Raw genomic sequence first — 70,574 nt, 5'->3', positions numbered from 1 at the left:
AACATTTTACACGGATCCTTTAGAAATGAGGTAGAAAGGGAAAGAAAAACTATCAAGGATATGACCCTCCTAATTCGAGTAGATGTTAATGAAACCCAGTGTCAGATGTTCTCATCAGATTTCACTCTTCATTTTTCTTCATGTGAAAAGTCATGCTCTCTCCAACAATTTTTTTAATTACCAAGGTTCTTACACTCTCACTGCCACTCCTTGCTGCAATTCCCTGAATCCACTGAATTCTTGTTCCTCATTTTAATTATACCACATGCTCCTTTACCGAGCCTCAAATATCTTTCTTACATCAGCAAATATTTCTTGAGTTTTTCATGCATAAATGTAGCAAAACCCAGTTACTGTTGTCTAGGACACAAAGATCTAGTGGGGGTGACAGAAAAATTAACAGGCAATTAAACACAGTGGTAAGTGCTCCTACAGAAAAGTAGAATGTGCTCTGTGAGCACCTCATTCTGGGAGTGAGCTGGGAGGTCAGAAAAAGCTCCCCAGGGAAGTAAGAAGCAGGTGACACCTAGAAACTTGCCACTGAAAGTATGGTCCATGAAAATAGACAAATCTACAATTTTTTTTAAACTTTTATTGAAAATGCACCTTTTTTCCTGCTTTTTCTCCCTAAATCCCCCCAGTACATAGTTGTATATTTTAGTTGTGGGTACCTCTAGTTGTGGCATGTGGGTGCCATGCCCGCGCCCAGGATCTGAACCAGCAAAACCCTAGGCAGACGAAGCGAAGCACTCCTGGTTCTTGGACCCTCAGACTCGGAACAGAACTTACACTATCAGCTCCCCGAGTCCTTGGACCCTCAGACTCAGACTGGGCCTTATGCCATTGGCTCCCCTGGTTCTCAGGACTTCGGGCTTGGACTGGAATTACATCACCAGCTTTCCGGAGCCTCCAGCTTGCAGACAGCAGATTATAGGACTTAGCCTCCATAATCACATGAGTCAATTCTTCATAATAAATATTTTGTATATATATATAAAGACTGTAAAGAGCTTCCTCTGGGCTGGAGAGCAGAGGAAAGAGGAAAAAGAGGCCCAAGACTAGAGTCGGAGGAGGAGGAGGAGGAGGAAGAATCCTGCGTTCCAGCAGCACGCCCAAGTTGCATCCTCCACGGAGCATTCTGAGACTTCTACCACAAGATGGCAGCATCTGCCCACAGACGCTACAACAGCCAAGCCCCTCTCTGCAACACTTTGGACTATACCTAAGGAACACCAGAGGGTCCGGAGCCCTTGCCTCCTGTTGGGAGGCAGAGGGCTAGTTCAAAAAACATCTCCTAGTAGTGGGCAGTTCTCTCCACGCCTCCACAGGTACACCACACTCCCGCCCTCATGCACATAGGTCCTGTCACCTTCCACACAGCTTTGCCTATTTTAGACACAAACACAGACACACACACACCACACAAGATGTCCAAGCTGAGAAAAGGTCCCTGAACCACCAAATCTCAAGGTTCAGAGGGATCTTACATCTGTTCCTTACTTCCTATTTTAAACACAGAAGTCAGTGGAGATGTAGCAATTAAATAGTTTTAATGTCAGGATTTATTTAGCCTCCAATGGCAACTAGGTCACCAGCAGTGGGGGTTGTACCTGGCACATCCAGGAATCGCAGGAAACCACAAAGAGATCACTCGCTGATGTTGACGGCAAACTTCCCCCGCCAGGCACTGGGAAGTCATCTATCCCCTTTTTTCATGTCAGGTAAGTGACTGTCAGTGCAGTTTAGTCTCTTCTCCATTGTCATACCCCACACAGTAATAGAAAAGAAATGCAAACCAGATTTGTCTGCTTCCAAACCCCATTCATTCTACTATTACAGTTTTTCCTAAAATACTGGGGGCGGGAAAAAAAAAAGAATATCCAGTTCTCTGGAAAGAATTTAGTGTCACTTCCAATTTTTTTCCTTTTACAAATAGGATCCAGTTAAATTAAACAAAGAATTTTGCCAAATGCTAAGTAGAAGTTCTCCTACTAAAGGGAAGCCATAGTTAAGTGGAATGGAATGTGGAACTCCAGTCAACAGGAATTCTCACAGGTATTGCATAAAATGCGGTTTTCTTTAGTAACAACAGCACCTAAAATGCCTCGTCACCACATAATTTTTTTGTTACATGAAAATTGCCACATTTGTTCTAAAAATGTTAAATATAAAATACAATAAGCTGTGCATTCTTAGTTTGAGGTCAGATAGTACGTAACTCTGACCCAGAAGTCTTTTTACATGCTACTGCTGGCCACAGAGCCATTACAGTCAGCAAATCAATATGGGCTTAGGCTGCATTAATAAAAGAATGAAGTCCTAAACAATGGAAGTGATCGTCACACTCTACTTTGCTTGGTCAGACCTCTTCTGATGGTGTTAAGTTCTTGTTACAAAATTTTATGATGGGTTTTGTTAACCTGAAGAATGGGTTTTGATGCCAAATTCTTATTAGGACATTTTAAGATGAGTTTTGTTAATCAGAAAAGAGAGACCAGGATGGCCAGGGGCTCCAGGCCAGACATCCCCAGGGTCCTCAGCTGTTTATCCTGCTATAGGCTGAAGAAAAGATGATTTAAAAAGAGAACATAGCACCTGCACTCCAATATGCACAGCATTTTTTTTCTGGCTCTGGTGATCAGATGCACACCTGTGAATAGAAGGTATGCAGAGTTTATCTCACAGAACGAAGAGCATTGTCACACCAAGTGCTGTCCCACAAAAGGCCAGGTGGCCTGGTGAGGGCATCAATAAATATCCAAGGAATCAAGGAGATCCATAAGAGCAAATTCTTCCATATATGTGATGTGCTGTGCCAAATTCACCACGCATGGTGGTGTTTGAGGTGGGCTCTGTCTCTGCCCACAGAGGGCCTTCACAGGGAAAACAGATCTGGGAAAAAAACAGGAAATTATAACTATAAAGCATGAAATGCACCATATTGAGATTGAGTGTGCAAAGGGAGCACCTGTCCCATGGGTAGTCAGAGAAGGACCCCCAGACAATGGTTACATAATTGGAGACCTAAATAGTGAATGAGCGTTAAGTGAATAGATGAATAAAGATAGGAGAAAGAGAGGTTTTCCCACTGAGAAAATGCTCCTTCCCAGTTTTCTGTGACCTCCTTCACATATGCGACCTTTATAAACACCAAGAAAAACAGCTGGTTGTTATCAGTTATCTACTGCCGCAATAACAAGCTACCCCAATATTTCGTGGCATAAAATCACAAACTTATATGCTTATAATTCCGCATCTTGGCTGGTCTCATATGGGAACTTTTCCTGCCTTGCCTGCGTTCACTTATGTGGCTATAGTCATCTGACAGCTCAACTGAGATGAACTGGCTGGATGGCACCGGCCAGGGCCCCTCGGTTCTCCTCCACTGGCCTCCCACGCTCTGGAAGGCTAGGCAGAGCTTCCTTACACAGTGGTTTCAGGGCTGCATTCCAAGAGGGCAAAGGAGGACGTCTTAAGGTATCTGGGCTTTGGAATTTGAATAGCATCATTTCTGCCACAATCTATTGGCCAAAGCAAGTCATAAGGCGAGTTTGGATTCAAGGAATAGAGAAACAGACTCTTCCTTTCGATGGGAGAAGCTGCAAAATATTGTGGCTGTGTTTTTCAATCTATCACAAGTATGCTAAGAAAATCAACAGTGGAAGAAAGTAGGGAAGACTCCAGAGAAGAGAGAGAGCTTGAGCTCAACCTTAAAGGATGAGTAAGATGTTGAGGAGAGCAGGAAGAGCGCACAGCACTACAATGGCATGGAGGTGTCAGAGAGCACAGGTAACCTGTTTGGAGAAGAACGCAGGGACAGGCAGCAGGCTCAGGGGACAAAATTGTGAGGAAAGATGCAGCAGGAGAAGAACATCATGACACCCAGCACTGTCCCACATGCATTTGGCTGCTGATGAGACGATTAATAAATATTGACCGTATCCAATCAAGGCCAAGATCGTGAAGGCCTGTATGATAAATGTAGGAGTTCACCAAGAGAAAAATTTTAATCAGGAGAGTCAGGCAATGACACTTTTCCTTGTACATCTGAAATGGCATTTCACAGACACCCCATAAGGTAGCATTCAAACTATTTTGTTCCCATGGATCTGGTCACGATTTTATCTGTACTTTCTGTGTCCCCTGACTTGATCATCTGTGTGAATTCTGAGCCTTTGTTTTGATCACATCAATTCACTCAGATTAGAGGAGAGATGGAATATCCTCAGCCAGTTGCAAAGACCCCATCTGACATGATAATGGACGCTGAAACAAGAGGACTGTTATGAAAGGGGATATAAAGGCAAATGGCTAACATCTAAGCCAACACACATGGTCTCCCTCCAGCTGGATTTACACAGGATTTTTTTTCTATTTGTCCTCAATCAGTAGGAAGAAGGCATTTTATTGCTAAAAGGCTGGAGAGAGAAAGAAATGAGACAGCAATTCTGGAACTAATCAACTTCAGCAAATTCAGCATAGAGGTGATTTAGATTGCCTGGGGCCACGTGATCCAAATGATTTAAGACACTGAGAATAGATTTCTTCATATTTGTGGTAGCTTTGTGAGCAGGAATTGACATGACTCACAATGAAAGTGTAGTCACAAAAGACCACATATTATTATTGCCTGATTCCATTTATATGAAAAGTCCAGAATAGGCAAATCTACAAAGACAGAAAATAGATTAGTGGTTGCCTAGTATGGGGAGAGGGGAGGGGTGGGGGAGGGGAGAAATGGAGGTAGCTACTGCTGGATTTCTTTTGGGATGATGAAAATGTTCAAAAATTGATTGTAGCGATGGCTACACAATTCTGTGAATATATTAAAAACCATTGAATTGTACTCTTTAAAGGGAGGAAGTATATGGTAAGTGAATGATATCTCAATAAAGCTGTTCCAAAAAATTAAGTTAAATTAAAGCATAAACTCTGTTTCAAGCAAATACTATCATTTGGAGGCTGGCTGGCAACCATCCTCTAATCTAACCTTTGTGTTCAGAAAGTGTTTTAAAAATCAAGGGGAGACATATTCTCAAGGCAAAAACAAGTATAATAAATGTCTTCTGCTTCCTAATTGTGCCCTTTGTTTGTGTAACCCAAAAGGAGCATCTACAGAAATGCAGGTCAAGAATCCAATAACTTTTGATAAATATCAACTAGAATTTACATTATCCAATTAACCTCAATGCTCGCAAAAACCACCCACTTGTTTCGTTTTGTGGGGAGAAGTGCAGTCTCTTGGAGGTGAGAGGAATAAAGACCTATTGATTCAAGGCATTTTGTGTTAAACTAGCGAGACTGTGATGACATGTCCCTGGGCCTCAGGTTGACTTGTTTTGCTAAGATAGGAAAGACTCCCTCAGGGACACTCAAGTCTAGGGTTACTCATGCTTCAGGGTAGATTTATCACTAAATTGTCTTTCTAACTAAGACAAATTACCTCCTATGTTGTACAAGGCCCTTGAAAATTAGACAAGTGGATCTAATGTCCACCTAATATTCAAGCCAGCAAGATGGCGCCTGCCGGAGGAAACTCCTCTTGGTTGGTTTGCCCAGACAAAGATGAGCATAGGCAACCATGACTGTGCATACAGCTTATGAGGGCTTTCACATACCACGGTCTTACATGATACTGCCCTCAGTCATTGTTAGGGAATAGTTTTAATTACTTTCATTTGCACATGAGGAAAATGAGGCTCAGAAACATCAGAATCGTACAATGGACAGAGCTTAGCTTTTGCAGACACAGAGCTCTTAGTTCAAATGCCAACAATACAATTTATTAGCCCTGTGACTTTTGGCGACTTTTTAAACCTTTCTCAGTTTCAGTGTCCTCATCTTTATAGTGACGGTGATAATGCCTCTCTCGTAGACTTGTGAAAACTAGAGGAGAATTTATTCATACACATGCACATGCCCACACATACACATATACGCAGACAGAATGCCTGGCACTTCAAAAGAGGTTAGGGGCTGGCCCCGTGGCCAAGTGGTTAAGTTCACGCGCTCCGCTGCAGGCGGCCCAGTGTTTAGTTGGTTCAAATCCTGGGCGTGGACATGCCACTGCTCATCAAACCACGCTGAGGCAGCGTCCCACATGCCGCAACTAGAAGGACCCACAACGAAGAATATACAACTATGTACCGGGGGGCTTTGGGGAGAGAAAAAGGAAAAAAAAAAGAGTTTAGCTAGTGGTTATTAAACTGCGGCTTCTGGAGTCAGACCACTTGGGTTAAAATTTCAGGCCTGCCATCTGCCAAAGCTCACAAATTGAACAAGTTTAGCTTCTCTGTGCCGTATATCCTTATCTATAAAATGGAGATAACAACAGCAGTTGCCCCATCATTTTGTTGTGAAATTTAAAGGTGATAAAGGAATATAAAGTCCATAATAAACAGTCAATAAATGATGGAGATAAAGAAGAAAATGGTAACAGAGGTAATGATCATCTTAATTCTCAAACAATTTGTTCAGAGTCACATAACAGTTAAAGTGAAAGCAGATTCCACTTCGAAGTCTTCTGACTTTAAATATCGATGTTTTTCCATTATTAGAAAGACCATAAAGTCAACAGCAAAGGTAGGAAATATTTTCAGATCCCAAGAGGAGCAGCAAATACTTCAGCAACTTTCAAGAAAAAATAGACTCTTCTGAAAAAATAGAAGAGAAGGGAATACTTCCTAACTCATTGGATGAGACCAATACTGCTGCCCTGATTCCAAAACCAGATAAACACATGACAGGGGCCGGCCCAGTGGCCAAGTGGTTAAGGTCGCACGCTCCGCTTCAGCAGCCCAGGGTTTCACCGGTTCAGATCCTGGGCGCAGACATGGCACCACTCATTAGGCCACGCTGAGGCAGCGTCCCACATGCCACAACTAGAAGGACCCACAACTAAAATATACAACTACGTGCTGGGGGGATTTGGGGAGAAAAAGCAATTAAAAAAAAAAGACGACAGAAAAAGAAAACCACAGACCAATCTCTTTTATGAATATAGATGTGAAATCCTTGACAAAATACTAGCAAGGTAAATCCAACAGCATATAAAAATAATTATATACCATGAACAAGTGAGATTTATCCCAGGAACATAAGATTAGTTCGGGATACAAAAACTAATCAGTGTAATACACCATATGAACAGAACAAAAACAAAAACCACATGACCATCTCAATAGATTCAGAAAAAGCATTTGACAAAATCCAACACCCTTTCGTGATAAATACATTCAACAAACCAGGAATACAAGGACACTTTCTCAACCTGCTAAAGGGCATCTGTGAAAAATCCACAGTTAATATCATACTTAGTGGTGAAAGGCTGAAAGCTTTCCCCCTAAGATCAGGAAGAGGACAAGAATGTCCACTCTTGCCATTCCTATTGAACATTGTGCTGGAGGTACAACATTGTACCAGCGCAAATACACAAGGAAAAGAAATAAAGACATCCAGATCAGAAAGGAAGAAGCTAAATTGTCTCTATTTGCAGATGACATGATCTTATACACAGAAAATCCCCGAGAATCTACTATAAAACTATGAGCTAATAAATAAGTTCAGTAAGTTGCAGGATACAAGATCAATATATAAAAAGTAGTTGTGGTTCGATACACTAGCAATGAACAATCCAAAAATGAAATTAAGAAAACGACTCCACTTGTAATATCATCCAAAAGAACAAAATACTTAGAAACAAATTTATCCAAATGAGTGCAATTCTTGTACACCAAAAACTACAAAACACTGTTGAAATTAAAGAAGATCTAAACAAATGAAAAGAAATCCCATGTTTGTGGATGAGAAGACTTAAGAGAGCAATACTCCCCAAACTGATCTACAGGTTCAACACAATCTTTCCCACAATCTCAGTTGGCTCCTTTGCAGGTCGTAAAATTCAAAGGACCTAGAATACACAAAACAATCTTGAAAAAGAACAAGGTTGGAGGACTCACACTTCCTAATTTCAAAGCTTACTACTAAACTATGATGATAAAGACAGTGTGGTACTTCAATATAATAAAGGCCGTGTATGACAAGCCCACAGCCAACATCATACTCAACAGTGAAAAACTGAAAGCCATCCCTCTGAGAACAGGAACAAGACAAGGATGCCCACTCTCACCACTCTTATTCAACATACTACTGGAGGTTTTGGCCAGAGCAATTAGGCAAGAAAATAACAAAAAGTATCCAAATTGGAAAAGAAGAAGTAAAATTCTCATTGTTAGTGGATGACCTGATTCTATATATCGAAAACCCTAAAGAATCTACCAGAAAGCTACTAGAAATAATCAACAAGTACAGCAAATGTGCAGGGTACTAAATCAACTTACAAAAATCAGCTGCATTTCTAATAATGAACTAACAAAAAGAGAAGTCGAGAATAATATCCAATTTACAATTGAAGCAAAAAGAATAAAATATCTAGGAATAAATTTAACTAGGAAGTGAAAGACCTATACACTGAAAACTCTAAGACATTATTGAAAGAAACTGAAGACAACATAAAGAAATGGAAAGATATTCCATGCTCACGGATTAGAAGGACAAACATAGTTAAAATGCCCATATTACCTAAAGCAATCTACAGATTCAATGCAATCCCAATTAGAATCCCAATGACATTCTTCATAGAAATAGACAAAGAGTCCTAAAATTTATATGGAACAACAAAAGACCCCAAATAACCAAGGTAATCTTGAGAAAGAACAAAGCTGAAGGCATCACAATCCTTGACTTCAAAATATACTACAAAGCTATAGTAATCAAGACAGCATGGTACAGGCACAAAAACAGACACACGAATCAATGGAACAGAATTGAAAGCCCAGAAATAAAACCACACATCTATGGACAGCTAATCTTTGACAAAGGAGCCAGGAACATAGAATGAAGAAAGGAAAGTCTCTTCGATAAATGGTATTCGGAAAACTGGACAGTCACGTGCAAAAGAATGAAAGTAGACCATTATCTTACACCAAACACAAAAATTAACCCAAAATGGATTAAAGACTTGAATGCAAGACCTAAAGCCATAAAACTCCTAGAGGAAAATATAGGCAGTACACTCTTTGACATCGGTCTTAGCAGCATCTTTTCAAATACCATGTCTACTCAGGCAAGGGAAACAAATGGGACTATATCAAACTAAAAATCTTCACGGCAAAGGAAACAAAGAAAAATACAAAAAGACAACCCACCTACTGGGAGAAAATATTAGTAAATCATATATCCAACTTGGGGTTAATTTCCAAAATATATAAATAACTCATACAACTCCACAACAAAAAGATAACATGACCAAAAAAATGGGCAGAGGATATGAATAGACATTTTTCTGAAGAAGATATACACATGGCCAACATGAACATGAAAAATGTTAAACATCTCCAATTATTAGGGAAATGCAAGTCAAAACTACAATGAGATATCACCTCACAACCATCAGAATGGTTATAATTAACAAGACGAGAAATAGTAAGTGTTGGAGAGAATATGGAGAAAAGGGAACTCATACACTGCTGGTGGGAATGCAAACTGGTGCAGCCACTATGGAAAACAGTATGGAGATTTCTCAAAAAATTAAAAATAGAACTACCATATGATCCAACTATCCCACTACTCAGTATTTATCCAAAAAACATGAAATCAACAATACAAAGATATCTATGCACCCCCAACTTCATTGCATCATTATTCACAATAGCCAAGACATGGAACCAACCCAAGTGCGCATCCACTGATGAATGGATAAAGAAGATGTCCTGTATATATATATATACAATGGAATACTACTCTGCCATAAAAAAGAAAAGAATAGTCCCATTTGCAACAACATGGATGGACCTTGAGGGTATTAAAGTGACATAAGTTAGACAGAGACAGACAAACACCATATGATTTCACTCATAGGTGGAAGATAAACAAACACATGGATAAAGAGAACAGATTAGTGGTTACCAGAGGAGAAGGTGGCTGCGGGTGGGTACAAGGGGTAAAGGGGCACATATGTTTGGTGACGGATAAAAATTAGACTATTGGTGGTGAGCACAATGCAGTCTATACAGAAACTCATATATAATAATGTACATCTGAAATTATATAATATTATAAACCAATATGACCTCAATAAAATAAAAAACAAATAAATAATAATAATAATAAAGACAATGTGGTACTAGCATAAAGGTAGATGTATAGGACGATGGACTAGAATTAAGAGTCAAGAAATAAACCCATACATCTGTGGTCAATTGTTTTTCAACAAGGACGCCAAGACTGTTTCATGGGGAAAGAATAGTCTTTTCAACAAATGATGCTGGGAAATGTGAATAGCCACATATAAAACAATAAGTTGGACCCCTACCACATACCATATATAAAAATTAACTCAAAATGGATCAATAGCTTAAATATGAGAGCCAAAATTATAAAACTCTTAAAAGAAAACATAAGGCCAATGTGACAAGGCTTCCTTATGGCTAGAATGGGACCTCTCAGGCTTCGACCAGGCATACAAGGAAGCTATACTGCAAGACCAGTGAGGTCTATTTTGTGCAAAATAGTTGTGCAGAAACTGTGTTGGTCATGTGACTGAGTCCCCGAGCTACTGCAACTGGCTGTGAATAGCCGGGGCCATCTTCAATTAGTTCGATAGAGGTTTTCTGGCATGATCACAAGGCACTCATATACCTTTATCCCTCCCTTCTCCCCATCGTAACCCGTTTTCAGGAAAATATAAAGGTGGTCATTTACATCTGTAGTAGAAAGTGTCTTCGCCCACGTCATTCATCCATTAATTTATTTATTTTCCTAGTACTTTCACTTGCCCAAGGTCAAATAATTTGTCCATTAAGCTTCAATTTCTGTTTCACTGTTGGGAGACAAGTGTCCCTGGATTTCTCACTTTGTGGATGGTTTGGGCCTTCTGAACAAAAGATACGTTTGAATAGCAAACAACCTGAAAATCTAGAAGTATGTTCTCACCTGAGACATGTGGAGATTACCTCTGGAGATATCCCAAGGTAGTGAAGGTATGCCTTTTCCTTCCCTCTCCCTAGGAGGAGCTTCGCTCACATTCCAGGGTAGTGAGTAATCTCTCTCCAGAGGGGACGTCGGATAGGTCACCAGTTTCCTAATCTCAGGGCTCCTCTCCTGGGGGGCACCCCACTGCACGTGCAGGTAACATCCGGCCCTCGTCACATTTCCCTGTGGAATCTGGAGCCTGGGGAAATGCTGCCCTGGCTGCTGTTTTTGCTGAGAGTAATGCATCACCTGTGTCGCTGACCCAGGGGTTTCATGTCTTCTGTCAGTATATGTGTATAAAACTGTGACAGGCTAACTTGTAAGCTTGCAAATAAGGTAAAATCTCAGACCTTTCACAATTTCTCACTTAACATTTTGTAAAACGGATAACAGTGCCATCACTTAGGGTTTTAATCCAGACCATGTGAAACAATGCACGTAAAGCACTTAGCTCTTGTCAGTCTCTGTGCCTTACCGTATTTATTAATCACTCCATTGGAGACACAAAGTTAAGCACTAGGAACACAGTAGGAAACAAGAGAGGGATTTGGTTCTGGGATTTCTGTCTGAAAATCTGAGTTTGAGTCCTGGTTCCACCAGAAATCAGTTTTGTGACCTCAAACAAGTCCCTTCTCTCTCAGAGCCTCTGTATTCTCATCTGTAAAATTAGACTACTGAAGGAGGTCAACATTTAAAAGATTTATTCCCAGGAACAATAGACTCATGAGATTATTCTTGGGGAAAAAAGGGTTCCACGGTCGAAAAAGTCTGGGAAACTTTGCATCTTGTATATCTCCCCTAGAAATCTAAAATGCATGCAATAAAAACTCTGAGAAGCCCTGCTGAAAAGAAACTGGTTTGATTTGAATTAAGCCAAGGTTTCCAAAAGGCATTTAACCACCTTTTTTCTTCGTGATAGCAAATTAGCATTCCCTAGATTGTACTGTAGGAAATGCTGAACGAGATGATCTGAGAGTCTTTTCGACATTAACAATCTTTTTTCTCTCTGTCACCGTTACCTACATCTCATGTTTCTTTCTGTAGTTTCAGGCTCAGCTGTGAACGGGGAAGGTCTTCCTATTGAGGGGCCACACTTGTCACTCCTAAATCACATGGCATAGGCAACTGACAGGTCTGTATTTACACAGAGCCATGCCAGTAAAATACGCCCATTAGCGAGGGCACAAAGGCGGCGTGAGATTGGAAGTTTGTAAATGAGCTTCTCAACGTTCTTATTGCCACCAACTCCCTTTGCTTTTTCTCTGTTCCTGGGAAGCCTTTTCTTTAGTAATCAGATGGAAGGGAAAACTTAGAACCAGAAGCCTTTTTCTGCCATCTAAGCAGCTAAACCCAGTAAGAGTGATGGTCTGGAGTCTGAAAGATTTGGATTCTGATTCTGCCTATACCATTAACTCACTCGATTTAAAGCAAGTCATCTTCCTTATCAAATCCTATGTTTTTTCCAACTGGAAAGTGAAGGGATTGAGCTGGTGTTTTCTGTGTTCTCACGAAGTCTGAGATTGTTGTTTCATTCTGAATAAACGGCATCCACAGTAGCCATCTGACCCCGTGTAGCCTACAGGAGCCTCTCTAGCCACCAACAAGGACCAACTGGAGATGGGAACAGCTCAAGACCATCTGGGTCTTTTCAAGAAGGCTGCACCACACCCCTCATGGTCAATGGCCTCACTGATGTCACCCTTACTCTTTGGGAAATGCTCTCTCCAATTTGAGGGACAGCCTGTGCCCAGTAAAATCAACAGCTTGGACTGTTGTGATCCTGATATTTTCTTTCTTTTTTAATAATTAAAAAATCGGGAGCTGGCCCCATGGCCAAGTGGTTAAGTTCTCCCTCCACTTCGGGGTCCAGGGTTTCGCCAGTTTTGATCCTGGGCGTGGACCTAGCACTGCTCAAGCCATGCTGAGGTGGCGTCCCACACAGCAGAGCTAGAAGGACCTACAACTAGAATATGCAACTATGTACTGGGGGGCTTTGGGGAGAAGAAGAAGAAAAAAGAAGATTGGCAACAGATGTTAGTTCAGATGCCAATCTTTAAAAGAAAAAAATCAACAAGAATCCTCATTTAAGTTATGTGAAGGGGTTTACTCCAACCCACAAAAGCAATGAGAGCTAGACCTGGGCCTGGAAGTGGGGCCAGACACAACGGACTTGATTAAGGCAGGAGAAGAGCTTCAAGTTTGAAGTGAAGGTTTGTTCTTACTCTTTTTGTGGCTCTGTCAGGTCCTGAGCATGATTCAAGCATAATTTGTCTGGGGAATTAAATGCCCTGACTGTGTACATTGGCTTCTACTGTGCTTAGGAGGAGCTCAAATCCTCTTAACTACTGAGCCCAAGGAATCTCTCCCCAGGGAGCCTCCAGCCTTGGCTTTGTGGTCGCTGACGCCCCCCCTCCCTCTGCCCTCCCCACTGTCAGCTGAGAGAGGCCTAGGGCTTGTCTCAATTCCCTCAGTCTCCCCCTCAGGGCTGCACACTTGCAAGGAGAGGAACATTGAAGACCTGGTCAGACCTGACTTTGTCAATCTGTGACCTTGAGCCAGTCTTGTGACTTCTCTGGGTCTCAGACACCTTCTTCTTCTGTAAAGACAGGGCTGATAACCCTGCCACGAAACCTCATCATACTGCTGGTGAGACAGCTCTCGCCCCTCCCCAACTGGTTCTGTAGTATCTGGCAGCATCTTGACTTTGTCTGACTATCTGCATCTCGTTCTCTGATGTCTTCCAGCCTCGACAAGTGCTGCTCCTTCATCCTGGTAACATCCTTCCTTTTTTTGTTGTTTTTTTGTTTAATAAACTTTTACTCATTCTTCTAGAGTTAGGTCAAGTGTTTTCTCCTCCAAGTGGTTTTTTCTGACACCCCGGGCTAGGTGTTTCTGTCCTGCACTCCTCTGGCAGCGGCGTCTGTACTCACATTTGTCAGTGCACTTAGAGAATCTGAAATCATGGTTCTCACCTTCAAGATGCTCACAGGCTTGTGACAGATGCAGCATATTCTTTTATAATTGTCCTTTGTGGCCATGTCCCCCTAGGGTGGCTAACACTCCAGGCACATAACGGCTGACTGTTGAGAGTCAAGGCACACGGGGTGCAGAGAGCACCAAGGCAGTAAAAGGATCCAAGGGCTGTGGGTGCAGCCCTGGCATTGTCTGTGACATGGGAGGAGGCCAGCATCTGCCTTTCTCTGTTGGTGGGCAGATCCTGCAAGGCCTCCTCAAGGGTTATGTGGAGGGGATTGGACTCTATCTTGAGGAGCCTCTGAAGGGTTTTAACCAAGGGAGAGACATGATTAGCCATATGTTTTAGAAGGATCCCGCTGGCTGTTCCACGGGGAATGTCCTGAAGAAGCAAGACCTCAAACAGTCCGGTGAGGGGCTTTTGGTATGACCCAAGAGAAGGCTGATGGCGGTGGCCATGTGGATGGCAAGAGGAGGTGGCTTCGGCTTCCTGGAATAAGGAGACACAGCTGGGCTGAATCCCAGCCTGCCCCTCCCTGGCTATGGACTTTGGACACCAACTTCACAGCACCACCATGAGGAATAAGTGAAGGAATGAGTGTTTTAGTAGTAGTAGTAGCATTTCGGACGTGTTCTGGAGGTCGGCCAGGAAGTACGGGAGGTGAGGGAGAGCCGGATCGAGGATGACTCCTGAATTTCTGGCTGAAGGAAATGGGTGAGTAAGTCCGAAATGACTCAACAGTGAGCGTGTCAGGTCTTGCGATAGGCAGGAGGAGGACATATTTGGGATCTGCAGGTGGAATATGTTTGGGCTCTCACCTTTCAGCCCTGGCTGGCTCTGACACCTGGTCCTCATGCCCATGGGCAGGGCAGGGTGATCCCAGCACAGGGAGCCAGAAAGGGTAGAACTGATCAGAAAAAACAACGAGCCAACTATCCGAAGGCTGGGCCCTATCAGAGGGGCTCCGTGTGACCCTGGGTGAGTCACTCCACCGTCTGGGGCCTGAGCTCACACACGTGTGAATAGGGGAGACGACTGTGCCCCACTCTGGTCTCTCAGACACTGAGAGCCATGAAGTACAGATGAGGATGTTGAAATATGTCTTCCTTCAAGGTCCCACTTACGTGCCACCTCCTCCATGTCACCCTTCCTAATCCCCAAGCCAGAGCAACTCCTCTCCACTCTGGGCTCCTAGAACCCCACCCTCCCAGCATCTACTGGGCTGTGTCTGGCCTCTGCCCACCCCACAGCCCCTGGCACAACACTGGCACGCACAGGCACTCCCTGCTACGCGTGCTGCTCTGCTCCTCCTCCCTGCAAGCAGCCAGCACGAGCCCAGGGCTCGTCCAGAACCTGCACCTCCTGCTGTCATGATCCTGGCTGACAGGAGAACTGGGGTCTTTCTGGTGAAAAGTCTGAGTGTGAAGCAGAACAAAGGGGAATTGAGACACACCCAGGGGCTGCACATGGGGAGCCAAAGACGGACAGCACTAATAAAGTATTTTTAAGTCATTTATTAAAATCCTTATAGTTAGCAAGTGGAGGTAGGGGGATGTACTTTTCCAGAGTAATTTCACATACACAGAAAAGTGTTTGGAGACACTCTGTGAGCCGGTGGGTGAGGTTTCTAGAGGGTCCACTAGCCAGAGCCCAGGATGCTCTGCAGGGGCTTGGGAGATGCTCTCCCACCCTGAGGAGGGGCAGAGTCACCAGAAACTCTCTCCTGCCTTCAGCTAGGAGGAGGCTGACTGTGGGAGGGCAGTGCCTGCCCCAGCCTCTTCCTCTGCGGCTCTGCACTTCCCTGGGGCAGGCTGGCCTGGAGGACAAAGGTGGTAGTGATACAAAAGGCCCTGGTCACTCCAAAGAAGGGCTACTTCTTCAGATGAGAGCGGCCCTCTCCACCAGCACAATCCCCACCCCCACCAAGGCCCCTGAGGCAGCCCAGCCTCCTCTGGCCTCTTCAGGAACAGGCCCCAGGGCTTCTTATCTGATGGATTTGGAAGCCGGCACACATCCACTCCCCACCACTCCCACATACAGAATCCCCGCACGCAAACAGGCACACTCATAGACACCTGCACAGAGACATGCCCCTCACTGACTTCCATGTACACACACAAATGCAAACACAACAAGGTCACACTGAAACACATTCACCCCAATGCACATGCACGCCCCCCAGAGACTCCAAAGACAGGTATGTTCACATACAGCTACTCACACACACACACACATGCAACCCACGTACACGTGGGCACCTCACAAGTACGCTCCTTACACATTTTATATAAACATTTGTGTAGCAGATGCTGTGGAGTGCTGCTCAGATCCCCTGCCCCCTTTCCACCGAAGCTTCCGCTTGCCCAGCAAGGTCCCTCAGCAGGAAGGAGGCAGAGGGAGCAGAGGAGGGGAATCGACGCAGAGGGATCACGCCAGGCCCCAGTTCAGGACAACTCTTCAGGACTGTTACAGCCCAGAGCCTCTGCCAGTGCTTCTCCCCCTCCCCACCCCGGGTCCTCCACTCCCCATGGGTGCTGATGTAACCGCGGGCCCTCCAGGACCAGCTCAACTGACCCCACCTGACCAACAGAGTAATTAAGAATGCTTTTTCAGGAACTGAAACCCCTTGTCCAGTTCACGCCAGTTGAGACCACCAAACCATCAACTGGGCCCGCAAAAAGGCTCAGTAAGTGAACTGTGTGTGTGTGTGTGTGTGTGTGTGAGGAAGGGTGGGCCTGAGCTAACATCTGTTGCCAATCTTCCTCTTTTTTTTTTTTGCTTAAGGAAGATCGGCCCTGAGCGAACATCTGTGCCAATTGTCCTCTATTTTGTATGCGGGACACCACCACGGCATGGCTTGATGAGTGGTGTAGGTCTGTACCCGGGATCCGAACCTACGACCCAGGCCACTGAAGCGGAGTGCATGAACTTATCCACTACATCACTGGGCCAGCCCTTTGATAAGTAAACTCTTTGACATCAGGAGCTAAGAACGCCACCCTCAGATCATGGTAATGCTGCCATTTTGTGAACATGCATCCTATGAAGAGCCATGCAGCTTACCTACGCTTGTACAGATCATCAATTACCTCACATCTCCTCACCTCCAATCATCTATTCCCACACCTCAGACCACCCCACACCCTACCCCATAAATATCCCTGAGCCCCTACTTTCGGAGAGACAGATCTGAGAGTGGTTCTCCCACCTCCTTGTTTGGTTGCCCTGTAGTTAGAACCCTCTCTCTGCTACAGTCTCGTCCCCTCGGTGACTGGCTTTCTGGGCAATGGGCAAAAATGAACCTGGTTCAGTTAACACTGATCGCCACAGCACTCCCCAATATGGTGTGCGTCTGTGCAAAACTCTCCCTTTCTTTAAGCTGCCCTCAGTCTTCTGGCCTGGGGAGACTAGATCTTTTCTGGCCACAGCCTGAAGGCTGACCTGCAGCACCGATCCAATAGCCTAGGCCTGGAGTGGAGGCCCAGAGATGATTCCTGGACAACCCGCCAAAGGACTGACTCAGGGCAGAGAACAGATCAGGAGATCCTCGCAGACAAATGCCTTTGGCGCTGAAATTGGTAAAAGGAATCTACCCCTCACCTGTGCTTTTGTCTCTGGTCTCGAACCCCAGTTGGCTATGTGACTTCAGGCAACACTTCCCTCTTTTGGCCTCAGGTTTTCCATTGATATAGTGGGAACTCTGGAGTTTGGGACACAGGCTTCCTGTGACATCTATAAAAGACTGGCAAGGCATAGCTTAGATCTATGCTGCTCAAAATGTGATCTACCGACCAGCAGCATGGGTCTCACCTGGAGCTTGTTAGGAAAGCAGAATGGCAGACCCCACCCAAGACCGGTTGAATCAGAATGTGCATGGTAACAAGATCCCTGGTGATTCTGATGCCCCTGACAGTGTGAGAAGCACTGTCCTAAAAGAGCTCTGAAAGGCCTTCCAGTCTCTAGACTCCTACAGTCTACACCTTCAACAGGATTGGGGTGGGAAGTGTGGGGCTTTGGTTGAGAAGAGTTATTGACTTGCCTGCAAAGCCTTGTCTTTGTTGGTCCCTGGTGACTAGACAGTGCAATTCCAGGTAGCTTTCATAACTCCAGCAGAATTCCCAGCTGTTGGGCCAACCCTGGTGACCTAGTGGTTAAGTTCAGTGTGCTCCACTTTGGCGGCCCAGGTTCGGTTCCCAGCACAGACCATTCATCAGCAGGCATATGGTGGCAGCCCACATACAAGAAGAGGAAGACTGGCAACAGATGTTAGCTCCGGGTGAATCTTCCTAAGCAAAAAAAAAAAAAAAATTTCCAGCTGTGAGAAGAGTCATAACAATACAAATGAAGGTGAAGAAATGATTCCTCTGTGACTCAGGACCTCCTCCTATTAGACATTCCCCACCCCGTTTCACCCAGGAGAATCCAATAAACATCTGCATTTACCTGGGGTACCTGGGGGCAGCCCTTTCTGAGCTCATCCTAGAAACACTTCCTCTGGGTCCACCTGGAGGTGACCAGGAAATGGCAGAAAGGCCCCAGAAGCTCATGACAAGCAGAACAGAGCACATTGTCTAGTAATTTCTAAGTGCAGGAACCCAGTGCCCAGGAATGCCCAAGCCCACAGGTCACTCAGACTGCCTAGTCCAGGGGCTGGCACATTGTTTTATTAAAACTGATTTGAAAAAAAAACTGATGGACTTAAAACATACACATACGAGGGCTTACTCTGAAGTTCTTATGGTAAAATACAGAGAAACAGAGACATTATGGTTGACTGTGAATGCAGAGGTGGCTGCCAGAGGCTCCCTGACTGCAATGGCAGGTGGATGGCTTGAAGAATCTGCAGCTGTTAAGTGGCAGATAGGACCAAAACCTGAAATGCAGGATTCAGGAATCCTAGTAATTAATAGTGAAACTGGAGGCCAACTTGTTTTAACTATAATCAGTTAGTTGTCTATTTGCAAAAGTAGTTAGACAATGCTTTACTAAAACCCACCCTATAGATAACATCTCTGATGCTTGGGTCACCACGGTAATAGGTGCTTGCGTTTTTCAGGAACTGAGAGTTGACCCCTTGTCCAGTTCAGGCTGCTTAAGACCACTGACTCATCAACTGGGCCTGTGTGGATTACCAATAGGTGACCCTTTGACATCAAGGGGCCAAAAACTCCACCCTCAGATCATGCTAATGCCAACATTTTGTGAACATGCGTCCTATGAGGAGCCATGAAGTTTGACTATGCTTGCACAGGTCATCTGTTACCTCACTTCTCCTCTCCTCCAATCATCTATTCTCACACTTTAGACTACTCTGCCCCCTTATCCCATAAACAGCCCTAACCCCCATTTTTGGCAGATTTGAGACTGGTTCTCCTGTCACCTCACCTGGCTGTCCTGTGAATAAACCCTCTTTCTGCTGCAAATCTGTCATCTTGGTAATTGGCATAATTGTGCAGCGGGCAAAACAAACCCCGTTCAGTAACAATAGTAGGGTTCAGGGTGTAAAGTGGGAGAGCGAAAAAAAACCCAGGGAAATGGCCAGAAGGGATGATCAGTCAGAAGCGGGAAGCTGACCAGCCACAGCCTTCTCCTGGAGGGAGATTCAGGAGGTGGAGAGTCACTCTGACTGGAATGAGGAAGAAGGACAGGAGAAAGCAGGGGCAGCAGAGACAGGCTGGACAGTGAAGGGGGCACGGGCCATGCTCCTTCCTTCCCTCCTACTCACATACCCACATACCCACATACCCACATATCCACATACTCCACATATGGTGAAATACCACATGTCCTCAAAGTACAGATCAAATGCCACCTTCCCCATGAAGGCCTCCCCGATTTCCACAGCTGGCACCAAATCCTCCCTCCTTTGCCCTCCCCTGCCTCTTTCTCCTCCATCTGATCTTTGCCACAGTCTGCCTCCTCCTTTTATAGCTTCCTTAAAAGACAGCTAGTGGGTAGGCTGGCACCATGGCCGAGTGGTTGGGTTCACGAGCTCCACTTAGCTGGCCCAGGGTTTTGTCGGTCTGCGTCTAGGCGCGGACATGGCACCGCTCATCAGGCCATGCTGAGGCAGCGTCCCGCATAGCACAACCAGAGGGACCTACAGCTAGAATATACAACTACGTGCTGGGGGCTTGGGGGTGGGGAGGACGGGGAGGGGGACGGGGAGGGGGAGGAGGAGGAGAAGAAGGAGAAAAGAGAAGATGACAATAGATGTTAGGTCAGCTTCCAGCCTTTAAAAAAAAAAGATAGCTAGTGTATACCCTTTGCACTTTATTTTTGCCCCTTCCTTTAGACTCCTGCCTGGAATGGAGACGTGAATGCTGAAGTTGTGGCTACCATCTTGGACCACCAGGGCCACACCTGAGGGAGAACAGAGTCATAACCTGGAAGGTCGGGTCCCCGAGCACTTTGTAGGGCAGAAACGCCATGCCAGCCCTGGACTGCCTATCTCCAGATTTTTATGTGAGAGAAATAAGTTTTATCTTGTTTAAGGCAATTATTTTGGGTCTCTGTTCCTTGCAGACAATCCCAATTTTAACTGATACACTGGGAATTATTTCTGACTCTTTTTCCACCTCTCCCTGCATCTAATCACCAAACCCTTTTATTCTACCACCTTGATATGTCCCAGATCTGTAACCCTTTCTCCATCATTGCCACTCCTACCCGAGCTCAGACAATCAGAATTTCTTGCCTGGATTACTGTGTCAGCCTTTTTTCTAGCTAGTCTCCCTACCTCCTTGGTTGTCCTTTTCAATCCGTCTTTCATACCAGTAATTCAAATTAGCTTTCCTATGAGAAAGTTAAATATACATATTACAGAGATCAATATGGCAAATACCCACACCCAGATTGGTAACAACTGTTAATATTATCTGTAATTTTTTATGAAGTAAATATGACAGAGTTGTGTCATTCCTTCCACAAGGGCAAACACCCTCTCATGCCCTTTACATCCTGTACTGAACAGTATCCTTGCTGTATTTTTTCAAACTTTTACATACATTTATGAATGAGTGTATAGTATGGTTTTGTGTATCTGAAAATTTTATCTAAATGGTGTCATGTTATACCTATAGTTCTGCAACTTGCTTTTTTATGTTTCTGAGGTCTATCCATGATGATACCTACAAATTGAGTTCATTCATGTCAATAACTCTATAGCGTTCCATCATGAGACTGTAAGAGCAAATCTATTTCCTTATCAATGGGAAACTTGGTTGTTCCCTATGTTTTGCTTTTATAAACAATGCTTCACTGACATCCTTATACATGTGTGAGGTCTCTAGGGTCTATACCTGGAAGTATAATTGCTGGATCTTAGGGACAGAGATTGCTATGGGTTGAAACGTATCCTTCAAAAAGAGATATTGAAGTTCTAATTCCAGGTACCTGTGAATGTGACTTATTTGCAAATAGAGTCTTTATATCAAGTTAAGATGAAGCCATTAAGGTGGGCCCTAATCCAATATGACTGGTGTCCTTATAGGAAGAGAAGAGACACAGAGACACACACAGGGAGAGAACACCGTGTGAAGATGGAGGCAGAGATTGGCGTCACATGTCTCCAAACCAAGGAACTGCCAAGGATTGCTGGTAACTGCCAGAAGCTGAGAGAGAGGCCTGGAACAGACTTTGTTTGAGGGACTCCGGAAGGAATGAACTCTGCCAACACCTTGATTTTGGACTTTTAGCTTTCAGAACTATGAAAGAATAAATTTCTGTTGTTTCAAAGCATCCAGTTTGTGGTAATTTGTTCCAGAAGCTATAGGAAACTAATACAGTAGCGGAATTGAAAGTTGAGGCCTGCAGGAGCACAGCATGTGATCAGAGAGAGAGCTGATGAGTCTGAGACAGTAAATTGGGGCTGGACTGGGAAGCACCTAGAATGTGACCTTAGTGGACATCTGGACTTATGCATTCAGGCAATGTGATGCCACAGAGGATAAATTAAATCAGCAAGGGACATTCTATTTGGGTTTTAGAAAAGAGTGTCTGAGAAACAGCCCTTGTTTATAACAAGGGGCTTGTTTGAATCATTCAACTTCTGGGTTCTCAGATTCATTCGCTTTTTCCTCTAAAAGTGATTAATTCCCTTCACACAAGGATCTGACAAACACGTTTGTCATTAATAACCACAGGTTATTTTGTGCTTACTAAACCAGGGACTGTTTTTAGACATAATCAGCTAATCTCACTTAATCCTCACAAATGCCCCCATGAGATAGCCATGTTATCTTCTCCATTACAGGGACAAGGAAACATTCAAGAAGAAGGTGAGGTGATTTGCACTTGGGGAAAAATCCGGCTGAAAATTGAGGGTCGGCCCCCTTGGTTCCTGGCTGTATGGTTTTAGGCAAATTACTCCACTTCCATCAGCCTACCTTTCCCCATCTTCCCAATTGGCATGACAACAGCTACCTCTTCGGTCCGGTCCGTCGTGATTAAATGAATGAAGCGTTTCAAGCGCGCTAACCGCGATAAGCAGAGCCGTCCCCCTTTTCCGGGACCACGTGGCCCGGGCAGCGCTGACTCCGCGGCGGGGCCGACCCACGGCTCCGGCCGCCAGGGTGCGCTGTGACGCGGCTCGGGCTGGCGGACGGCCGCTCTAGCCTCGCCCGGGGAAGTCGTCGTCCTTACCTTCAGACGGAGCCCGCGCCTCCGTGTCCGCGCCCGCCGGCTCTCCGTTCCGTCCTGCAGCTGTCCACTGCCCTCTCGCCGCCCACCATGGCCCTGCTGCACTCCGGCCGCGTCCTGTCCGGGGTCGCCGCCGCCTTCCACCCAGGCCTCGCTGCCGCGGCTTCTGCCAGAGCCAGGTAAGCAGGGGAGACCGAGACGGAGCCGGGATGGTGGGCCCGCCCTGCCGAGCTCTGGGCGCCCCAGGACATCTGCCCACCCCCCGCAAGCACACGCACACGCACGCTTTCTCTGTTGCCCCTCGGCTTCACTGGGGGCTGATGATTGAGCGTCTGCCCCTCACAATGACCCTCGGGGTCCTACAGCCCTCCCCTCCGCTGTCCCCAGGACTGCAGGCGAGCGTGCCAACGCGTTCCCCTGGGTTAGGAAGTGTGGCCCTCTTCGGTGCCCAGACTCCCGTTCAAGGGGGGGTGGGTCCTGGGCCGCAGATTCGGCGCAAGGCGGGCGGAGGGGCGAGAGGAGAGCACGCGGCCTGCGGCGCCGGGCCGGCCTCGCGCCCATTGGCTGTGGCACCGGGGCCGCCTCGCGCCGATTGGCGGCGGCGCTGGGGGGCGCGTGTGCCCTTGACGTGCTGCCCTGGGGGACAGCGGGGCTCACCCGTCGTGGGCTCCCTGGGGACCGGTTGGCGTTGATAGGGCGGTGCTGGCGGCCGTTTGCGTGCCCGGGGCGGGGGGAGGAAGGTTCCCGGGGCTCTGGCTTTCAAGACCGGCTCTCCGCTCTGCGCTCCGTGACCTTGCCGCGCGGCATCCTCCCACCCTTGTGCCCGCCTGAGTCACCGGTGCCCTCCCCGCCCCCCCCCCCCCCCCCCCGGCCACTTGGCCTTTGGATGGAAAACGGTCGGGGTGTAGTGCACCTCCTTTTCTTTTTTAAGCCCTTCGGAGGTCTGGCCGTGGGGAAGCCGCCGCTCTTCCTCTCCATCTCACTCTACTCTTTTGAGTTAGTAAATATTTTGTCATCGCAGTTTCACAGAACCAGGCACTGGACCAGAGGCTGGTGAGAGAGAGAGACAGCGGTGAACGAGCCTGAGGCAGGGACAGGTGTCGCTCAGAAAATTATAAATGTGATTTCAATCGATGTGATAAGTGTTGCGGAGAAAAAGTACGCAGCGTTAAACGAGTTGGTAATTCCTTCCTAGTGGAGATCTGAGCCAGGCGGTTGATTCACTCAAGAAGCCTATTTGGGACAGAGTCCTTAAGGTCTGCCTAATCGAGAGCTGTCTCTCTAAACCACTCCGACCAGATATTAACTTCAAGGAGCAAAGCCATGGCCTCTGCTGGGGGGTGCCTTGCCTTCCTTTGGATGTATGCACGATGTCTAAGCCAGCAGAACAGTTTGTCCTGTCCAGAGCCCCACCCTCAGCAGTACGGTTTTGTCCAGGCTTTCATACTTTCTTGTCTCCCTGATTTGGTTCCTTCTTGGCCCACTGTCGAGTTTTGCTTTTTAAACCAGCCTACCTGGCAGACCGGAATTAGAGAGGTTATCATTTATGCACCAGTTTTGGAGAACAGAAAGGGTGCCTAAAGTTAGGGACAAGAGAAAGTCTGTTGCACCATAGTAGTCATCAATAATCTCTTGGTTTTTTGGATTTGGCTGGGTGGCCTGCAGCTCTACTTAAAGTGCTGGGTGAAAATCCTTATTAGTGTGACCTTTTAGTCATTCTTTCAGTTTGAGAGCCTGACTCATTTTTCTTTCCTGCCTTTTCCTCATTAGAATGTAAGTTCCGTGAGAGCTGTACCTAGTACTTTGTTCACTGATCTGTCTCAGCACTTAAACAGGCCCTGGCATGTCTTTCAAATGGAATATTTTTATTTTGAAGCCTTGATTTTTAGATTAGTGCAACAGCAACAAATGTGACGTTTTAATATTGTATTTTAGATCCAAGTGTAAACCTGTAGGGGAACCACAGTGGTGCAAAATGTGTACAAAAAAATAAAATCTGCAAATATTTGAGCGCCTGCCGCTGAGGAAGTACTGTTCAGATTTGAACAGTGATCACGTGAGTGGATGATAGAACCTGAGGCCATATCTGGCCGTGAGTGGTAGCTATTCAGGCACCAGGGCAGTCAGAACCTGCACTCTCGCCATGGCAGAAGTGACCTTTACCCAAAGCCAAATGGTGAAAGTGGAAAACGTTTAAAATAAACTCAAGTAATTGAAGTTTCTTTTTTTAAAAACAGCTCATTCTAATACAGTGAAACCTTGGCAGTTGGTATTCTGAAAAACTAAGGATTTGTCCTATGAAATGCTTAATTTTCATACGTGGGTCATTTATTTTATTTACTATTTTATTGAGGTAACGTTGGTTTATAACATTATATAAATTTCAGTTGTGCATCCTTATATTTTGATTTCTGCATAGACTACATCATGTTCACCATATGTTCATGTTCAAAGACTATCATCTGTCACCATACATATGTGCACTATTACCCCATTCTCACTCCTCCTTTTCCCCTTCCCCTCCAGTAATCACCAGTCTAACCTCTGTGTCCATGTGTTTGTTTGTTGTTTTCATCTTCTACTTTTGAGTGAAATCATGTGGTATTTGACTTTCTCCATCTGACTTATTTTGCTTAGCATGATACTCTCAAGGTCTATCTATGTCACAAATGACAAGATTTCATCTTTTTTATGGCTGAGTAGTATTCCATTGTGTATATATCACATCTTCTTTATCCATTCATCAGGCATACTTGGGTCATTTAAATAGAACTCTCTAAGTTCAAATGTTTCATTTAGCTGCATTTTTTTTTTTCTTTTTTGGGCGGGGGAGATTAGCCCTGAGCTAACTACTGCCAATCCTCCTCTTTTTGCTGAGGAAGACTGGCCCTGAGCTAACATCATGCCCATCTTCCTCTACTTTCTATGTGAGACACCTGCCACAGCATGGCATGCCAAGCGGTGCCATGTCCGCACCCAGGATCCGAATCGGCCAACCCTGGGCCACCGAAGCAGAACGTGCGAACTTAACCACTGCACCACCAGGTAGTCACAGGTCAATGAAGAAAGAATAATATGCTAATTTTAATGATTTATAATGATTTGTTCTTAATTACTTAATTCTGGTTAGTTTTTAGTGAAATGACTCAAAGAGTATCCTGAGACCCTTAAGAAAGGCAGTGGCTGGGGCTGGACCCGTGGCCGAGTGGTTAAGTTCGCGCGTTCCGCTGCAGGCGGCCCAGTGTTTCGTTGGTTCAAATCCTGGGCGCGGACATGGCACTGCTCATCAGACCATGCTGAGGCAGCGTCCCACATGCCACAACTAGAAGGACCCACAACGAAGAATATATAACTATGTACTGGGGGGCTTTGGGGAGAAAAAGGAAAAAATAAAAATCTTTAAAAAAAAAAAAAAAAGAAAAGCAGTGGCAATAGTGGTACGATAACTGGTACTTAGAAAGTCAAAATTGTAGTATTGTTTTTGTCGTTTTTAGCTCTGTGGTCATGAGCCAGTTAATTAACTTCTCTTCTTATTTTAAAATAAGAACAGGAGGGAGAGCATTTTAGGAACTATAAAGCACTGGGTAGGCTCCCAGGGCAATTGCAGGGTATTTGAATTGGAAATGCTTATCTGAATACTTTGTACCTCACCTCTTTTGGTTAGCTGGTCAGTATTGCTCCGTGCCTGAGACTTTGCTCTTCTGTCCAAAGTGCATTGATAGGGATCACTGTAGGCCACAGGGTGTCAGCATCGTTGTCCACAGAGCACTCTTGTTTTCACCTACTACTGGCCTTTTAAAAACATCAGGCAGAGTTCTTACAACGTGGGCATGGAGTCTTTACCCTTTTAAAGAATGGAGTAGTGCCGGGTGTGGAGGACCTGAGCCTGGTTGCTGATGTGGGACTGATCAAAGGGAGAGGCCCTGCTCCTGTATTCAGATCCTATGTTGAGATGCAGTGTGTTCACATTGCTTCTAGAATTCTCCTTAAAAGATACCACTCTTGACCAGATCTCTGGCAGAAAACTCCAGGCTATTGTTTCTGAGAGAATTTCTCTGCTAGAAAACTTTTTAAAGAACGTGACAAATTAAGGCTTTTCACACCATTTAACAAGAATAGTGCCCTCTGTCCTGGTGGTTAGGAGCAGCAGCTGTGTCATCGTTGATTGAAGACCTGCTAGACAGACCATCTTTTTAAAAATGAAAATTGCTTACCAGAAGTTCTCTATAAAACGTCCTTGACGTTCCAAGTATTCCTTTCACTCGTCAGTTCACGACAGTGATGTAGACAGGCAGGTAGCTGCATGTTTTCAGGGTCTGAATTGTGGGCAGGAAATTAGGAAAGCTTTCTTCAGGCCCGGTTCAGAAGTTGCTTCAAGGTATCTGTTTCTTACTATTGCTTACATACTGGAACAACCAAGCGGCCTGGAACAACGAAAAAGAATGAGAGGGATTTTGAGTCCTGGCAGTAGAGGTAGTGAGGAAGCAGGATGATAATGTCTCTCGAGACTCTAGAAAAAACTAAGTAGTAATCATTGAAAAGCAAGAAAGACCTCCATTTGGCCATGAAGTCTTATGCCCACATGCTCCTTGAATTCTGTACGTGCTTGGCCTCACCAGGCATGGCGGTTATAAATAAATAAGTGTAGTAGTTTAATTTAGTAACTGATACCAGCAAACATCAGGCACTCGCTCTGTCCCAGGCTCTGTTCTGAGTGTTTTATGTTTCATAACTCCCTTCATCCTTATAACAACCCTGTGAGATAGGTAAGTTGAGCCCCCATTTTACAGATAAGAAAAGTTGCGACTTAGAGAAGTTAATTGATTTGCCTGTGCTCACACAGCTAGTAAGTGGCTGAGCTGCTGTTGAATCTGTTCTGTTTGCCCAGTACTGACATTGCTCGAGGCAACCTATTAAAAGAAAGAAAAGCCTGGGAAATCCAAACATGGAATAATACACCCTTCAATAACAGAGAATTAGCTGTGCATACCAGTTACGGCTATTGAGACTGAGGCAATTTCCAACTTGTCGAGAGAGCATGAATTTAACTGTGTAGTTCCGTGTCCATCCAGCCATCCAGTGTGCCTCATGGAGGAGTGAGCTGTGAGTGCTGACTGACCACAGCTCAACAAGAAAACGATTGTTGGGAAAGAAATTCTAACGAAATAATCCACCGGGCTAGTCAGCATGGTGAGCGCAGGGAACTTTCCCTGTGCCGGGCTGAAACATTTGATCGGTTGAGATTGGATAAATGATTGCTAAGAGAACATGGGCTATTTCACCTAGGTAATTTAGAGCCTTGCTTCCTGCTTCCACTTTATACTGTAACACCCCCGACACCCCCAGCTTCCCCCCCCCCCCCACACAGCTTTTTCTAACCCTTAGCCTTTATTCTTATGCCTGCTTGGAATGCCTTTTTCCTCCTTTCATCCGTAGCACTTGGCTCATAGGTCACCTCCTTCTCGAAGCCTTCCTGAGCCTATACTTATCTCCCCTACCCAGGCTGTAAGAGCCTGTCCTCAGGGCCCTTGTAAATAATATTCTCTGCCCTGAGGCTGTCTTTGTATCACCGTATATTACCCCTCCACCCTCCCACCCCCCAGCCTGCATTGTGTGTAACTCCCCGCTGGGCTAATGTGGTGGTGAGGGATTGTGTTTTACTCTTTCTATTCCAAGCTCTTACCACATAGCAGGTTCTCAATGATTGATTTAGAGATCATAAAGACACTGTTTTCTGTAATATGAAACTGTATTAAAAACTCCTTGCTTGTTTCCCCTGAAGAAAAAGGGTAGATTAATCTTTGTCTCAGAACAGTAATTTGCCATAAGGTAAAACCTCAGTTTGATAGATTAATGCGTTCGTGCTGCCAGGAGGGTGTTGGGAAAAAAGATGGTGCTTCTCTGGGAAATCTCAAAGATAGTTTTAGGGGAAAGTTAGCCTGAAATTTTCATTTTCTATACTTACGATTCAATTTGGGGAAGGCCAAATCAAAAAGGTTGTTGGGTGATACTTGGTCACTTTGATGCGGGGTCGGTGAGCCGAGGAGTCGAAAGAAAGATTTCTTAGACTCTTAAGATCTGGCAGTAGTGCTCTTTTATTTAGAGAACAGTATAGAATAGCATGGGGACAGGAACCATGGGCAGTCAGAGCTTCTGCTGCTGCCGCTTCTGCTGCCCCCGCTGGCATGGGGACAGAACCCACAGGCAGGCAGAGCTGGTGCGTGGGGACAAGACCCACGGGCAGTCAGAGCTCCTGCTGCTGCCCCAAGTTGAGGGTTAGGGCTAAATTTAAGGCATGGGTATGTGAGTCATCTCTTTGCAAGACAAAGAAAAAAAGTTAAAATGGTACCAGTGCCGGTAGGGTCCGGCCATTGGGCGGTCCCACAACTTTTAGATAAGAATCAAACTGGATTGAGTAAATGGCAGAAGTCACCGCTCAAATATTATCTTCAACTAAAGACAAAGGAGGATTTTGGGGTGGGGGGTCAGTTACATGAGGTTGCCAGACAGTAAACAACTTAAGTTCTTGCCTTCCCCATTAAGAGTTTCCAGAGATAAGGCCATCCCCCCTTCCTCCTGGCGCAGAGAGGGAGGCATGGAGATTTCCTTCACAAATGCAATTGTTTCTGATCAAAGGGCAAGCAAATTCCACTCCTCGGAGCCTGATTCTCATCTGCAGTTTTAAAATAAACCAGCCTAAAAATCCTCATCAACTTGATTAAGATGGGATTTGTGAGTGCCTGAGAAATAATCATTGCGTACCTATTTAATCAAAACAACAGCAAAAATTCACGTTGAACATATAACATGGTGGTAAAGAACCTTACCTCTTTCAGGTGTGCAGAACCATTTTTGTTTGTTAGTTTTGTTTTTTCCTTAAATAATCAAGGATATAAGAGAGTCAACATAAAGCCTAGAGAAGTATTCTGGGAAAACACAGAATCTCTCCTATCCAGGCAGAGTACACAGAAGGTAAAAATATAACCTTTCGTATTGTAAGGAAAGTCATTGATCGCTAAACCAGGCAAGATTGAGCAGAATTTTAAGGTATTAACACCTTTCGTAGCTTCTTTTCAGACTCAGTTATTAGAAATCAAAACAGAATTCCCTTTCCAAGGTTTGTCTTTACATGCTCTTTAATGTTTAGAACAAACTGACACTTTAGGAGAGTATAACAGATTTCTCAGTTTTAATTTCTGATACAGTAAATGTTGCTAGTTATATCCCACATAAATAAAGTCTTTTCTGGGCCCTCACTAAGTTTTAAGAGCGTAAAGGGATGCAAAAACCAAAATCTTTGAGAACCACTGCTTTGGGACAACACGACTCTTTTTCCTTGAAAGACAAAAACATATACACAGTTGTATTGCTTTGTCACTATTGATCCTGGTATAGAATCAACTTATTAACTATAACTTTTAACCGAAGTAACTTTCATTTCACAGATAAAACGGGGAGGGCGTTGATGTCAGCCCTGCACAAGCACATTAGCAGACCAGTAAAGCTCATGGAGCCACACAGTGCAACGCCTCCAGCCACACACACATCCCTTTTATACCTTCTTAAAATGGGAAGAAAGAACATGTTCACTAAAATGACCCAAAGCTAAAGCCTCTCTGAAGCACATAAAAATAAGAAGCAAAAGTATATGAACTTTAAACCCGGCTTAGTAATCAATGTTGTCAGTATTTTATCTTACTCAGAAGTTATCTAGGTATCCAATGATTCATTAATCCATTAATGGACTCATTGTAATATTATTCCAAGATTTTAAGTTACTTAAAGATCTTGGAAATTGTCTTCAAACTGATATATTACAAAATATAATCACTGTTCTCCCAAAAATCCATAACCCCAGTCTAATGAGAAAAATATCGAATTCCAGTGGAGGGGCATCCTCTAATATACCAGAAGGTCTGAAGCTGTCACAGTCAGGAGGAGCAAGAAATCGTGGACTTAATAATGTATCAATATTGGCTCATTAATTATGACAAATGTCCCCTATTACCATAAAATGTTAGTGGTAAGAGGAAACTGTTAGGGGCGGGTACGTGGGAGCTAGATCTATACTATCTGCTCAATTTTCAGTACATCTAAAAGTATTCTAAAAAATAAAATCTGTTAATAACAGAGTCAAAATATGTCATTGCTGTTGAAATTAAAAATTTGTCAGAATAGTTGAACAAATTTACATTTTTCATAATTTTAAACATTATGGAGGAGTAATGTTAATTTATTTTATCAGTAACCCAGAATAAGTTTAGGGGGAAAAAACCCACAGAGATGAAAATATATGCTTGTGTTATACTTACCATTAATAAATAAAAGACATGGCTATTTTTATTAAATCAAAATTAAACTAGTCTCATTTATCAAAGATTTACCTTACTTATATGAACTTGAATTTTTTAAATGTTTCTGAGCTAGTTTCTTTAAGAAAAAAAACTGAGTCTAGCACACTTGAAATACTAGAAATTCCGTCTCTATAACACAATCAGAATAGAGTGCCTTTAATTTGAGGTTTTATAATCTAATTTATCTCTCCAGAGTTGGAAAACACCTCACATTCAGACACTCAGAGGTAAAAACCAAAAAAAGCCTTTTTGAATTACCAACATATAGGGAGCTTGTAGCTCTTCAGGTCTACAACTTCAGCCACAGGTAAATAATAAGCACACACACAAAAATCTCACAAATCGGATAAAAAAGAGATGGCAAAAAAAACAAACCAGATTATCTGTCATCTCTCACCAGAGAATTCTCACCAGAGAATAGACCTTTGCTGTCCATTTAGAGATCACTGAGCGGTCAGAGCATGAAGCCAGACTCAGAGTCACTGCTGCCAGTGGGGACCAGCTTACTGGCCACGAGTGATCCAGAACCCCCAAATGAGCTCGAGAACCAGAGCTGGATAAAGTTGTGTTGCCTCTTGAGGGTCACTCAGGGAGTGCACTTCCTCAGCAGCACGGGTCACCGGCCCAGTCAGACGACTCCGCTGGGCCTTGGTGGATGACCCCTAAGACTTAATTTTTTAAGGTAAAATCATGACTCTCATACAAATACAAAATAATGAACGTTGTCAAATGTTTTAACTCAATAAGTAATTAAATCAGTGAAATATTACAACCAGTCCTTCCAGCTGATTTTTAATTCCTAAGTACCTAGCAATTCTCTGTCATCCTCTCCACTCCTGCTGTCCCCCCTCGGTTCAGGCCCTCATCTCTGTCACTCCTGCTGGGCAACAAACCAGATTCCTCAGTGACCCTTCTGCATCTACCCTTACCACTCTGTGTTCAGTACCCCACCTTGCAACTACGTGGGCTCTAAAAATGTAAGTCCGTTCATGTGATTCCCCTAATCTGATCACCACTACCCTCATTAACGTTAATGAGTCTACGTGTTTTCATTCCCTCCAAGGTGAAGCCCAGGAACCTGTATTTTTAACAAGCTCTCCAAATGATGCCCTTAACAAGCTTGGGAGCAGGATAAAACCCCAGCCCCTTGCAGGGGAGGGGGCATCACATAATACTCCTGCGTTGGCCCTTGCTTACTCCTCTAGTCTCATCTTTGACCACTCTCAACTTCTCACTGCCAAATTACTTGAAGTGTGCTTTGCCTGACCTGAGTCAGGTTTGGGCTGCTTCGAGAGCCTACGCATATGCCCTGTCCCGCCCAGGATCGTCCCAGTGCCCCCCTTCTGCTTCTCAGTGTTTGTAGTGGAATTATGGGTCTTCTCTACTCGTCTGCAAAGTGCTTTGAAGTCTTACGCATTGTTGGCTTGTTGGTGCCTATTGCTGTACCCTGTGTGTAATAAACAGGCAGACATTGTTGAAATGGGTTTTTGGCAGATCCGAGACATCTCTGACCGTGGAAATCTAGCTACTGTGACTGATGTCTTGTATTTCCCATTTCAGCTCCTGGTGGGCCCATGTGGAGATGGGGCCCCCAGATCCCATCCTGGGAGTCACAGAAGCCTATAAGAGAGACACCAACAGCAAAAAGATGAATCTGGGAGTTGGTGCCTACCGGGATGATAATGGAAAACCTTACGTGCTCCCTAGCGTCCGGAAGGTGAGTTTGCCACCCGTGCCCTGCTTGATGGGGCTGAATCAACCGAAGGGAGCTCCTGGAGAGTGGCAGAAAGACTGCTGGGCTGGGAGTCTGGAGACCTGGGTTCTAGTTCTGATACTAACTGCTTGAATCACTTAGGTTGTCTGGGCTGTCGTCTCCTAGGCTGTAAAAGTAAGAGGTTGGAACTACCTGGTCTTTCCAAGATTGGACTTCCGTGATTATCCATAAAAGAGGCATAGTGTCATGTCTAATCCCGAGGGTGCAGAAAAAGACTAAGAATTTAAACTTTGTCTCTTGGTGACAGGAATAGCCCTTTGTGGATGAGGATTTCTGTTGTTGTTTTCCACTTCTCTCACTTTGATTGCCTTAATGAAGCCCTCCTACATAGGCATGCTTGCTCCTTTCTTCCTATTGAACCACAGAATAATTTTCTTTATGTTGTTGTATTTTTAGTAGTAGTCTTTCTATTGGTTATCATTATAACTATAAATAGTATAACTAATCCCCTTAGAATAGTTTTTGTTAAGTATGTATTTTTCTTTCCATCTGCACCTCTTCTGATGAAATATGAATGTGCTGCTTTGTCACTTCCAAAGCGGGGCGGTGAGGTGGTGTTCCTCCATACAGCAGAACTAGGCACCGTGAGTGGCAGTTACGGAAGAATACTTCTGGGCAAGAGGAAAGACCTCTGTAATCATCTGAGCTGTGCACTGTGCAGGAGGCGGGTTCAGGCCCCCCCGAGCCGGTGCAGTAATAGAGCAAACTACCGAAAGAAGAAATTTCAGAACGTATGGCAGTGTGGATTAGGTGTCATCTCTGTAATTCTCTGAGTAGAAAAAAGCTCAAGAAACAATTCCGATGAGAGGACTCTACTAAAAACTGCCCGCTGCTGGGTCTTAGGTCCTGGAGGGACTGCCTTGGGTCTCAGTAAGTCAGGCGAAAGTGTTTGGCAGGTGTTAGCTATTGTTGCAAGCTGGAACACGTCCACACGCTTCTGTACATTACCTCATCAGCTCTTCACCTCAGTCACATGAGGTGTAGAAACAGTTGTTCCCCATTCAACAGATGAGGAAACTGAGCTTCAGGAAGTTTAATAATTTGCCCAGGGTCACACAGCCAATATGGAACAGGCAGGCCTCTGACTCAAAAGCATGAAGATATGTGGCTATTATTATTAACCTTTAAAGTTCTTAGACTGGCATATACCTTGAAATACTTCTTTTTTTTTTGAGGAGGAGGAGGAGGATTAGCCCTGAGCTAACATCTGCCACCAATCCTCCTCTTTTTGCTGAGGAAGGCTGGCCCTGAGCTAACATCCATGCCCATCTTCCTCCATGTTATATGTGGGATGCCTGCCACAGCATGGCTTGCCAAGTGGTGCCATGTCTGTACCCGGGATCCAAACCGGCAAACCCCAGGCCACCAAAGTGGAATGTACACACTTAACTGCTATGCCACCGGGCCGTCCCTGAAATACTTCTTTTTTATGTATTTAGTTTTATTTTATCGTCTTGTATCTATTTTAAGTGTCCTTAAACCTTGTTCTTGTGCATTCCAAGAACGCCATTTTATGTTAAATGGTAACAAAGAGACACTGTATACCCATCCACATAAAACCTAACTTTAAAAAAATAATAGGGCCAGCCCCGTGGCCTAGTGGTTAAGTTCAGCACGCTTTACTTCAGCAGCCCAGGTTCAGTTCCTGGGCAGAGACCTACACCACTCATTGGTGGTGGTGACCCACATATAAAATAGAGGAAGATTGACACGGATGTTAGCTCAGGGTGAATCTTCCTCAACAACAACAGCAAAAAAAAAAAAAAAGCAATAATAAAATAAAAATTTTCAGATATTGCTGTTCTGCAATATAAAATATTTTACTTCTTCTTAGATTATTACCCTTCTTCTTAGATAGCATCTCCAAATAAAAAACAAGGCTTTACTTCCAAAATTTAACTTACAAAACATTGATTATTGAAGCCAGCCCTGTGTCCAAGTAGTTAAGTTCGCACGCTCCACTTCGCCAGCCTGGGTTTTCGGCAGTTCGGATCCTGGGCGCAGATATGGCACTGTTCATCAGGCCATGCTGAGGTGGTGTCCCACATCCCACAACCAGAAGGACCTACAACTAGAATATGCAACTATGTACTGGGGGGGCTTTGGGGAGAAGAAACAGAAGGAAAAAAAAAAAAAGATTGGCAACAGATGTTAGCTCAGGTGCCAGTCTTTAAAAAAAAAAGGAAAACATTAACTATTAATCATGATATAATTCCAGGTAAGAAGAAACTAAATGGATGCATCTTCTCTTGTCTAGGCAGAGGCCCAGATTGCTGCAAAAAATTTGGACAAAGAATACCTGCCCATTGGGGGGCTGGCGGAGTTTTGTAAGGCATCTGCAGAGCTGGCCCTGGGTGAGAACAATGAAGCCTTGAAAAGCGGCCGGGTAAGCAGAGCCGACTCTGGCATCATACAGGGGCTGTCTATAAATTTAACAGTTTAAACACATGTGAAATAATTAGATAAGAAAAGAGATGTCACTTTGTGTGTGATGATTGTTCTGGGGTGGCCACACTATTGCTAATGTCTCTTCTTTAGGTGGTAAATTGGCACTAATTAAATATAAAAGATTTCATATAACACCAATTCCAAAAACGCAGTAGTAATTTGATGGATTCGACCCTGCTTTTGCTGTTAGTCTCTGGGTGCTTATGTTCATTTCACATTGAATATGCGTTAGGAATTAGCTCATGCCCTGAGCTTCCGGCTTAGACGGAGGGAGCGGGCAGGAAACACGCCACAAGTGGACTGTCGAGGCCAGGGCTAGTCCAGCGGCCTCTGGTGCCCCTTCACAGCCCGTTTGGACATTGAAAGAGAGCAGACCGTGCTCCCTTCCTGCCATCTCCCTCCTCTCTCAGAGATCCAGAGAGCTCTACTGCAGCCGTGGCAGGAAGGACAAGCGGTGTCTCCTCCTTCCCGTTCCCTGGGGTCCCACTTATTGTGGGAGAAAGATGTCCCTAAAGTCACTAGACAAGCTAGTGTGTGTGCCCACAGTGTACACAGGCGGCGCTCCTGTAGAACCGCCTGGGGCAGGTGGGTGCCGCCAGGCCCTGGCCCGTGGGCCCCGCCAGGCCCTGGCCCGTGGGCCCCTGTGCTTTACAATTTACTTTCTTTTGAAACAAATGTGTTTTTTAATGGATACATTTGTATGTTTAAATATTTATTTTTCTAGGGAAAAACACACAAAGTAGCAAAACTAAGCTAGCATTTCTCCTCTCCCTTCCCCCAAAGCCAGAATCAATACAGTTTCTTCACAAGCCTGGTCTAAGTCCACACGTTAGCTCATTAGCTCAGAAGAGCATGCAGCCACCACCCGGGGTGATGCGATCGTGATCGGACGTCATGGGCAGAACGCGGTTTGATGGGTATCCATGCAGTCAGCCAACCGCCTGTTAACCCCTCACAGAAACTTCTGTGTTTTTCTGGAATTTTTGCTTATTCTCTTTCTGTCCAGCAAATTGTAACCTAAGTGTAAGACTGGCCTGTCTTAAAATAACATCTTCTTGTCTTTTGTAAATTGCTCTGCCTTTATGAATCATTACTATTTTCAGATCTACAGTTATGTTTTTATTTCTGTCATGCCAAAGTTTGTGGAGACAAACTTTGTTTAGTGAAGAGTTTGGTAGTTGGGTTCCCCCCATTTAACCCACTGCTCCCTGGTCTAGAAGATAGGTTTATGTTTCGTGGAGCCTCATACTTCTCTGGTGCCTTTAAAAAAAAAAACCTGTGGTTTCTTACTCATCCCCTAAAGTTGACCAATTTGAAGCAACAGATCTGCCACAGGCATCTCTCTATTACCCAAAAGATAACATTTTCAGATTATCTGTCATCATAGAAGGGGACCTCTCAGACAACTGTAAAATGTAGAAGTGTTATGCTAATGCACTTGTTAACTTGCTTTTCAAGATGACTTTTTTTGATATTCAGAGAGTCATTCAATTTTGTATAGTTGTAGAGTAACATTTTAATGTAGTCACTGTTCTCAGTGTCTTTTTTCCTCTGTATGAATCACTCCTTTTTCATAAGAGGGTGGGATTTTTGTGTCCTGAAAGTTCCTCACATAACACAGGGTGGCACTAATAATAGGCCATAAGAAATTAGCTTCTACATCAGAAAGGCTTTGAAAACTGAAGAGACGGGTCTTTTGAGAACCCCTGAGAAGACTCAACCCATCTCTTAGAAAATGGAGAAATGAAACAATAGCGCTGTTCTCGTTTCCAAACATTCTTTTGGAACGTTGTCTTCAGCTTCTAAAGGAGGAAGGGTACTGACTGCACAGTGCCGCTCTGCGGGCTTGAGCTGGGTTTTATTAAGCTGTGGGCCACAGAGAGTTGCACCTCACTGACCGTGCATGTCTCTTCTTCAGTATGTCACCGTGCAGAGCATTTCTGGAACTGGGGCCTTAAGGATCGGAGCCAATTTTCTGGTGAGTCTGCAAACACCCTCAAGAAAGAGCTGTAAGACAGTCTGTAAGCTGAGGATGGTGGGGTTTTCTATGGCGTGCATGTTTGCTGACCCAGAAGTGGATTTCCTCTTGCCACAGAGCTGGAAGGTTTCCCGTTCTCTGATAAATGGAGTCCTGCCTGAAGGGAGGGGGCACGAAAGTACTTGGAAGAAATTACAAGGTTATTATAATAAATATAATTTATTGCATATATACTCTTACTAGGAGATTTGTTTTAACTTGTTTAATCTTCATGAAGGAGGTTCAGTTAACACCATTTTACAGATGAAGAAAGTGAGGCCCAGATAGGTCCTTGGCGACAGCAGCCAGTTTAATTGGCAGAGCCTGGATTCCAATCCAGGCAGTCTCGCTGCTGAGTCAATACTTTCTCTCAGTCATAGAGAGAAGCTGAATTTCAGTAGAGAAAAGTGTCCTCTCAGTATAATAATCAACTTTTTTCTCTCTCCTTGCTTCATTTTTCCGTTCCCTTTCATCCCATCTTTTAGCAAAGATTTTTTAAGTTCAGCCGAGATGTCTTTCTGCCCAAACCATCCTGGGGAAACCACACACCCATCTTCAGGGACGCTGGCTTGCAGCTCCATGCTTATCGGTACTACGACCCCAAGACGTGCGGCTTTGACGTCACGGGCGCCCTGGAGGACATTTCAGTAAGTGGCTTTCAGGGCAGGAGGGGTGAAGAAGCAAGGAGTAAACCTGTTTGTAGAGATTTGATGTCTCCCAGCTGGATCTCAATACCTGACTTAAAATACGGGGGATGAGCTAGTTCCCAGTCCTCAGGTCATCTGTGTCACTTATCAACTAACAGTGACCTCATGGCATTTCAGGGAAGCTGTCCCCTTGAAAGGTGCAAAGTAATCTCTTGGTCGTTTGTCTCTTTAGAAAATACCACAGCAGAGCATTATTCTCCTGCACGCCTGTGCCCACAATCCCACAGGAGTGGACCCTCGCCCTGAGCAGTGGAAAGAAATAGCAACATTGGTGAAGGTGAGGAGGGCGCGCTGACGGGTGACGGTTCTGTTTTTAGTAACTAGCTTTAGATGCTTAACTTGGCAACCTCTTAACAGGGAGAATTAATTAATCTTGGAGCCTGCATGAAATTTCCGTGCATTGTTAAATTGCCAGGAAAGAGGTCATTTGCATAATTAGCAATTTTTTAATTGATGATACATGAGCAGTTTGAAAATAATTTTTGCTCCTCAGCCTGGATGATAAAACTTGTCGTTGGCTGGCCTGTACAGCAGGCGTCCACTGGCCCCAGGGTGTCTGCTGGTGGTGCCTGTACTCGCTCTGGTTGGCAGTGATTTGTTCATCCTTTAGCCGCTTTTTCATGTCCCCACCTGTCCTTGCTACTTTCCCTGACACTGCCAAGATCGTGCATAGGGGCAGCTATCAGAGAAGGCTCTAGTCAGAATTCCTGGGGAAGGAAATATTCCTGTTGCTGTGTGTCCCCATTTTCACTCCCTTTGGTTGCCCTTTCTATTTTTTTGGCTTTTTCTCCCCCAAACTGCCCCAGTACGTAGTTGTATATTTTAGTTGTGGGTCCTTCTAGTTGTGGCATGTGGGACACTGTCTCACTGTGGCCTGATGAGCGGTGCCATGTCCGCGCCCAGGATCCAAACCAGCAAAACCCCAGGCCACCAAAGTGGAGCGCACGAACTTAACCACTCAGCCACAGGGCCGGGCCCTGGTTGCCCTTTCTTTACGTTCTGTCAGCCCTAAGCTGCAAAGAGAATGAGACAGAGAAACAGCATCCAGAGGGCACTTTCAAGATGAGACAGTTCTAATGAGGCCATCCCATGAGCCCTGGGTATAAGATGAGTCAGCCAGAGTTACAGTACCCCAGAAAAGGCTGATGCTGGTCCTGTGACTGGACCAGAACAATTACCCAGACTACCACGGGCCCGAAAAGAGCTTCCTGTTTGACCAAGCAGCATTCTGGGCAGATTTAAATTAAGATTCTCTTTTCTTAATGTCTCCTTGAGGGACCATATCCACCAAAGTAAAAAAATATATGTTGTTATCTTAACTGCAGGAAAATTAAACATCTCCAGACTGCCATCTGGGGAGAAAACTGTGTTGACTTTGTCTCTGTGAGGCAGCATGGTCTCAGTAAGCACGGTAACCATCCGGGGCATCTTAAGAGGGACTGCCTAAAGCTTTGGTCTTCTCTTTTCCTTTCCAGAAAAACAATCTCTTTGCGTTCTTTGACATGGCCTACCAAGGCTTTGCCAGTGGTGATGGGGACAAGGATGCCTGGGCTGTACGCTATTTCATCGAACAGGGCATTAATGTTTGTCTCTGCCAATCCTATGCCAAGAACATGGGCTTATACGGTAAGCCAAAGGACCCAGCCTGACCTCACAGTGTGAGATGGAAGAAATGCTGGGAGAAGATGCCGCAAAGGGTGTAGAGTTGGGGGCGAGGGGAGGTGGTGTTTGTGTGTGTGTTCCATGTCCCTCCTTACCCAGAGCGGAAAGACAGGCAAAGTGGATTTTACTGATCTTAGCCATATCTTCTTCAGTGTCCCTGAATTCCTCCAGCAAAGAAACTGATTACTGCCTCCCTAAACAAAAAGTGACTGCTCTGTAAGACAAGAAAAGGAGGCTTTTGAGCACTCTTGAGTACTCAGACTTTCTGTTGTACCTAGGTTCACCATGCTGGGTATTGAAAACTTTTTATTTATAACAGCATTATTTTTGCTTCTGACGAAAGCAGATAATGTGTAGCAAATTTAATCCTGATTTGCTTTAGCGTTTTAGATAGAACTAGAAGACAAGAACCATTTTGTCTTCTCAGGTGAGCGTGTGGGAGCCTTCACTATGGTCTGCAAAGATGCTGATGAAGCCAAAAGGGTGGAGTCACAGTTGAAGATCTTGATCCGGCCCCTGTATTCCAACCCGCCTCTCAATGGGGCCCGGATCGCCTCAACCATTCTGACCAGCCCTGATCTTCGAAAACAATGGTAAAGGCACATTGCCACTCCCCAGCCGTCTCCCTTTCCCACCATTGATCCTTGAAAGCTCGTTATAGTTGGCAGCTAGTGACACGCAGTACCATACAGCTTCCACGTGTGGAAGGAGAGGAAGGGACAGAGGAGTGTGCGTTTTTTGGTTTTTGTGGGGTTTTTTTAAGGAAGGTTAGCTCTGAGCTAACATCTGCTACCAATCTTCTTCCTCTTTTTGCTGAGGAAGACTGGCCCTGAGCTAACATCCGTGCCCATCTTCCTCTGCTTTATATGTGGGACACCTACCACAGCATGGCTTACCAAGCAGTTCCATGTTTGCACCCGGCATCTGAACCGGCGAACCCCGGGCTGCCAAGAAGCAGAGCGTGCCCACTTAACCACTGCGCCACCGGGCCAGCCCCTCAATGTTTCTGCATGTATTTGGTTTTTATTATCTATACCATCTGAATCTCTCTGACCTGTGCTCTAGATTAGTGTTACTCGATCTTTTTGACCACAGTCCACATAAGACATTCAGTTACATCATGACCCTGAACACACATCACCTATGTGTGTTTATAGAACTGAAACGGTTGCCAAAACTCAGTACTTAAGCTTCATGTCTATACTCCAGTGTTTTCTAAATACCAGTTACTTCCAACTACATTGAATTTATGACCTTCTAATGGGTCGTGACACTCAATTTAGAAAATATTCCCCTAGATCTGGGCCTGGCAAATATGCTCTGCAGGTCAGATGTGGTCCACCTCCTATTGTTGTAAATACAGTTTTATTGGAACACAGCCACACCCATTTCTTGCTGGATTGTGTGTGGCTGTTTCCAGGCCGTGACAGCAGAGTTCAGTAGTTGTGAAAGAGAGCATATGACCCACAAAACCTAACATATTTACGATTTGGTCCTTTATAGAAAGTTTGTGAACCCCTGCTCTGTGTAATTCAGAGTTAATAAAAACCAAGAAGCCCTTGGGAGATGTGACTTGTGATATGAGAGTTTATCCTGGGTAGCTGGTCAATTGAGGGGATAGATCTCTGAGAAGCTTCTTGGGTAGAAAAGCTAAGTCTGCTGTCTGCAAGAAACTATCTACAGCTCACCTAGTCATCGTGTGACAACTATTTTTTCTACCTTAAATTAACATTGAAGTAAATAGTAAGAGTCTGGTTCAGGATAGTTCTTTTCAATACAATGGCTCCATGCTAGACTTACCAAAAAATTTAAATTATAATTTTATTTTTTTCTGTTATAAAATTAATGTGTAATGGGGCTGGCCCGTAGCCTAGTGGTTGAGTTCACCACATTCTGCTTTGGCATCCCAGGTTCACAGGTTCGGATCTATGGCGCAGGCCTACACTGTTCGTCAGCCATGCCATGGCAGCAACCCACATGTAAAGTAGAGAAGAATTGGCACATATGTTAGCTCAGGGTGAATCTTCCTCAGCAAAAAAAAAAAGAATTAATGTGTAAGTGCATTTTAGAAAGTTTGGGAGAGGGGAAATAGTTAACCATAACTCCAGTCATTGTAACCCAGCCTTTTGTCTTTGCCTGCTATTATCCATTGTTGTAACATACTATATACCATACTGCTATTTGTAGGGATCGAGTTGGTTTTGTTTTGTCACTTAGAATTTTACTATGGAAGTCTGTAGTGTACAATGATGGCAGAGATACTGTGCTAGATGACTAGGATGTGGTCTCTATCCTTGAGGAGTTTATAGTCTCATGAGAAAGGTACACGTGGCACTGATACAGGACAGAATAAATGCTGACTAAAGGAGTGTGGATTCTAGGGAGCGTTAGGGAGGATGTGATGAAGACACCAGCCTCTGAGCTGAGCCTTGAAGAGAGAAGAAGGGTTTTTTCCCCTGAAGGAAATGAAGGAGAAAGGAAACCGGACAGGGAGATGTGTGTGGGGAAGCGCCGGCGCATGATGCATGCTGTGCAGAGTGTGCTTCCGAAGTCTCAGGTGGTTTTCATTGCAGAAACACCGAGTGTGAGGAGGATGGAGAAGGCAGCAAAGCTGCAGAGGGGGAGCAGGTCATGAAGCCCCTTAGTGGTCCTGTGAGAAGCCAGAGCTTCATTCTGCAAGCAACAGGGAGCATGGAGGGGTTTTGCTAAGGTCGCCCCGGATCTGGCCATGGTCAGGCACTCAGTGCCTGTAAGACCCAGGGCTCAAAGTGAATGCAGCTAGGTGGATGGGACTGCAGGAAGTTTAACAATCAGTGGCATCCCCAGAGGGGCCGGGGGTTCCACCTCCGGTCATCGCCCTGCTGGTGCAGTGTTGCCGCTTCTCATTTTTCAAGAGAGGAAGACTCCACCTTTCTGTGTGCAAGTGCCCAATGTTAAAATGTTTAACTGAGTCAAATAAAACATGACTAAGACCTTTAATTGGCAGTTTGTAACTTCTGTTTTAACATCGTCATCCAGAGATCATTTAGGAAGGTGAACACGTAAGAACAGGAAGATAAACTGTAAATGTTTTTGCAGTCATCGGGTTGGTGAAAGCCGACAGGAATTTCCCATAGAGCCACGGGAATAGCATGGCAAGGGTAGATTCTGAGGAGGGGAAAGACTATCCAGAATCAAGCGAGCTGTGTGTGGCCGGAGGACTGCCTGCCTCTCCAGGCCCCCAGATCGACACCCTCTCCTCTTGGGGTACTCTCGGCACAGCACTCTTCCACTGCTTCTTACCTTGTCCCACCTTGCTCCACAGTTGGTCGTTTCCATGTTTGCGCCTGGCATCAGTTGTAAGCTTTCAAAGGCAAGGACCACATCTCAGGCCTCCCTTTCTCCTCAGCACTTAGCACCTCGTAGGTTCACAGTGCGTTGTCTTCATTGGGCTGGCAGGAATATTTATTTCATCCATGCTAAAAATGGGGTCATATTTTCCTGTTTAGCCCACACCTTTTGCCTCCCGCATAAAGGATGGGGCACCTTAGCCTTCCCAAGTTCTAGAGTGATTCGTTCATTCATTTTCTTACTAAATTTTGTTAACTATTTTAGTTGCCTGATCAAAATAGTGTTCCAGCATGAAAGAGAATGCTATCAAATAGCTTTCTTCCCAGACAGTGACAGCACATGACGCAGTCAAGGACAGAGACTTAAGACTCACTAGGGTGTCCTCACGGGAGGCCAAAATGCTGTGAGCTGTGGCTTCTCTCTTCAGTGCTTGTCCAGAATTGAGCTGCATTTTTCCTTTTTTTTTTTCTTTTACAGGTTGCAAGAAGTAAAAGGCATGGCCGACCGCATCATTAGCATGCGGACTCAGCTGGTCTCCAACCTCAAGAAGGAGGGCTCCTCCCACAGTTGGCAGCACATCGCTGACCAGATTGGCATGTTTTGTTTCACAGGACTGAAGCCGGAGCAGGTGAGTGGACTCCGATCTCTCCGCAGCCGACTGACTGATCAGCTGTTGCAAACCAGAATTCCTAATAGGTCGCCTGCCCACTCGGGATTTCCCTAGAAGCAGTTATGTTGGAGTCCTCCTAGGTAACAGAAGGATGTAGCACTCGTTTTGTCTCATTTTTCATTAGTCACTGGCCTGTCTGTGTCCTCCCTGAGGTTACAAACTTGTGCAGAGCAGAGCCCGTTGGGATCCTTTTTTGACCACTGCTGCCAATCTGGAGGGATCCCAGGACAAGCAGGAGCCCGAGTGCTGATAGGAGAGAGAGCTGCTCCAAAGCTGGATTCTGAATCTGTTTTTCTACAAATGCTGAATCTAAGACTTTTTTCTTCTTTTTCAATCTAAGCTAGCACCCCAAATTCTAGGAATAGGGTTTAAGTGAGAAAATAGAGCTGTTTATTTTTCTGTTTTAACAGTTGGCTAATCGTGCCATGCCAGGGCCGGGGAAGTCCATCTGACCCGGAAGTGCCCAAGCTCTCTCCTCTCTGCAGGTGGAGCGGCTGACCAAGGAGTTCTCCATCTACATGACGAAGGACGGCCGCATCTCTGTGGCAGGGGTCACCTCTGGCAATGTGGGCTACCTTGCTCATGCCATTCACCAGGTCACCAAGTAACTCCCCCGTGAGAGGAAACAGAGACGACCTTCCTGTCTTCGGCCCCCGCTGGTGTGAGGTTCACAAGGCAGAAGAGGGCGGGTGGATGGTGGTGAGCAGAGCATTTCTTTCAACCACAGTACGTAACACTCAGCGACTGAATGTGTTTCTCAGCAAAGAACGTGTAGTGAAATAGGGCAGAGGCACGTGTGGCTGGTGTCTGGAACTTTGCGGCTCTAAACCAAATTCTCCCTCATTCCTTTGTCTCCAGCTTTTCCGGAAGAGTTTACATGTACAAGAAAGGCATAGCCCAAAAAAACCTAGCAGTCACACCATTGCCATATTTCAGAAGCTTTAACTGAAGCACCTGATGGTGTCGGGGTTCCTCTGTAGATCCAGCGTGAAAATAGCATGTAGGAGAGGCTGTGTGAGAAGCCCTCGTTCTAACATCACAGGCAGCCTCACGTTAGTCCTCCTGTGGTTGAGCAGCCCTGTCAACAGACCTTATTACAGAAATCATGTTTTAGGAAAACCAGTGAGTCTGCTGCCACTGCAGCAAGGAATATAAAAGATGCTGTTTCCTGTCTTATTTAAGAAAGAAAGAAAGAAGGTGCTCCTTTTTAATATCTGCAGGCATTTTAATGTTGCTCTCTGCTCCCTTATCATTGCTGTTCATTTCCTTGGCACAAAGGTGTATAACTAGCCTAGATTTTCACCCTCTTATGCTGCTTGATTGACCATCACCCCATCCTCTAGGATGTGCTTATTTGAAGAATGAAGAACATAATTTACTGCTCGTCCCATAGCCCCCTTTCTCGGCAGAGAATAGCAGAGAGTAGGTGACTGAACTTTATTTCCGCATCCTCTTCAATGAGTGTTTGACTGTCTCCTGTCGGGACGTTGCCTCTGCCCAACTGGACCTCGTACCTTCGTTCAGCGTGGTGGTGCAGTCACTCATCTCACATCATGAGTCGGGCGTCGCAGGGTAGAACCAGGAGAGAGGATTCTCTGAGCTTTGGCTTTAACCTTTCTGTGCCCCCAGCTGGACTCAGGCTTCACCCTTTGGAAAGATAACCACCCTCTGCTCGAATCATGTAGACTTATCGCAGCCTGGTTTCTCTGTTACAATAAACTTACTGTAGACCCGACCACTGTCTGCTACGTTATCTTTTTTCTTTAACGGAAAGAAAGGGTGGGGGGTGTAGATATCGTAAGTCTGGAGTCACGTCCCGCTGACCATAAGCCAGTAGATATGTTAGCTGCTCCAAATGTAGACTAAAGACGCATCTTCGTCTTGCTGTTCGGCCTGTGCAGTCCAAAGATGTTGGAAATGTCAGTATAATCTTTTGGACCTTGGGGGACAAGTAGAGTGCCTTAAAGGACCGGTGGATATGGGCAGGAATGAGGAGATGGAGGGGAGGTGGCAACTTAAGGTGTCTACAGGAGCCTAGTAGGCAATCTGAATAAACAGTGACTGTAAAGTGAAAGGAGGGGTGCAGACTGGCTGTAAGATGGTCGCTGGTGACCGACCAGCTTCCTCAGTGATGAGAAGTAGGGAAGTTACGGGCTCTGTGAGAATGACAGCCCAGGGTTGCAGGACTTAAATCTTTCAAATAAAATGGAAATCCTGACTTTTATGGGAGGTCTATTGATGCTTAAAATTTGGCAGCTAATTTGATTTTTTTTAAATGATTTGCAAGCAAGATGCAAACAGATGGCCAATGTGCAACCTCTATCATGAAGTCATGTGCTCCGTCAGCAGACATCTAGCAATGGTACCTGCGTGCCATCAGTCCCACCCAAAGTTATTCTGTCCCCTTCAGCTTAGTGCTAGGAGCCATTCAAGATGGGACAGCTACTGGCCAGACAGGCAGCGGAGCAGGAGTCAGCCCAGAGCCCATCCACGGCACATTGGCACTTGGGAGGGAGAGCAGCCTCAATTTGTTTTTTCCCCTGCTTCTCACTCCCCGAGGGACCCGGTGCACAGTGGGCTTGCTCCTAACCCTGGGCTCTTCAGTGTTCCTGTTGCTAATGGTCACACCAAGGTGGGGAAAGGAGAAGTGAATGGACTGGTTCACTGATACCTTTGAAAAAGTATCTTAAGTGGGAAAACAACATATTAGTCAGCTGCTCTATAAAGGGACTGAGTGAGGGGAAACTGATCTCCTTGTCTGGAGCCAGGATGGTTGAAAGTTGGCTGCCAAGACCTCAACCAGAAAAGGAACTTGACCACCTTGCTGACTTTGTTATTTTTTTTTTTTTTTTTTTTGAAGATTATTCCCCCTGAGCAAAGTTCTTCTGCTAATCCTCCTCTTTTTGCTGAGGAAGACTGGCCCTGAGCTAACATCCATGCCCATCTTCCTCTACTTTATATGTGGGACGCCTACCACAGCATGGCTTGCCAAGCGGTGCCATGTCTGCACCCAGGATCCGAACTGGCAAACCCTGGGCCACCAAAGCGGAACGTGTGAACTTAACCACTGCACCACCAAGCTGGCCCCAGACCTTGTTATTTTTAAACGTATGTGCTGCCAGCTCACCCTCGCCAAAGTCCCATTCCTCACCAAAAACCCCCGTTGGGTGTGAACCTGATGTTTTTCTCCACAGTTCAGTCTTTACCTTCCACCTTTTTATAGTTTCCTAGTCCGGGTCTGTGATGTTAACGTTCTCCCACCTGATGAAGGAGGAAGTTTGCCTGCTCAGAAGGAAAAGTCATGCCCTTGTTTCATTGTAATTTAAGGTAAAATACTTCCCAAATCTGGATTATTTATTTAAAATATTGGTTCTCTGGCCTTACCTCTGGGCATTCCGACTCAAGGCTTGGGAATCTATTGTTTAAAATAAGAAAAAGAAAACTAGGTGTTTCAGATACAGCTAGCATGAACCAACCACTGGAGACTGTCGGACAGAAGTGCCTCGGGCTTCCATCTAAACAGCCACAGGCCAGCTCCCTCAACCAGCTTGAGAACTGTGCTTTAAACCTTTCTCCTTTTTTTTCATAGAAAATATTGGTTTATTTATATCTAATAACTGAAAGACCAACTCTTTCTTTTTTAAAATGGTAATCTTATAAAAGTACTGAGAATGTTGTGAATCACATATCTGATAAGGGATTTGTATCCAGAATATATAAAGAACACTTACAAGCCAATAATAAAAAGACAACCCAATTAATAACTGGAAAAAGTACCTGAATAGACATTTCTCCATAGAAGACATACTATTGGCCAATAAGCACGTGAAAAGATGTTAACATCATTAGTCATCAGGGAAATGCAAAACCACAATGAGAATCACTTCTCACCCACTAGGCAGGCTATAATCAAAAAGGCAGATGATAACAAGGGTCATCAGGGATGTGGAGAAATTGGAACGCTCACACACTATTAGCAGGAATGTAAAATGGTGCAGGGGGCCGCCCCGAGGCCGAGTGGTTAAGTTCGCACACCCTGCTTTGACAGCCCAAGGTTTCACCAGTTTGGATCCTGGGCGCAGACATGGCATCACTTATCAGGCCATGTTGAGGCAGTGTCCCACATGCCACAACTAGAAGGACCCACAACGAAGAATATACAACTATGTACCGGGGGGCTTTGGGGAGAAAAAGGAAAAAAAAATAAAATCTTTAAAAAAAAAAAACCTGCAAACAGTTCAGATGTCCTTCAACGAGTGACTAGTTACACAAACTGTGGTACATATATGCCATGGAATTCTATTCAGTAATAAAACGTATACATGTTGATAGAAACAACAACCTGGATGTGTCTCTGGCGGATCATGTTGAGTAAAAAACACCGGTTCTAAAAGTTAGAGACTATGATTCTGTTATATAGCTTTTTCCTTTTTTTTTCCTTTCTTGATGAAGAAGACTGACCCTGACCTGACCTCTGTCCTGTCTTCCTCTAGTTTTTGTATGTGGGATGCCGCCATAGCATGGCTTGATGAGCAGCATGTAGGTCCGAACCTGGGATCCAAACCCGCGAACCCCAGGCCGCTGAAGCAGAGCATGCAATCTTAACTACTACACCACCAGGCTGGCCCCAACATATAACAGTTTTGAAATGACCACCTTTTAGAAATGAAGAACAGATTAGCAGTTGCCAGGGGTTATAGCAGGGAGGCCTTGCTGGAGGGAGGTGAGTGTGATCGTAGCAGGGCATCGGGACGGATCCTTGTGATGGAAATGTTCAGTATCTGTCTATGGTGTGGATGTATAAACCCTATACATGTGATTAAATCGTATAGAACTAAATACACACCAAAAAATGACTACAAGTGTAACTGAGGAAATTGAGTAAGATCAGCGGGCCGTGTCTTGTACCACAGTTTTGCAAAATGTCTCCATTGAGGGTAAATAGTACACAGGATCTCTTCATGTTATTTCTTGTAACTGCATGTGAACCTTCAGAGATCTCAATAAAAATTTCAGTTAAAAAAAAAATGATGGGTTTCTGTGGCATCCCCTTTGTTTCTTCATCAGTGAGGATCTGTGATGTGTGGAGAGGTATATTTTCATAACACAGATGAGGACGTTGGAATGGCGAAGATTCTGTGACAACTTGCAAATGGCACTCAGCCAGGAACAGAAGCCAGCGCTCTGGACACCCATTCTTTCCTTCAACAAATATGTATATGAGTGACTGCAATGCCCCAGAATCTGTTCTAGAGTCTAGGCCCTGGGGTTATAGCCATGAACAGTAAGACCATTCTTCTCTCTTGTGGGAAAGACCACAGCTCAGAGAGGTAGGAAGGGTCCCTGATGGTCCTCAGTAAAAGAAACTCCAGTGTCACTGGCAGTGGGCCTGTGGGCGTCAAGGCAAACAGGGAGAGGGGGTAGGATAATGAGGCCCAATAGCTTTTTTTTTGGCCCCTTCCAGCAGGACTGGCAAAGATGCCAAATCTCCTAATATTCCTCCTCGGAGGAAGGAGGAGTGTTTGGCTTGGCTGAGAGGCCAAACACGGGCGGGCTGGGCGCCAGGCTGGCTCAGGGCATTGCTGTCGCGCTGAGGATTTAGGAAGCTAGAGTCGTCCAAGATTGACGCCCTCGGAAAACTACAACTCCCAGCTTGTGCCGCGTCACGCCCAAGTCCTGGCGGTCATGTGATCGCTGTTCACGTGTCCCCGCAGCCGGCTCGGGAATGAAGCACCGTAGGTGGGTGGCAGGAGCTAGAGGCGGTGGAGGGTGGAAGCGTTAGGTCCCCGGGTCCCCAGAGCCCCCACCGCGGCGAAGCCTGCCCACTCCCTACGGGGCTCCGGAGCCCCGCGTCCCCGGCTTCACGCTCGGCTCTGCTGAGCCGGCTCCGCCGCGCCTTAGTCCGGACTGTCTTCGCCTAGTCCTAGGCCGGGATCGAATCCCAGAGCCCCTCCCCAGCTCACCCCACAGCAGCTCACTCCCTCGCTGAAGGCCTGGGGATCGTCACCCCCGCCCCGGATGTGCCCTGGTCCAGCTCCCGAGGCAGCCCACCCCTCGTATTTCTGAGATCCAGCCCCAGGCTGGACTGGGAACCCACTCCCATCTGAGGGGCCTGCCGTAATGGCTTCAGCTCTGGCCTGAGCATATGGATGTCAGGCTTCTGGTTCTGGCTCTGCCCCCTAGCCACTGTGACATTAGTCTAACCTCTCTCTGCCTCAGCCTGTTCCCTATCTGATCTGTTGCTCTGTTCTAGGAGTTGAGTCAGAGCTGCTCAGTTCCCTTCACTCTGCTGACCAGCACAGAAACAGCCCAAACTCTTCTCTCTGCTGACAGCAGATTTTAGGTAAAGTCTTGAGAAAGAAGAAATCGGGGCTGGAGAGGAAAGCGGGAAGAATCAGATCTCAGATCTCTGGAGAGAAGGAGCTGTGAGGAGCAGCCCCACCTCCACCATAACAGACAGGTGGAAAGAGCAGGTAAGCTGGGGCGATGGAGCTGAGGAAGGGGCGCGAAGGGGAGGCTGAGAGATCCCGGACCGCGCAGAGCTCTCTGCATCCGAGCTGTGAGCAGGGTGGAGGGGGAGGCCTCACAGCTCCGGCAGCGCTAACTTTGCAGGGCTCTCTGGAGCTGCGCTGGAAGCCTGCGAGCCCGAGACTCGGCCTCCACCACCCACTGCTTTGGGTTTTGTGCTGAGCTGTCAGCTGGGTGGCAGGTTGCGTAAGAAGCAGGGCTGTGACTGATCTTTCTGGACTTAGAGCCAGCAGAGAGGTATTCCCTCTGGAGCTGTGTCTCCTGGTTGCATGCCTGGTGACAGATGTTTGAGATCCTCTGGCCTCTCCCTTTTCCCTCACACGAGTGTACGGTTCCCAGCTTGGTTCGACGATCACCGGGAGGAGCAATGGGAAGCATCTGACTACCCAGGAAGCTCCATGAGCCGTTCTGCACCCCCCAGAGGATGCCTCTGTGGTGGGCTCTGGTTAGGTCAGTGCTTTTGGCTGAATCCGGTCAGTCCCCTTTGCTTCCCCTGAGCTAGAGAATAACCCAGGGAGGGATGAGTAAAGAGTCAAATGCAGAGTTTTGTATGAACACCCTGAGCTCAGGACTTAGGAAGGAGGAGACTCTGGGAAAGGAAGCTGTGGAAGATTGCACCCACTTGGGTCGTGACTAGCCATCAGCAGCCTCTGGGGAAGGCAGAGCCTGGCTCCTCACGGCCCCCTCAGCCCCTGGTCTTTCAATCTGGCTTTCATGTTGCTCTTCCATTAGCTACCCCAGTGCCTTTGCACCTGGCCAATCGCACCAGGCCCTGGTTTTGATCACTATTCTCCTCTCTGCTTGCTTAGGGATGAGGATTCTTAGGCATAGTGGATAGCAGCATGGGAAAGGGCGTTTGCAAACATTAACGGTAGCAATGACCATTATTGAGTGCTAAAGCCTTACTAATATGAACACACTCTTCATAGTAACTTATGATGTAAAGTCTTAGAGAGGTGAAGTGACTTGACCAAGGTCACATAGCTAGGAAGTGGAGGAGTCAGCCTTCTGACTTCAGAGTCTAATCAGAGCCCCAGGTCACGGCCACTCCCTGCTCAGGGCTGCTCCCGATCTGAGGGTGAACTTGACTCTGGAAGGCTGCCCTTTCTCTTGAGGGTCTCAGGCTGTGAACTGAACCTGAGAACACTGAAGGCCATTTTTCGGGGCTGAGCTCCTCAGAGCATCTCAGGGTTCTGGGAAGAGGACCAAAGAAGAGAGCCGAAGAAGAAGCTGTAACTCACCTGTGTTTCCCCAGAGAGGGAAGAGAATCGACCAGGTGACAAGCTTGTTATCTGAGTTCAGCCCTGCCCAAGGTCTCATCTTGGGAGTGGGGCAAATACAAACAGATGGATGCTGGAGGGTCGGACAGGCCTGAGTAGAGTCCCAGCTGCACCGCTGACCGCTGTACGACCAGGGGTAGAGCGCCTAATCCCCTGGGATTCATTTCCTTCCTTCATAAAGGGGTGATATCATGCCCACCTTTTAGGGCTACATTGAGTATTTTAGATAAAGCATTCCATAGCTGCAGCAATGGCAGTTAATGGTAACAATAAACACCACACGTGTGGCCTCAGAGCCTTGCAGTCTAGCCTAGGAGACCAGTGCTGGCCATGCTGGGCCCCAGGGTGGCTCCAGAAGATCTCAGTGAGCATCCAAGGAAAGGGGAAGAAGTGGGACCTGAAAGGGAGGCTGGCAGAGGGGCTGGGAGCATTCCAAGAACAGGACTGATAGCTGCTCTCCTGAGGACGCAAGCATAACAAGCATGTGGGGAGGGGGTTGTCATGCTGGAGAAGAGTGAGAATTTCGAAGGGCTTTGAAAGCTATGCGGAATTTAGACTCTTGGCCAGAGGCAAGTATGCTGGGCTGTAATCCATGGAAACCCTGAGTGAGTTTCTGGATGAGGGCTGTTCTTGGGACCCTGTGGTCTGGGAAGCCAGACAGATCTGGATCCAAATCCTGCTCTGCCACTTTCTAATAATGTGACACCGGGTAGTGATTTGATCTCTCTGAACCTTATGACCATGAAGCTGTCACAAGGACTAAATGAGATAAGATACATCCCTGACATTCCTGCCCGATGCATGTCCTCTCTCTAGTGCTGACATGTTAGTTCCCCTCTCTTTTATGTTTATATCTTATTGACCATACAGGTCTGTAAGCCTGAAGCCAACAGGATTTGCATCTGAAATATGTCTGTCTCTGCCACCCCACACTATGGCGCCCAACGCAGTGTCGGCACAGAGGCACACCTGCGTTTGAATCCCAGCCGTGTGATCTTGGGAAAGTTGTTTCACCTTCTGTGCCCACCTTTCTGTGCCCACCTCAGGATCACAGTGGTGCCTGCCTTTCCTGTCTAGGTTGAGAAGAGCCAGAGCACACAGGCCTCCCAGGATAACAGCCTTCAACAGGCTGGTGCTGCCCTCCAGCTGCAGGTGTCCCCTCAGCCGCCCCAGTGATGTGGTGGTGAGGCAGAACCCGCAGACCCTGCCAGAAGAGGGCTCCCAGGGCCATGGCTCAGGTCAGCATCAACGCTGACCATGGCGAATGGAGTTTGAGCACGGACGCCGGGGAGCGGGCCCGCCTGCTGCAGAGTCCCTGTGTGGACACAGCCCCCAAGAGTGAGCAGGAGGCCTCTTCTGGGGATCTGGGCAGAGGCACCACTTCCACGCTTGGGGCCGTCTTCATCGTCGTCAATGCCTGCCTGGGTGCAGGGCTGCTGAACTTCCCAGCCGCCTTCAGTACTGCCGGGGGCGTGGCAGCCGGCGTCACGCTACAGATGGTGAGTGTGCTGGCTGGGAGGGCAGGATGCTGTGCAAGTGGTGGGTCTGCGGTTTTGCCTTGAAAGGGAGGCTGTGGATCAGGGATGGTCAATAGGAATGCTACCACTCTCCCCTCCCTCACACATGGCAGACACTAGCAGTCTATTCCAGCATTCTTTCCTCTGAGCCCAGAGGAGGCTTCCAAAGCCTTCCCAACAATCAGGGAAGTTTGGACATCAACTAGATATTTAATAATCTTGTGGTTATGTTTAAAAAGTGGGCCTGGGGCTGGCCGGGTGGCCCAGCGGTTAAGTGCGCACGTTCCGCTTCAGAGGCCTGGGGTTCACCAGTTCGGATCCCAGGTGTGGACATGGCACCGCTTGACAAGCCATGCTGTGGCACGCGTCCCACATATAAAGTAGAGGAAGATGGGCACGGATGTGAGCTCAGGGCCAGTCTTCCTCAGCAAAAAAAAGAGGAGGATTGGCAGCAGTTAGCTCAGGGCTAATCTTAATCAAAAAAAAAAAAAAAAAGTGGACCCTTGGGGCCAGCCCCGTGGCCGAGTGTTTAAGTTCACGCACTCTGCTTCGGCGGCCCAGGGTTTTGCCGGTTTGGATCCTGGGCGCGGACATGGCACCGCTCATCAGGCCACACTGAGGCAGCGTCCCATATGCCACAACTAGAAGGACCCACAACTAAAATATGCAACTATGTACTGGGAGGCTTTGGGGAGAAAAAGGAAAAGATAAAAATCTTTAAAAAGTGGGCCCTTATCTTTTAGAACTGCCTGCCAAAATATATAAGGATGGAATATATGATAGCGTATATTTTCTTAAAATAATCCAGAGTGGGAGAAGGAATAGATGAAACAAGATTGGCCATGAATTGATCCTTCTTGAAGCTGAGTGTTCGGTACATGGGGCTCTGTTACATTGTTCTGTCTACTTTTGTCCTCATCTCTCTACTAAATTTGAAATTTTCCACAAAACTTCTTTTGTTTTTAAACAAAGTCTCCCCTCCACAGCCTCCAGTAATCTGTTAAAATTGCCCTGCAAGATGAGACTGATTTGCCAGCCGGCTTTGGGCACTGGCCCAGGAAGCACGGAGCGAGCCAGGCTGCGATTCGCTGCCAAGCCTTTCCCACATTCTTGCTCTGCCCCTGCCTGCAGGGCATGCTGGTTTTCATCATCAGCGGCCTCGTCATCCTGGCCTACTGCTCCCAGGCGAGCAACGAGAGGACCTACCAGGAGGTGGTGTGGGCTGTGTGTGGCAAGCTGACGGGCGTGCTGTGCGAGGGGGCCATTGCCACCTACACCTTTGGCACCTGCATCGCCTTCCTCATCATCATCGGGGACCAACAGGACAAGAGTGAGGTTCCCCCTCAGCACCTGCCTCGTCCCTCCCCTGCAGCCCTGGGGGTCCTGGGGGGAGGGAAGGGGCATGGAACACCTGCCCACGGCCTGGCTTGGGCCCGGCATCCACCTGGGAATCCTCCCTCCAGGCCGCTGGGCCCATTAGACAGATGGAGGTCCTGAGACCCAAAAAATAGGACGGCCACACCCTGCAGGAGCCTGGCATGACATTCCCTCCTTCCTCCCTGTGCAGTTATAGCTGTGATGGCAAAGGAGCCTGAGGGGGCCCACGGCAGCCCCTGGTACGCAGACCGCAAGTTCACCATCAGCCTCACTGCCTTCCTCTTCATCCTGCCCCTTTCCATCCCCAGGGAGATCGGCTTCCAGAAGTATGCCAGGTTCGGAGGCCCCACCCCAGCCTGAACCGGACAGAAGCTCTAGTCACAGGCAGCAAGAGACCCGAGGGCTGCTGGGGAACCCCTCCCCTTCTTGACACCCCAAATCTGGGGCGGCAAGAGTGGGCAAGGCAGGGCGGACCATGGCTTGCAGGGTTTCTGGCATAAGACTTCCTTTGGTGTGAGCAACAAGGGGGTCAGCGGCCCTTTGCATCAGTGAGAGATTCAGTTCTAAATGCCCTTGTCAAAGATGGGATGGGCGACAATCAGTGTGGAGGCAGCCACCTGACCTGGGCTTTGGCTTTCCCTGGGAGAATGGGAGTTTTGATCATTTGGGATTGTTAGCCAGGCAGCATCTTCCATGCAGCTTGGGATGAAGGGAAAGGACTGGCTTCTCGGCTCAGGGTCGGAACAGCTGTGGGATTCTAGGCTGTTTCCTGTGATCTGTAATTGAAGGGTCCTGCTCAGCTTTCTCCACGGTTCCCTTTGATGTTGACATTCCAGTATTTGTACCCTCTTACCTCCAGCATCTCCTAGTTCTCAAAGGCTCTGTCTGCAGCCCTCGCCCAGTCTGGGCTGCTCTTATTGAAGTAACACATGTGCTTTGAAGCCCAGCCCCCCACCGTGGCCTCTGAGCCATGGAGCTGAACCAGCGCATTTCCTGATGGCCACGAATGTCACTGTCGTTCCCTGTTGGCGTCCAGCTCCCTCCTAGCTGTGGCTGGTTTCTCCAAAACTTATTTCTCATGCTTTTCTTGAGTGTTTGTCTAGAATAGTCTCCCAATTCGTTCAGTAGACACTTGTGGTGTCCCTGGAGCTGAGGATGGATGCCCCTGGGGATGGAGTCAGAGAAAAGGCAGCTGGGGCTGGGGAAAAGGAAGTCCGTCCCTCTCTCCCCACAGCTTCCTGAGTGTCGTGGGCACCTGGTACGTCACTGCCATCATTATCATCAAATACATCTGGCCAGATAAAGAGATGACCCCGGGGGACATCCTGACCAGGTGGGTGAGGGCCCCCAGGAGACACAAGGGATAGAAGCCGCCACCTGGGCCCAGGAGGTGCTGGGTCGGGCATCAAAAGGCCACACAGGTGCTCTTGGCAAGCCTCATTAGCTCATCAGCGCTTGAGTCATTGGTCACTGTAGGAAGGAGGTGAGAGATCCTCATCTCTTCTTACTGGAGGGAAGAGTGAGAGGCAGAGATGCCGAGACTTTACCACTAACTCCAGCAGATGGGCTAACGTGGGACCAGGCTTCAGGTCGTGGAGACTGCCGGGTGGAATTGCACATTTCTCCAACTTGTACTTACCTGTAATTTCTGTATCTTCTGCATGAGGATGAATTGGTTTTTTTATTTTTTTTTTAAAGTTTCCTTTTTTTGAAAGGAAGAAACCAGAAAAGCAAAAGCCCCAGTGCAGGAGCCAGGAATTCTGGATTTTCGGTCCCAGGAGGGCCTTCCAGAGCCTCCGTTTACTGACCTGTGAAATGGAGATAGGTCCTCGCCCGGTTCCCAGACTTGTGTGGGTTGAGTGTAGAATGCTGGTTGGTGGAGGCCGTGGTGGGCTGAGTGAATAGGAGGAGCACGGGGGTGGTGGGTGGCTCTGGGGGGCTCACAGGTGACAGATTCCTATGTGTCTGTCCACAGGCCAGCTTCCTGGATAGCTGTGTTCAACGCCATGCCCACCATCTGCTTCGGATTTCAGGTGCCAGTTGCGGTCCCCTTAGCTCCCTCCCCTCCCTGGGAACCCACGTTACAGGCAGGATGGGGGGGATCCTGGAAGGAAGGGTGGAGTGGGGGCCCCGGGACTTGCTCCTTATTCCTGGAAACTGGGGTGAGGTCACCTCCCCGCCATGACCCTACCCTCCACCCTGACAGTGCCACGTGAGCAGTGTGCCCGTCTTCAACAGCATGCGGCAGCCTGAGGTGAAGACCTGGGGCGGTGTGGTGACGGCTGCCATGGTCATCGCCCTCGCTGTCTACATGGGCACAGGTGGGTGCTCCCCCCCAAGGGCTGGGGTTGGAGTGCTCCCACTTTTCCTCATCGTCCCCAAGTCCTCTGGCCCAGCTTTCCTGGGGACAGCGCTGCACTCCCAGCACCTCAAACATTCTGTGGGCATTGGCTTCACTTTGGGCTGCCGTGCGCCTCCTCCTGCCCAAACGAGAGAGCTGTGTCCGTCCATTCATTCAGCTGCTCTCAACTGGTGCCTAGAGAGTGCCAGGAACTGTTCTCAGCATGGGGGGTGCCGTGGAGATGGACGGACCTGGTCCCGCCCTCACAGAATCAACGGTCTAGAGAGACAGTCCTACAAGAGTAAACCAGGGGTCCGTAAGGGATTCCGACACACTGGTGAGTGCCATGGTGACAGTGAAACAGAGGAGCTGTGAGGGGATATGGGAGGGCGTGGCTTTGGGAAGTGGTTCACAGAAGGCTCCCCTCTGAGGAGTTGGCATTTGGGAAGGAGCTAGAATCTCAATCACTGGGGCAACAGCGTTCCAGACGGAGGAAGCAGAAAATGCCAGACAGGGACAGAATGATCTGTGTAGCTGGAGTGGAGTGAGTCAGGGCAGATGACAGCAGTGAGGCCCTACAGGGAACAGGGCCAGATCCTGTTGGCCTTGAGGACTGCTGGGAGCCAGAGGCAGCGTTTCACGCAGGGGCAGGCTCAGCGGAAGGTGGCTGTGGGTGCTGGGTGGAGGACGGTTTGGGTGAGGGAGCCGGCCTGGGAGACCAGGAAGAATGGCCCTGTGACTCCTTCCACAGATGGTTCTCGGGGCCCACACTGTTCCACCTCTGAAGACACAGCCAGGAACAGGAGAGGCAAATAGGCAGAATCCCTCTTCCCCTGGGGTTTGTGTTCTGGTTAGGGAGACAGATAATAAACAAATTTAAAAAAAAATCAGAGAGAGAGGAGCGCTGTGAAGGAACTGACAAAGCGATGTGAGAGAGTGCCTGGGGTGGGGTTGTTGTGGGGGGCTGGGCGGGGAGGGGTTCTCTGAGGAGAGGACATCTGGGCTGAGACCTGGATGATGAGAAGATGGCGGTGTGAAGAGCTGGGTGGACAGAATGTTCATGCAGAAGCTGTGAGACAGGAATGTGCGGCGCGAGTTCAAGATCAGAAAGGGTGGCGGTGTTGGGGCGGGGCATGTGAGGACTCAGGGATGGAGGCTTCTGATCCCAGCCCCCCGACACTCTAAGCCTCAGTATGAGCCTCCAGCGCCCTGCCCCTCTGATGCTGCACCTAGGAGTGGACGGTCCATCCCCTTACCCTCCCAGGCTTGCCCTGACCCAGCCCTCCTGTCCATGCCCTCAGGCATCTGTGGCTTCCTGACCTTTGGAGTTGCTGTGGACCCCGACGTGCTCCTCTCCTACCCCTCGGAGGACATGGCTGTGGCCGTTGCCCGCGCCTTCATCATCCTGAGCGTGCTCACCTCCTACCCCATCCTGCACTTCTGTGGGCGGTGAGAGCCCGCCCCACCTGGCTGGGGTGCTCCCTCTCCCCAGGGCCCCTCAGAGCCCCTAAAAGCCCTTTGAACATGGTCCTTTGGCCTTGTGTGGAACTCATTTTGTAGAAGGGAAGACTGAAGCCCGTAGGAAAGAGTCAGTGCCTAGAATGGCTCTGCAAGTACCCCCAGCTGGGTCTTAGGGGCCCCCCTTGTCCCAGGGTCCCCAGAACATTCTGTGAGTCCTCTAAGAACCTCTAGCCCAGATCCTTTCCTGAACACCCAGCCTTCTGGGTACCCCAGGCCCTTCCTTTTCAGGAGAATGATAGTACCAGTTGCCCTGGGTGAGCCCTCCCGGGCCAGGCAAGGAGCTAAACCCTTCACATTCACCGTGTCCTGCAGTCCCCATGGGGACCCTGGAAGAGTGTGGCTAGGCCCATTTTGTAGAAAAGGAAACAGGCTCAGGGACCAGGGCCTTACCCACAATCTACCTGGTCGGGGGCCTGGCTCCGCAAGCTGGAGGTGGGGGCCGTGAGCAGGGGTGCCTCTGACACCTCTCCCCATGGGCAGGGCGGTGGTCGAAGGCCTGTGGCTGCGCTACCAGGGGATGCCGGTGGAAGAGGACGTGGGGCGTGAGCGGCGGCGGCGGGTGCTGCAGACGCTGGTCTGGTTCCTGCTCACGCTGCTGCTGGCACTCTTCATCCCTGACATCGGCAAGGTCATCTCAGTCATCGGAGGCCTGGCCGCCTGCTTCATCTTCGTCTTCCCAGGTGCGGCCCCCTGGTGCCCTGCAGCCCTGACTCCCAGGGCATCCCAGCCTGAGCTCCTCACTTGCTCACCTGCCAGGGAGTGTAACCACCCAGATTTGGTGTTCACCCACCTCAGGTTCTGTGCCAACCCCTGTGCATGCATCACCTCCTGAAAAGGTGTAGCTATGATCTTCGTTTTACGGAGGAGAAGATGTGGGGTTCAGAGAGGGTAACAGACTTTCCTGGAGGTGAACAAACTCAGCTCATGAGTAACAGAACCTTTTCAAACCCGAGTCAGTCCAGGTCCGCAGCCTGTTCTCTTAACCCTTCACTCAAGTGTCTGTTGCTCCCTGACTATCAGGAATCCAGCTGGTTCAGTCCCCAGAGGGCAGTGGGGCCTGGTGGCAGCACCCTGATGCAAAAACCGGGAGACCTTAGTTTCAGACACGGTTTGCCACCAGGTGCCTGGGAAATCATCCCGTCTGCCAGCCATGAGTTCCACCTACCCCCAGCTCATTTCTATCCAGGAGACAACCTTGCAAGCCCTGGCCACTGGAGCAAGGGGGCCACATCTACTCAGAAGGGCCTGGGCAGGGTCTTGCTGCCAGTGCTGCCCCTTTAGCTCTGAGTCTTGCATGCAGCCCCGGGGTGCCTGTCAGATGCTGGCCTCTCCTGGGAGAGCAGAGGCCAGGCCTCCAGCTGGGGGGGAAGGGGGGGTCAGAGATGGAATATCTGAAGAGTAAACAAAGGCCTTTCTCCATCTGCCACCACTGCCTCTTGGTGAGAGGGGAGGCTGGGCTGAGGGAGGGAGCCCACCCGAGGTCTCAGGGCCACCCCTTCTCTTCCAGGGCTGTGCCTCATTCAAGCCAAACTCTCTGAGATGGAGGAAGTCAAGCCAGCCAGGTAAAGCAGGGCTCAGTCCCTGGTCTTGGGGAGATGCTGGGGGCAGGAAGATTAAAATGCACAGGGGCCGGGAGCTACCCTCAGCCGCAGGTGAGGCTATGGGTTAATTAATCACCCTCTGGGCGCAGCAAGGGAGGCCCCACGCCCAGTACTGGCCTTGCTCCGGGAGTGACCAGCTCTGCCTGCCTCTCGGCTTGAGTGTTGCTAGATTACACAGCTTCCAGGAGACTGTGTACTTTGAAAAACATGCGTTTCAAAATTCTTTTTTCAAATGGGTAACACGCGCTAGTTGTAACAGTTTATATACTACGGAAGGACTTTAAAGAGTGGGAGACCCTCTTCCGCCACAGCCCGCCCCCACCACATCCCTTCTCCTGAGAGAGCTCCAGGTCCTCAGCGCTGTCCGTGCCCTTCTAGACTGTTTCTGTGCGTGCACACGTCTGTGTACACATAGCTATGCATGTGTACGCACAAACACACGGGGTCTTGTGCCCAGTTTGGTTTTATCAAAAATGGTTCTATGCCAGACACACTTTTCTGCCACTTGCTTTTTTTCACTTCCTTTTTTTCCCTTGCTTTTTTCCACTGGGGATCACTCTATGTCAGCATAAGAAGGCCACTTCTTCCTTTTTGAATGGCCGCAGAATTTTCTGTTGTATGAATGTGTGCTGAATGTGAACACTCTTATACATACACAGCGTGGCACACCTGTTCGAGGATCTTGATAGGAGATTCTTAGAGGCAAATTGCTAGGTCCAAGGGCATGCCCATTTTTACTTTGGCACGGGGGTTCAAATTACCCTCCGAAAAGTACCAGAGTCCTAGCAGCAGTGAGTGAGCGTGCCCTGTTCCTCATACCCCTGCCAGCACTGTCTGTAACAGCCTTTTAAAATTTTGTTAGTCTGATGCATGCAAAACACTACATTGGGTTTTTCTGTCTTTTAAAGATTGGCACCTGAGCTAACCACTGTTCCCAGTCTTTTTTTTTTTTCTGCTTTTTCTCCCCAAATCCCCCCAATACAGAGTTGTATATTTTAGTTGTGGGTCCTTCCAGTTGTGGCATGTGGGACACTGCCCCAGCATGGCCTGACGAGCAGTGCCATGTCCATGCCCAGGATCCGAACCAGCAAAACCCTGGGCCACTGAAGCAGAGTGCATGAACTTAACCACTCAGCCACGGGGCTGGCCCCCACTACATTGTTCTAATATGTACATGTCCTTGAATAGTAAAGAGATTGAGAACAGGTTGCATGCTTTTCAAAAAAATTATCGTGCAAATAATACTCATTCATTATGGAAAACTTAAAAAATACAACAAGCCTAAGGAAGAAAATAAAAATCACTCAATCTCAATACCCAGTTATAACGCTCTTGCTATTTTTGATACGTATATATGCAGATGTCTGCTTTTTTTAAATGAAATGAATCACACTGCATGTGACCTGCTTTTTCCTGAACATCTTTCCATCAGGAGACATGCGTTCTAATCCTGGTGTTGCCCTTGGTGTGTTGTGACCAGACAGTTAATTCCATTGGGTCTTGGTCTCCTTACCTGTGGACTAGAGATCAGACACCTGGCCCCAAATACCTTTATCTGAAAAGTCCTTTAGAAATAGGAAATGCTCCACCCACAGAAGTGGTGTAAGTAATTTACGGTGATTAATTGATACAAGTATTGACGTCTGCAGAGTCATGGAGGGGTTGACTGACCAGGCCTCTCTCACCTTCTGCCCTATAGCTGGTGGGCGCTGGTCAGTTACGGAGTCCTCTTGGTCACCCTGGGAGCCTTCATCTTCGGCCAGACCACAGCCAATGCCATCTTTGTGGATCTCTTGGCATAACCACTGCCTCCCAAGGAACACGTGGCCTTTGCTGTTGGACCCAGCATCCCATCTCTTAGAGCTGCGGGGCCACCCTGAGTCCGGCATCCTTCCTCCCTACTGGTGGAGTGACATCTGGACATCCTTTTCCAGGGACAGTTCTGGGGTTAAATCAGGCCCCAACCTGTGGACAACTCAAACCCAGCTCCCTTCCTGTCTCCCCCATCCTGGCAGTGCCATAGGTGGTGGGAGGAGGTCTCATGTCACAGAGGAACCTTCCCCCTTCCTCCAACTCTCGACTTCTCCATGCCTGGAACCCGTGGGTGAAGAGGGCCAGGAGGTCTCAGCAGAAAGAACCCAGCCCGACCTCCCTCTGGAGAAAGGGTGGGCAAAGGGTCGTCCCCCCGAGAGCAGCCTGTCCTGAGTAGGGCTGTGCTCGTTACCCCCGGACACACTGCCTGCTCCAGTCTGTTGGCAGCCCAGCCAGCGGTGGCTTCCTCTGGGATCTGGCAAGTTCCAAAGGGAGCACCGAAGTCGTACAAATGCGCAGAGGCAAAGAGATCCATGCCTTGTCCACTCCCTCCTGGCCCCCAGTGAGCCTGACAGCCCTCTCTCCCATGGCTAAGGGGCATTTCCAAGGCTTTGGGGCCTCACGCTGTCTCGTTCCCCTGACCTGAGGGTCCAGGCGTCCCCCTCCTCCGTCCCAACATCACCAAGTCTAATGTTTACAAACGGTGCCGGCCCAGCCTTGAGCCAGGGCCCAGGGGCCGTCCTGTGCCACCACGGTGCTGTGAGCACACCTCCGTGAGCTTTCCCCATGCGGGGAGTCTGCTTTTCTCTTCAGATTCCAGACGTGCCCCTCTCTTCCGAGGCATGAGGGTGGGTAATGGAAAAGGCTGGGAACCTTTCAGACCCGTGCAGGCTGGGCTGGTCAGGATCAAGGTGAACCTGTCTGACATCTGCACTTTCACCCACTGCTTCTCTTCTCCTGCCCTGCCAGCCCTAGCAGCATGGTAGCCCAGAGAGAAAAAAGGCAGCCGAGTTGTCATTAACTGGGTGACGTCTGAGTGTAGCCACGCCAGCCTGGAAGTTTCCCTTCCACTGTAGATCTTGTCTGCTCCTTCCCGACTCCATCACTTCTTCACCCCCTCCCCCATTTCTCTATGTTGCTCAATCTCTCCTGTGCACATAAGTATGCAGGTGGGGGATTGCCAAACCCCATCGTGTCAGCTTCCTCAGCTCCACACATCCACCAGGCCTTCCTTCAGTGGCCTGTCGGTCACACTGAGGTCACACCCAGATTGTGCCCCAAGCAGGATGAGGAGGGACACTGTTCTCCCCGTTCTTGTTCCCATTTTCAATACCTTGGCCGCTCACTTCGGTCAACCCCAGGTACCAAATCAGGCTTCGTCCGCCTGGAGCACCAGTATTTCCCTGGCCCCTCCTGCCCAAACCTCTGTACCAGGGATGCAAGGGACCCCAGCCCAGCAGACCCCAACTCAGGGCAGTCGGATGTAAGAAGCAGAGGCTGGCTGGAGGCTGGAGAGGCCTCTGCTCAGTCCCCAGAATGGGCAACCTGCCTTTCCTCACGTCCCGTCTCGGCCCCCAGGGCCAGACCCACTCTGCTGTTTTCTCTCAGGCTGCTGCACAGCACCAGACCCTGCCAGCGCCCACGCCTGCCGAGGGTCGGAGAACAGCGGTCAGCAGGGCTGCACAGCCTCCTGATGCTGGGTTTCCGGGGTGGGGGGATGTAGGGAGAGTCACTGCACAGAACTAGACCAGTCGGGAAAAAGCTGGAATCCGGCCTCTTGGCCTAACCTCAGGAGCCCCCTCCCTGCCAGGGCATTTTACTGTTTCTTTTCTATTTGTGCACATTCAGACTGGGGAGGATGGTTAATAAAAAAAGGGACTTGTGCTGCTGATCTGTGTGGCCTGTGTCTGGTTCTGGGGACAGGGTCCAGGCCACTGACAGGAAGATGATGGTCTGGGGCAGAAATTGGGGGGAAGCGGGGGGGCAAGGCCTTTTGTTTTTTTGGGTTTTGTTTTTTGTTTTGCTCCCCAAAGCCCCAGTACGTAGCTGTATCTTCTAGTTGTAAGTCCTTCTGGTTCTTCTATGTGAGCCGCTGCCACAGCACGGCTACTGACAGATGAGTATTGTGGTTCCACGCCTGGGAACCGAACCCAGGCTGCCAAAGTGGAGTGCACTGAACTTTAACCATAGGCCCTCAGGGCTGGCTCAGGCCTTTTAGCTTCATCATCTGTGCCCCTGATGTGGGAATGGGCCCCACCATGCTCCCTCTACCAAGACGGCAAGCGGTTCTTGACACCTCCCTTTTCTTCCACATCCCATCAGCCCTTGCCCGCTGACTTGGGAGTTTGCCCCAGTCTCCCGTCCTGCTGCCTCTGCCTTGGCTCAAGCCCTCACTGTGTCTTCCTGCACCACTGTGACCTCAGACTGGCCTCTGTGCTGCATGGCCCTCCCTGACCTCAAATTCTAGAGTGAGCTTCAGACTCCTGAGCCCCTACCTGTTGTCTTTTCCAAGGCACGTGTTGAGCACGCCCTCAGTGTTCTGGTTGTGGAGAGTCGCCATGCTCAGTGCTGGGGAGAAGACAGTCAGCAAAACAGACACAAGCTCTGCTCTCAGTCTACTGAGGAAGACCAATGCTAAGCAAGTGGTCACAAATATATACTCACAAATTATCAGTCCCAAGAAAGGAAAACATAGAACGTTATATTTAGGGGCCTGAGCTCATCTGAACTGAGCTGGGGAGTCAAGGAAGGCTTCCTGGAGGAAGTGATATTTGAGCTGGCCCCTGAGTGATGAGTAGGAATGAACTAAGTGAAGAGAGGTGGGGAGACCTTTCCAGGCCATGGATACTGCATGTGCAGAGGCCCCATGGTGAGAGGAACATGGTGGTTTGAGGAACTGAAAAGTGGTTATTGTAGGTGCAGCATTGCCTGGATGTGGAGAGCAGCAGAGGTGAGACTAGGACATCCTGGGATAGTCTTCAGTGGCTCCCCTTTTTCCTTAGGGTAAAGTCTGACCAGCTCATTTTCCACCACACTCCCCCTCCCTGCTCCGGTCATAGGCAAAGATCCCTCCCTCCTGGTGGGGGCGAGGACTCCAAGGAGGAAACACCTGGAAAGGCTAGAGGAGTGGGACAGCTTTGTGCCATGGATCACACCTGACTAGGGGGCCAAGAGCTAGAGGTTCGGTTTCACTTCCTCTGAGTGAACAGAGGGAAGCAAGGGTTACATCGATGCCAAAGGCAAATGCACAGCCACGTTCATCTGTTTTCCTCCAGACGGCCTGCCTTTTGCTCAGTTGTAAGCATTTTGTCAATGGCTCTCTCCCGCTTTAGACTCCTTGGGAGTGGGGCATGTCTCCCTCAAGTGTCTTAGCCTGGCGCTGACGATCAGCGAGTGTTCAATAGTTGTTGAATGAATGAATGAATTTCAACTAACATTTGTTGCGTCCTTACCTTGTGCCAGTGCTGTACTTGGGTCATTCTCGTATGGTCTTCACAACAACTCTATGAGGAGGCAAAAGCTAAGAGAGGTTAAATACTTGGCCCAGGGACACACAGGTGGTAAAATTGGAGCCCGACAGCCCTCTTACCATGTATAAATAAACAAGTGAGCAGAGGGCTCTCCCAGAGCCAGCCTGGCAATTTCTGAGGCCAGAAGGCAAGCTCAGGAACCTATGACCCCAAAGACCCCAAAACTGGCACCAACACCAAATCTTAGAACCCTTGGATCATTCTCCCAGCCAATCCACATGAAATGGTGGGATGCCTGCTGGCTGGTAGCTCTGGGCAAGTTGCTTCACCTCTCTGGGCTTCTATTTCCAGATCTCTAAAATAGGAATGAGGGCCAGCCCCGGTTGCCTAGTGGTTAAGTTCAGTGCACTCTGCTTCAGCAGCCCAGGTTTGAATCCCAGGTGTGGACCTACACCACTTGTTTGTCAGTGGCCATGCTGTGGTGGCGGCTCGCATGTAAAAAGAGGGTAAGATTGGCAGCAGATGTTAGTTCAGGGTGAATCTTCCTCAGCAAAAATAAATAAACAAATAACATAGGAATGATAATTACTGATCTTATTTACGTCCCAGGGTAAGGAGGAACCAATGTAAAGAAAGGACATGAAAAATGACAGAAGTGCTTCAAACCTAGAAATCTACATTTTTACAGAAGAAATGTAAAAACTCAGTTTCCCCTCAGGAGGACACAGGCTGGGTTCCCCTACCTCTTCCTGAGGTCACAGTGCTTCTCCAACTTCAATGTGCACACAAAATGTTTGTCTCCTTAGGATACAAATTCTGGTTCAGTAGGTCTGGCTTGGGGCCTGAGGGCTGCATTGCTAACACTCCTGGTATCGCCCGTGCTCCGGTCCTCGGACGTCACTTTGAGTAGCAGGAGACTGGTGGATCTCAGCAATGCTTACACTGGGAACTCAGGGAGTCGGCTCGCTTCTCTGAGCACCACTTTCGTCAACTATATAGTGGGAGCAATGGTGCCCGCCTTGGAGCTGTAGATATTATAAATCCAAGCACAAATGGCATAATAATATAAGTGAAGTACCTGGCAGGAGCAGGGGCTATGTTGGTCCTTTCCCCGGTACTGGAAGGATGCAGGGGAAATGTGCAACTGCAGTTTTCTCCTTGGGTCAACAGAGGTCCCCTTTGCTTAATTTCTGTCTGTGAAGGTGAGGAGCCTGCAGCCTCAGAGGAGACTCCAGGCCCCTGAGTCACTGGGGCTCCTGGTGATTCGGTGGCTGCCTCGTTCTTCTGAGTGATGCTCCCATCCTGGGGCAAAGCCACCTCCAGATCATGGCCTCCAGTCTGACAGGGTAGTCAGACCCATCAAATCATCCCAAAACCTAATTGTGGAAGTACATGTGCAAGCTGTAGATTAGATATTAGAAATCCAGATTTGGTAATCCTTCATTGCTGTAATACAGTGAGAAAATTTTCAGGGGGCAAGGAGAAGGGCGACAGTGGTGACTAGGACACATGTGTATGGGGATGGACGGTAATTAGTCTTTAGGTGAATATGATATAGTCTACACAGAAATCGAAATATAATGATGTACAACTGAAATTTATATAACATTATAAACCAATGTTACCTCAATAAAAAGAAAGAAAGAAAGAAAAAATTTACAGTAAGTGTGGAGCAAAGCCAGAGACCTTGTAACTAGGAACAAGGCAAATACTATGTCCTCTAGACACTTCGTGTTTCCTGAGTGAGAATAGGCACAAGATTCATCCATTTGGTCATTCTTCCATTAAAAATGAAATTGATATATTTCCAGTCTAGCACGTAAGAAGCTTGGAAGTGGCTACCCCATCCTAACAATGAGTAAAAAGCTGAACCAACTGAAAGGTCAATAACTCTTCCTAGATCTGTAAGACAAGTCAGGTTACGGAGCACATCACTGTTCCCAAAATTGGAGGGAGTGACAGGCAAATACAGAGCAGAAACCTACAAGCAGTAACGTCTGCGGGAAGCAGTGCCCGGGTAGGGAAACCTGAGCTGTGATTGATGAATTGCTGGAGGCTCAGTGTGGACAAGTCTGAGAGAGAAACAGACCAGTTACGGGAGGGCCCACACTTCTGTGCATTTTACCTCCTGGAGCTCTACCAGCTTCTCACGGTAAACACCGGAGAACAATCCCCTCATGCCTCTGGCAGGGGAGGGTAAAAGGAACCATTCTGAAACGTGCCAGAGCGTTCTGTCCTTAACAAGATCTGCCCTCTGGAGAGACTTAAGATTTAACCACAGCCTAACCTGCTGGGGCTTTATCTGAGCCTAACTGACCTAGGGGAAAGGAAATACCCAAATCCAGCCAGCTCTAGCCTCTACTGCGGAGGAAGGGAAATACACGACTTCAGCCTCCTCTAGCCACTTAAAGGGGATTGGAGGGGGAACTGAGAAGTGTGGGTGAAGTTCACAGTCCAGAAGCACACAGGCTCATGAAAAGACAGTGATCAAATCATAAGACTGTAGAATGCTTCCCCTCTCCCACACCTCACCACCACGTTACTAAAAGCCTATTTACAGCAGTTTCTTTTACCCAGGATATTACGTCCACCTATCAAGAAAAAATTACAAGACATACTAAAAGGTGAAAAACACAGTTTGAAGAGACAAGGGAAGCCTCAGAGCTAGACTCAGATGTGGCAGGGATGTTGGAATTATCAGACCAGAAATTTAAAAGAACTATGATTAATATGCTAAAGGATTTAATGAATAAAATAGACAGCATGCAAGAACAGATAGGCAATGTAAGCAGAGAGATGGAAATTCCAAGAAAGATCCAAAAAGAAATGCTAGAGATAAAATTTAAAAAACACTGTAAGGGAGAAGAATGCCTTTAATGGACTCATTAGTAAACTGGATACAGCTGAGGAAAGAACCTGTAAGCTTCAGGATATCTCAATAGAAACCTCCAGAATTGAAAAGCAAATAGAAAAAAGACTTTAAAAAAAAAAACAGAACAGAAAACCCAAGAACTGTGGAACAAGTACAAGAGGAGTAACATACACAAAATAAGGAATACCATAAGGAGAAGAGAGAAAGGAACAGAAAAAATATTTAGAACAATGATGACTGAGAATTTCCCCCAAATTAAGGTCAAACACCAAACCACAGATCCAGGAAGCTCAGAGTACACCAAGCAGGGTAAATGCCGAAACATATGGCATCTAGTCATATCATTTGCAAAATACAAAAAAAAATCAAAGAAAAAAATCTTAAAAGAAGCCAGAGGAGGGTCTGGCCCAGTGGTGTAGTGATTAAGTTCACACACTCTGATTTGGCGACCGAGGGTTCATGGGTTTGGATCTTAGGCATGGACCTGCACACTTCTCATCAAGCTGTGCTGTGGTGGCATCCCACATACAAAACAGAGGAAGATTGGCACAGATGTTAGCTCAAGGCCAGTCTTCCTCACCAAATAAAAAAAAGAAAGAAAGAAACCAGAGGGGAAAAAAACACCTTACCAGGGCCCCACAGGGTGGTGTAGCAGTTAAGTTCACTTGCTCCACTTCAGCAGCCTGGTGTTCTGTTCAGATCCTGGGTGCAGACCTACACACCACTTATCAAACCATGCTGTGCAGGGCTGGCCCTGTGGCTGAGTGGTCAAGTTCATGCACTCTGCTTCAACGGCCCAGGGTTTCACTGGTTCAGATCCTGGGCATGGACATGGCACCACTCATTGGGCCATGCTGAGGCAGCATCCTAAGTGCCACAACTAGAAGGACCCACAACTAAAACATATACAACTGTGTACTGGGGGTGTTCGGGGGTCAGGGTGGGGGGTGGGAAGAAGATTGGCAACAGTTGTTAACTCAGGTGCCAATCTTTAAAAAACAACAACCATGCTGTGGCAGGCATCCCACATATAAGGTAGAGCAGGATGGACACAGGTGTTAGCTCAGGGCCAATCTTCTGGAGCAAAAGGAGGAAGATTGGCAGCAGATGTTAGCTCAGGGGTAAGCTTCCTCAAAAAAAATTTTTTAATAAAATAAATAAAATGATATAAGACTGTACTAAAAACCATGCTTCTCTGGAATGCTTTGTAAGGCCTTCCCAGGTTATAATTCTCACTCTGGCTCAAGTTAACAAAAAAAAACCAAACCTTACCTATAGAGAAGCAAAGATAAGATTCACATCTGACCTCTCGTCAGAAACCACGCAAGCAAAAAGAGAGCAGAGCAAAATATTTTAAATGTTGAGAGAGAAAACCACCAACCTAGAATTCTGTACCCTGAAAAATTATCCTTCAAAAGTGAAAGAGAGGGAGCCGGCCCCATGGCCGAGTGGTTAAGTTTGCACACTCCACTTTGGCGGTCCATGGTCTCACCAGTTTGGATCCCAGGCACGGACCTAACACCACTCATCAGGTCATGGTGAGGCGGCCTCCCCCATGGCACAACCAGAAGGACCCACAACTATAATATACAGCTATGTACTGGGGGGCTTTGGGGAGAAGAAAAACAAACAAACAAAAAAGATTGGCAACAGATGTTAGCTCAGGTGCCAATCTTAAAATCAATCAATCAATCAAAATAAGCGTTAAAGATAGCTAAGAAAAGCAGAAGAGAAACAGAAAGAGATGGAAAAAGAGAGCTAAGAATATTAGAGTTTCAACTGATGTTTCAACATCTAACAGGAGTCCCAGAAATAAAGAACAGAGAAAACGGGTAGGGGAAAGGGAGGGCAGCATAGAAGGGGGATATTATCAAAGAAATAACCCAAGAAAAGTTCCTAGAACTGAAAGATGTCAGTCTCCATATTTGGACTGGTAAATTGAATTTTAAGAGCTGCACACCAGAAATAAAGAGAAAAATCTTAAAAATTTTCTGAGATGGTGGGGGCAAGGAGGGCACACTTCTTAGCACCACTGCAAGTGAGAAGAAAACATATCAATGCTTTCATAATTTTGAGTGACCATTTTCAACCTATATTTCAGTATACAACTAAACTCCTATCAGGTGTGAGGCTCAAATTAAAATATTTCCAGGAGCTGGCCTGGTGGTGCAGCGGTTAAGTTTGCACATTCTGCTTCAGCGGCCCGGGGTTCGCCAGTTCAGATCCTGGGTGCGGACATGGCACCTCTTGGCAATCCATGCTGTGGTGTGCGTCCCACATATAAAGTGGAGGAAGATGGGCACGAATGTTAGCTCAGAGCCAGTCTTCCTCAGCAAAAAGAGGAGGATTGGCAGCAGATCTTAACTCAGGGCTAATCTTCCTCAAAAAAAAAAAATTCCAGATAAGCAAGGGCTAAACAAATACACAGCCTTTCATAGAAAGTCACTGGAGTATTTGCTTCAGCAAAACAGAGTGGTAAAGCAAGAAAGAGGAAGGCAAAGTATCCAGGAAACAAAGAATCAACCAAGAAGAATAACAAAGATGATTCCAGAATGGCAGCTGGGCAGCTGACCAAAAAGTGGCCAGTTCTGTTGGAGCAGGAATATGGAAAGCTATAGATGAAGCTCTCCAGGGGAAAAATAAAACTA

General features: G+C 47.2%; 2 protein-coding genes and 1 long non-coding RNA gene across 5 annotated transcripts; 2 read left to right on the top strand and 1 right to left on the bottom strand.

Annotated features, from left to right (window-relative positions):
* Window positions 1-15,533: 15,533 nt before the first annotated feature.
* Window positions 15,534-22,783, bottom strand: LOC124250678 (uncharacterized). Its single transcript, XR_006891594.1, has 3 exons — window positions 22,649-22,783; window positions 17,606-18,291; window positions 15,534-15,821 (listed from the first exon to the last, which is right to left on the bottom strand). It is a non-coding gene; the product is annotated as an uncharacterized LOC124250678 (long non-coding RNA).
* GOT2 (glutamic-oxaloacetic transaminase 2) lies at window positions 22,624-45,340 on the top strand. The gene is made up of 10 exons (XM_046682785.1): window positions 22,624-22,824; window positions 32,560-32,716; window positions 35,031-35,159; window positions 37,140-37,199; window positions 37,724-37,885; window positions 38,118-38,222; window positions 39,421-39,571; window positions 40,035-40,200; window positions 43,415-43,565; window positions 44,093-45,340. Exons 1-10 carry the CDS (start codon window positions 22,736-22,738, stop codon window positions 44,213-44,215), a joined length of 1,293 nt encoding a protein of 430 aa, XP_046538741.1. The 5' UTR covers window positions 22,624-22,735; the 3' UTR covers window positions 44,216-45,340.
* Window positions 45,341-49,314: 3,974 nt separating this feature from the next.
* SLC38A7 (solute carrier family 38 member 7) lies at window positions 49,315-63,475 on the top strand. Of its 3 annotated transcripts, XM_046683923.1 has the most exons (12): window positions 49,315-49,346; window positions 49,861-50,080; window positions 52,493-52,914; window positions 54,064-54,262; window positions 54,500-54,644; window positions 55,544-55,642; window positions 56,285-56,342; window positions 56,516-56,987; window positions 57,952-58,099; window positions 58,652-58,851; window positions 59,679-59,733; window positions 61,472-63,475. In XM_046683923.1, exons 3-12 carry the CDS (start codon window positions 52,645-52,647, stop codon window positions 61,572-61,574), a joined length of 1,749 nt encoding a protein of 582 aa, XP_046539879.1. In that variant the 5' UTR covers window positions 49,315-49,346; window positions 49,861-50,080; window positions 52,493-52,644; the 3' UTR covers window positions 61,575-63,475. The 3 variants fall into 3 exon arrangements, with proteins under 3 accessions (XP_046539879.1, XP_046539880.1, XP_046539878.1); XM_046683924.1 differs by lacking the exon at window positions 49,315-49,346 and having other exon boundaries at window positions 49,373-50,080; window positions 56,516-56,630; XM_046683922.1 differs by lacking the exon at window positions 49,315-49,346 and having other exon boundaries at window positions 49,373-50,080.
* Window positions 63,476-70,574: the final 7,099 nt, after the last annotated feature.

Source organism: Equus quagga, chromosome 13 (assembly GCF_021613505.1).
Source record: "Equus quagga isolate Etosha38 chromosome 13, UCLA_HA_Equagga_1.0, whole genome shotgun sequence".
Taxonomy (NCBI): domain Eukaryota; kingdom Metazoa; phylum Chordata; class Mammalia; order Perissodactyla; family Equidae; genus Equus; species Equus quagga.
The sequence above is the reverse complement of the archived record's forward strand: the minus strand, read 5'-3'. Positions and strand labels throughout refer to the sequence as shown.

Bases quoted from the DNA above. Each gene is read 5' to 3' on its own strand.
- GOT2 (XM_046682785.1), top strand. From the start codon at position 22,736: ATGGCCCTGCTGCACTCCGGCCGCGTCCTGTCCGGGGTCGCCGCCGCC. The intron at 37,200-37,723 runs GTGAGTCTGCAA...CCCATCTTTTAG, and splicing joins GGATCGGAGCCAATTTTCTG to CAAAGATTTTTTAAGTTCAG. The intron at 43,566-44,092 runs GTGAGTGGACTC...TCCTCTCTGCAG, and splicing joins CAGGACTGAAGCCGGAGCAG to GTGGAGCGGCTGACCAAGGA.
- SLC38A7 (XM_046683923.1), top strand. From the start codon at position 52,645: ATGGCTCAGGTCAGCATCAACGCTGACCATGGCGAATGGAGTTTGAGC. The intron at 56,988-57,951 runs GTGAGTGCCATG...CCATGCCCTCAG, and splicing joins TAAGGGATTCCGACACACTG to GCATCTGTGGCTTCCTGACC. The intron at 59,734-61,471 runs GTAAAGCAGGGC...TCTGCCCTATAG, and splicing joins GAGGAAGTCAAGCCAGCCAG to CTGGTGGGCGCTGGTCAGTT.